Consider the following 71,684-nt stretch of genomic DNA (forward strand, 5'->3'; position numbering starts at 1 on the left):
CTGAGAGAAATCCTCGGTTCCGGCCTTGACACCACACAAGGTTTTTGGCCCCAGTATCGACGGGAGAGGAATCCCGAGAGGGCCCCTAGCAACTCGCATGGGGACTGGCCTCTCCTGAGGAAACCAGGGCGGGTCCCTGAGGTCCCCGTCGTAACTCGAGAACACCTGCCGCAACTCGAGAAAATCCAGGAAGTTCTCCCTTCCAGGCGAGATGAGGCCTATTTCCGATGAGGCGTCTGGAGACTAATGACACCTAAACTCTGGAACTTCGAAAGGGTCTTTCACACCCTTGCTGCAACTCAAGAAGTTCACCACCATACCCGTCTCCACTCTAGAGGAAGCACGATGGTCCCGCCCACATCCAGAGGAGCCCCGTTTCCCCCTCCTAGCTCGAGATGAGCGATCCTTTCCCTGCTTTCAACGGGAAAGAATTCCCGGCGTTCCCGTCGCATCTCAAGAGGAGGCACTCTCAACAGGAAAGGCGAGAGGAACTCCATGGTCGTACCACCATTCCAAGAGTCCCCCAGATGTCTCAGTCCATTCCAGAGGAACCTCTTTGCCTTGCACTGGCTCATCTTTCACGCCGAGGATCGACTCACACCACGGTGGCACGTGGGACAGCCTGTGGGAAAGCCTCGAGGGAAAGCCTCGAGGGAAAACCACAGATCCTTTGATCCACGCGACGGGAAGCGTGACATTGCTGCTACAGCCTGGAAGGAAAGCGCACGTGCATGCCCCCACTCGAGATGAGGCCTGTCTCCCCTGGCGAGACTCCAGAAGTACCCAAAGATCCATATCAGCCCGTGAGAGGAATCCTCGGTTCCGGCCCTGACTCCACACAAGGTTTTTGGCCCGGGTATCGACGGGAGAGGAATCCCGAGAGGCCCCCTAGCAACTCGCATGGGGACTGGCCTCTCCTGAGGCCACCAGGGCGGTTCCCTGAGGTCCCCGTCGTAACTCGAGAACACCTGCCGCAACTCGAGAAAATCCAGGAAGTTCTCCCTTCCAGGCGAGATGAGGCCTATTTCCGATGAGGCGTCTGGAGACTAATGACACCTAACCTCTGGAACTTCGAAAGGGTCTTTCACACCCTTGCTGCAACTCAAGAAGTTCACCGCCATACCCGTCTCCACTCGAGAGGAAGCACGATCGTCCCGCCCACATCCAGAGGATCCCCCTTTCCCCCTCGTAGCTCGAGATGAGGAATCCTTTCCCTGCTTTCAATGGGAAAGAATTCCCGGCGTTCCCGTCGCATCTCAAGAGGAGACACTCTCAACAGGAAAGGCGAGAGGAACTCCATGGTCGTACCACCATTCCAAGAGTCCCCCAGATGTCTCAGTCCATTCCAGAGGAACCTCTTTGCCCTGCACTGGCTCATCTTTCACGCCGAGGATCGACTCACACCACGGTGGCACGTGGGACAGCCCTGTGGGAAAGCCTCGAGGGAAAGCCTCGAGGGAAAACCACAGATCCTTTGATCCACGCCACGGGAAGCGTGACATTGCTGCTACAGCCTGGAAGGAAAGTGCACCTGCAAGCCCCGACATGAGACGAGGCCTGACTCCCCTGGGGAGACTCCAGAAGTACCCGAAGATCCATGTCAGCCCCTGAGAGGAATCCTCGGTTCCGGCCCTGACTCCACACAAGGTTTTTGGCCCCGGTATCGACGGGAGAGGAATCCCGAGAGGCCCCCTAGCAATTCGCATGGGGACTGGCCTCTCCTGAGGCCACCAGGGCGGGTCCCTGAGGTCCCCGTCGTAACTCGAGAACACCTGCCGCAACTCGAGAAAATCCAGGAAGTTCTCCCTTCCAGGCGAGATGAGGCCTATTTCCGATGAGGCGTCTGGAGACTAATGACACCTAAACTCTGGAACTTCGAAAGGGTCTTTCACACCCTTGCTGCAACTCAAGAAGTTCACCGCCATACCCGTCTCCACTCTAGAGGAAGCACGATGGTCCCGCCCACATCCAGAGGAGCCCCGTTTCCCCCTCCTAGCTCGAGATGAGCGATCCTTTCCCTGCTTTCAACGGGAAAGAATTCCCGGCGTTCCCGTCGCATCTCAAGAGGAGGCACTCTCAACAGGAAAGGCGAGAGGAACTCCATGGTCGTACCACCATTCCAAGAGTCCCCCAGATGTCTCAGTCCATTCCAGAGGAACCTCTTTGCCCTGCACTGGCTCATCTTTCACGCCGAGGATCGACTCACACCACGGTGGCACGTGGGACAGCCCTGTGGGAAAGCCTCGAGGGAAAGCCTCGAGGGAAAACCACAGATCCTTTGATCCACGCGACGGGAAGCGTGACATTGCTGCTACAGCCTGGAAGGAAAGCGCACGTGCATGCCCCGACTCGAGAAAAGGCCTGACTCCCCTGGGGAGACTCCAGAAGTACCCAAAGATCCATGTCAGCCCCTGAGAGAAATCCTCGGTTCCGGCCTTGACACCACACAAGGTTTTTGGCCCCAGTATCGACGGGAGAGGAATCCCGAGAGGGCCCCTAGCAACTCGCATGGGGACTGGCCTCTCCTGAGGAAACCAGGGCGGGTCCCTGAGGTCCCCGTCGTAACTCGAGAACACCTGCCGCAACTCGAGAAAATCCAGGAAGTTCTCCCTTCCAGGCGAGATGAGGCCTATTTCCGATGAGGCGTCTGGAGACTAATGACACCTAAACTCTGGAACTTCGAAAGGGTCTTTCACACCCTTGCTGCAACTCAAGAAGTTCACCACCATACCCGTCTCCACTCTAGAGGAAGCACGATGGTCCCGCCCACATCCAGAGGAGCCCCGTTTCCCCCTCCTAGCTCGAGATGAGCGATCCTTTCCCTGCTTTCAACGGGAAAGAATTCCCGGCGTTCCCGTCCCATCTCAAGAGGAGGCACTCTCAACAGGAAAGGCGAGAGGAACTCCATGGTCGTACCACCATTCCAAGAGTCCCCCAGATGTCTCAGTCCATTCCAGAGGAACCTCTTTGCCTTGCACTGGCTCATCTTTCACGCCGAGGATCGACTCACACCACGGTGGCACGTGGGACAGCCTGTGGGAAAGCCTCGAGGGAAAGCCTCGAGGGAAAACCACAGATCCTTTGATCCACGCGACGGGAAGCGTGACATTGCTGCTACAGCCTGGAAGGAAAGCGCACGTGCATGCCCCCACTCGAGATGAGGCCTGTCTCCCCTGGCGAGACTCCAGAAGTACCCAAAGATCCATATCAGCCCGTGAGAGGAATCCTCGGTTCCGGCCCTGACTCCACACAAGGTTTTTGGCCCGGGTATCGACGGGAGAGGAATCCCGAGAGGCCCCCTAGCAACTCGCATGGGGACTGGCCTCTCCTGAGGCCACCAGGGCGGTTCCCTGAGGTCCCCGTCGTAACTCGAGAACACCTGCCGCAACTCGAGAAAATCCAGGAAGTTCTCCCTTCCAGGCGAGATGAGGCCTATTTCCGATGAGGCGTCTGGAGACTAATGACACCTAACCTCTGGAACTTCGAAAGGGTCTTTCACACCCTTGCTGCAACTCAAGAAGTTCACCGCCATACCCGTCTCCACTCGAGAGGAAGCACGATCGTCCCGCCCACATCCAGAGGATCCCCCTTTCCCCCTCGTAGCTCGAGATGAGGAATCCTTTCCCTGCTTTCAATGGGAAAGAATTCCCGGCGTTCCCGTCGCATCTCAAGAGGAGACACTCTCAACAGGAAAGGCGAGAGGAACTCCATGGTCGTACCACCATTCCAAGAGTCCCCCAGATGTCTCAGTCCATTCCAGAGGAACCTCTTTGCCCTGCACTGGCTCATCTTTCACGCCGAGGATCGACTCACACCACGGTGGCACGTGGGACAGCCCTGTGGGAAAGCCTCGAGGGAAAGCCTCGAGGGAAAACCACAGATCCTTTGATCCACGCCACGGGAAGCGTGACATTGCTGCTACAGCCTGGAAGGAAAGTGCACCTGCAAGCCCCGACATGAGACGAGGCCTGACTCCCCTGGGGAGACTCCAGAAGTACCCAAAGATCCATGTCAGCCCCTGAGAGGAATCCTCGGTTCCGGCCCTGACTCCACACAAGGTTTTTGGCCCCGGTATCGACGGGAGAGGAATCCCGAGAGGCCCCCTAGCAACTCGCATGGGGACTGGCCTCTCCTGAGGCCACCAGGGCGGGTCCCTGAGGTCCCCGTCGTAACTCGAGAACACCTGCCGCAACTCGAGAAAATCCAGGAAGTTCTCCCTTCCAGGCGAGATGAGGCCTATTTCCGATGAGGCGTCTGGAGACTAATGACACCTAAACTCTGGAACTTCGAAAGGGTCTTTCACACCCTTGCTGCAACTCAAGAAGTTCACCGCCATACCCGTCTCCACTCTAGAGGAAGCACGATGGTCCCGCCCACATCCAGAGGAGCCCCGTTTCCCCCTCCTAGCTCGAGATGAGCGATCCTTTCCCTGCTTTCAACGGGAAAGAATTCCCGGCGTTCCCGTCGCATCTCAAGAGGAGGCACTCTCAACAGGAAAGGCGAGAGGAACTCCATGGTCGTACCACCATTCCAAGAGTCCCCCAGATGTCTCAGTCCATTCCAGAGGAACCTCTTTGCCCTGCACTGGCTCATCTTTCACGCCGAGGATCGACTCACACCACGGTGGCACGTGGGACAGCCCTGTGGGAAAGCCTCGAGGGAAAGCCTCGAGGGAAAACCACAGATCCTTTGATCCACGAGATGGGAAGCGTGACATTGCTGCTACAGCCTGGAAGGAAAGCGCACGTGCATGGCCCCACTCGAGCCGAGGCCTGACTCCCCTGGGGAGACTCCAGAAGTACCCAAAGATCCATGTCAGCCCCTGAGAGGAATCCTCGTTTCCGGCCCTGACTCCACACAAGGATTTTGGCCCCGGTATCGACGGGAGAGGAATCCCGAGAGGCCCCCTAGCAACTCGCCTGGGGACTGGCCTCTCCTGAGGCCACCAGGGCGGGTCCCTGATGTCCCCGTCGTAACTCGAGAACACCTGCCGCAACTCGAGAAAATCCAGGAAGTTCTCCCTTCCAGGCGAGATGAGTCATATTTCCGATGAGGCGTCTGGAGACTAATGACACCTAAACTCTGGAACTTCAAAAGGGTCTTTCACACCCTTGCTGCAACTCAAGAAGTTCACCGCCATACCCGTCTCCACTCCAGAGGAAGCACGATGGTCCCGCCCACATCCAGAGGAGCCCCGTTTCCCCCTCGTAGCTCGAGATGAGCGATCCTTTCCCTGCTTTCAACGGGAAAGAATTCCCGACGTTCCCGTCGCTTCTCAAGAGGAGGCACTCTCAACAGAAAAGGCGAGAGGAACTCCATGGTCGTACCACCATTCCAAGAGTCCCCCAGATGTCTCAGTCCATTCCAGAGGAACCTCTTTGCCCTGAACTGGCTCATCTTTCACGCCGAGGATCGACTCACACCACGGTGGCACGTGGGACAGCCCTGTGGGAAAGCCTCGAGGGAAAGCCTCGAGGGAAAACCACAGATCCTTTGATCCACGCGACGGGAAGCGTGACATTGCTGCTACAGCCTGGAAGGAAAGCGCACGTGCATGCCCCGACTCGAGAAAAGGCCTGACTCCCCTGGGGAGACTCCAGAAGTACCCAAAGATCCATGTCAGCCCCTGAGAGAAATCCTCGGTTCCGGCCTTGACACCACACAAGGTTTTTGGCCCCAGTATCGACGGGAGAGGAATCCCGAGAGGGCCCCTAGCAACTCGCATGGGGACTGGCCTCTCCTGAGGAAACCAGGGCGGGTCCCTGAGGTCCCCGTCGTAACTCGAGAACACCTGCCGCAACTCGAGAAAATCCAGGAAGTTCTCCCTTCCAGGCGAGATGAGGCCTATTTCCGATGAGGCGTCTGGAGACTAATGACACCTAAACTCTGGAACTTCGAAAGGGTCTTTCACACCCTTGCTGCAACTCAAGAAGTTCACCACCATACCCGTCTCCACTCTAGATGAAGCACGATGGTCCCGCCCACATCCAGAGGAGCCCCGTTTCCCCCTCCTAGCTCGAGATGAGCGATCCTTTCCCTGCTTTCAACGGGAAAGAATTCCCGGCGTTCCCGTCGCATCTCAAGAGGAGGCACTCTCAACAGGAAAGGCGAGAGGAACTCCATGGTCGTACCACCATTCCAAGAGTCCCCCAGATGTCTCAGTCCATTCCAGAGGAACCTCTTTGCCTTGCACTGGCTCATCTTTCACGCCGAGGATCGACTCACACCACGGTGGCACGTGGGACAGCCTGTGGGAAAGCCTCGAGGGAAAGCCTCGAGGGAAAACCACAGATCCTTTGATCAACGCGACGGGAAGCGTGACATTGCTGCTACAGCCTGGAAGGAAAGCGCACGTGCATGCCCCCACTCGAGATGAGGCCTGTCTCCCCTGGCGAGACTCCAGAAGTACCCAAAGATCCATATCAGCCCGTGAGAGGAATCCTCGGTTCCGGCCCTGACTCCACACAAGGTTTTTGGCCCGGGTATCGACGGGAGAGGAATCCCGAGAGGCCCCCTAGCAACTCGCATGGGGACTGGCCTCTCCTGAGGCCACCAGGGCGGTTCCCTGAGGTCCCCGTCGTAACTCGAGAACACCTGCCGCAACTCGAGAAAATCCAGGAAGTTCTCCCTTCCAGGCGAGATGAGGCCTATTTCCGATGAGGCGTCTGGAGACTAATGACACCTAACCTCTGGAACTTCGAAAGGGTCTTTCACACCCTTGCTGCAACTCAAGAAGTTCACCGCCATACCCGTCTCCACTCGAGAGGAAGCACGATCGTCCCGCCCACATCCAGAGGATCCCCCTTTCCCCCTCGTAGCTCGAGATGAGGAATCCTTTCCCTGCTTTCAATGGGAAAGAATTCCCGGCGTTCCCGTCGCATCTCAAGCGGAGGCACTCTCAACAGGAAAGGCGAGAGGAACTCCATGGTCGTACCACCATTCCAAGAGTCCCCCAGATGTCTCAGTCCATTCCAGAGGAACCTCTTTGCCCTGCACTGGCTCATCTTTCACGCCGAGGATCGACTCACACCACGGTGGCACGTGGGACAGCCCTGTGGGAAAGCCTCGAGGGAAAGCCTCGAGGGAAAACCACAGATCCTTTGATCCACGCCACGGGAAGCGTGACATTGCTGCTACAGCCTGGAAGGAAAGTGCACCTGCATGCCCCGACACGAGACGAGGCCTGACTCCCCTGGGGAGACTCCACAAGTACCCAAAGATCCATGTCAGCCCCTGAGAGGAATCCTCGGTTCCGGCCCTGACTCCACACAAGGTTTTTGGCCCCGGTATCGACGGGAGAGGAATCCCGAGAGGCCCCCTAGCAACTCGCATGGGGACTGGCCTCTCCTGAGGCCACCAGGGCGGGTCCCTGAGGTCCCCGTCGTAACTCGAGAACACCTGCCGCAACTCGAGGAAATCCAGGAAGTTCTCCCTTCCAGGCGAGATGAGGCCTATTTCCGATCAGGCGTCTGGAGACTAATGACACCTAAACTCTGGAACTTCGAAAGGGTCTTTCACACCCTTGCTGGAACTCAAGAAGTTCACCGCCATACCCGTCTCCACTCCAGAGGAAGCACGATGGTCCCGTCCACATCCAGAGGAGCCCCGTTTCCCCCTCGTAGCTCGAGATGAGCGATCCTTTCCCTGCTTTCAACGGGAAAGAATTCCCGGCGTTCCCGTCGCTTCTCAAGAGGAGGCACTCTCAACAGAAAAGGCGAGAGGAACTCCATGGTCGTACCACCATTCCAAGAGTCCCCCAGATGTCTCAGTCCATTCCAGAGGAACCTCTTTGCCCTGCACTGGCTCATCTTTCACGCCGAGGATCGACTCACACCACGGTGGCACGTGGGACAGCCCTGTGGGAAAGCCTCGAGGGAAAGCCTCGAGGGAAAACCACAGATCCTTTGATCCACGCGATGGGAAGCGTGACATTGCTGCTACAGCCTGGAAGGAAAGCGCACGTGCATGGCCCCACTCGAGCCGAGGCCTGACTCCCCTGGGGAGACTCCAGAAGTACCCAAAGATCCATGTCAGCCCCTGAGAGGAATCCTCGTTTCCGGCCCTGACTCCACACAAGGATTTTGGCCCCGGTATCGACGGGAGAGGAATCCCGAGAGGCCCCCTAGCAACTCGCCTGGGGATTGGCCTCTCCTGAGACCACCAGGGCGGGTCCCTGATGTCCCCGTCGTAACTCGAGAACACCTGCCGCAACTCGAGAAAATCCAGGAAGTTCTCCCTTCCAGGCGAGATGAGTCATATTTCCGATGAGGCGTCTGGAGACTAATGACACCTAAACTCTGGAACTTCGAAAGGGTCTTTCACACCCTTGCTGCAACTCAAGAAGTTCACCGCCATACCCGTCTCCACTCTAGAGGAAGCACGATGGTCCCGCCCACATCCAGAGGAGCCCCGTTTCCCCCTCCTAGCTCGAGATGAGCGATCCTTTCCCTGCTTTCAACGGGAAAGAATTCCCGGCGTTCCCGTCGCATCTCAAGCGGAGGCACTCTCAACAGGAAAGGCGAGAGGAACTCCATGGTCGTACAACCATTCCAAGAGTCCCCCAGATGTCTCAGTCCATTCCAGAGGAACCTCTTTGCCCTGCACTGGCTCATCTTTCACGCCGAGGATCGACTCACACCACGGTGGCACGTGGGACAGCCCTGTGGGAAAGCCTCGAGGGAAAGCCTCGAGGGAAAACCACAGATACTTTGATCCACGCGACGTGAAGCGTGACATTGCTGCTACAGCCTGGAAGGAAAGTGCACGTGCATGCCCCCACACGAGACGAGGCCTGTCTCCCCTGGCGAGACTCCAGAAGTACCCAAAGATCCATGTCAGCCCCTGAGAGGAATCCTCGGTTCCGGCCCTGACTCCACACAAGGTTTTTGGCCCCGGTATCGACGGGAGAGGAATCCCGAATGGCCCCCTAGCAACTCGCATGGGGACTGGCCTCTCCTGAGGACACCAGGGGGGGTCCCTGTGGTACCCGTCGTAACTCGAGAACACCTGCCGCAACTCGAGAAAATCCAGGAAGTTCTCCCTTCCAGGCGAGATGAGGCCTATTTCCGATCAGGCGTCTGGAGACTAATGACACCTAAACTCTGGAACTTCGAAAGGGTCTCTCACACCCTTGCTGCAACTCAAGAAGTTCACCGCCATACCCGTCTCCACTCCAGAGGAAGCACGATGGTCCCGCCCACATCCAGAGGAGCCCCGTTTCCCCCTCGTAGCTCGAGATGAGCGATCCTTTCCCTGCTTTCAACGGGAAAGAATTCCCGGCGTTCCCGTCGCATCTCAAGAGGAGGCACTCTCAACAGAAAAGGCGAGAGGAACTCCATGGTCGTACCACCATTCCAAGAGTCCCCCAGATGTCTCAGTCCATTCCAGAGGAACCTCTTTGCCCTGCACTGGCTCATCTTTCACGCCGAGGATCGACTCACACCACGGTGGCACGTGGGACAGCCCTGTGGGAAAGCCTCGAGGGAAAGCCTCGAGGGAAAACCACAGATCCTTTGATCCACGCCACGGGAAGCGTGACATTGCTGCTACAGCCTGGAAGGAAAGCGCACGTGCATGCCCCCACTCGAGATGAGGCCTGTCTCCCCTGGCGAGACTCCAGAAGTATCCAAAGATCCATATCAGCCCGTGAGAGGAATCCTCGGTTCCGGCCCTGACTCCACACAAGGTTTTTGGCCCGGGTATCGACGGGAGAGGAATCCCGAGAGGCCCCCTAGCAACTCGCATGGGGACTGGCCTCTCCTGAGGCCACCAGGGCGGTTCCCTGAGGTCCCCGTCGTAACTCGAGAACACCTGCCGCAACTCGAGAAAATCCAGGAAGTTCTCCCTTCCAGGCGAGATGAGGCCTATTTCCGATCAGGCCTCTGGAGACTAATGACACCTAACCTCTGGAACTTCGAAAGGGTCTTTCACACCCTTGCTGCAACTCAAGAAGTTCACCGCCATACCCGTCTCCACTCGAGAGGAAGCACGATGGTCCCGCCCACATCCAGAGGAGCCCCGTTTCCCCCTCCCAGCTCGAGATGAGCGATCCTTTCCCTGCTTTCAACGGGAAAGAATTCCCGGCGTTCCCGTCGCATCTCAAGAGGAGGCACTCTCAACAGGAAAGGCGAGAGGAACTCCATGTTCGTACCACCATTCCAAGAGTCCCCCAGATGTCTCAGTCCATTTCAGAGGAACCTCTTTGCCCTGCACTGGCTCATCTTTCACGCCGAGGATCGACTCACACCACGGTGGCACGTGGGACAGCCCTGTGGGAAAGCCTCGAGGGAAAGCCTCGAGGGAAAACCACAGATCCTTTGATCCAGGCGATGGGAAGCGTGACATTGCTGCTACAGCCTGGAAGGAAAGCGCACGTGCATGCACCCACTCGAGATGAGGCCTGTCTCCCCTGGCGAGACTCCAGAAGTACCCAAAGATCCATATCAGCCCGTGAGAGGAATCCTCGGTTCCGGCCCTGACTCCACACAAGGTTTTTGGACCGGGTATCGACGGGAGAGGAATCCCGAGAGGCCCCCTAGCAACTCGCATGGGGACTGGCCTCTCCTGAGGCCACCAGGGCGGGTCCCTGAGGTCCCCGTCGTAACTCGAGAACACCTGCCGCAACTCGAGAAAATCCAGGAAGTTCTCCCTTCCAGGCGAGATGAGGCCTATTTCCGATGAGGCGTCTGGAGACTAATGACACCTAACCTCTGGAACTTCGAAAGGGTCTTTCACACCCTTGCTGCAACTCAAGAAGTTCACCGCCATACCCGTCTCCACTCGAGAGGAAGCACGATCGTCCCGCCCACATCCAGAGGAGCCCCCTTTCCCCCTCGTAGCTCGAGATGAGGAATCCTTTCCCTGCTTTCAATGGGAAAGAATTCCCGGCGTTCCCGTCGCATCTCAAGCGGAGGCACTCTCAACAGGAAAGGCGAGAGGAACTCCATGGTCGTACCACCATTCCAAGAGTCCCCCAGATGTCTCAGTCCATTCCAGAGGAACCTCTTTGCCCTGCACTGGCTCATCTTTCACGCCGAGGATCGACTCACACCACGGTGGCACGTGGGACAGCCCTGTGGGAAAGCCTCGAGGGAAAACCACAGATCCTTTGATCCACGCGATGGGAAGCGTGACATTGCTGCTACAGCCTGGAAGGAAAGCGCACGTGCATGCTCCCACTCGAGATGAGGCCTGTCTCCCCTGGGGAGACTCCAGAAGTACCCAAAGATCCATGTCAGCCCCTGAGAGGAATCCTCGGTTCCGGCCCTGACTCCACACAAGGTTTTTGGCCCCGGTATCGATGGGAGAGGAATACCGAGAGGCCCCCTAGCAACTCGCATGGGGACTGGCCTCTTCTGAGGCCACCAGGGCGGGTCCCTGAGGTCCCCGTCGTAACTCGAGAACACCTGCCGCAACTCGAGAAAATCCAGGAAGTTCTCCCTTCCAGGCGAGATGAGGCCTATTTCCGATGAGGCGTCTGGAGACTAATGACACCTAACCTCTGGAACTTCGAAAGGGTCTTTCACACCCTTGCTGCAACTCAAGAAGTTCACCGCCATACCCGTCTCCACTCGAGAGGAAGCACGATGGTCCCGCCCACATCCAGAGGAGCCCCGTTTCCCCCTCCTAGCTCGAGATGAGCGATCCTTTCCCTGCTTTCAACGGGAAAGATTTCCCGGCGTTCCCGTCGCATCTCAAGAGGAGGCACTCTCAACAGGAAAGGCGAGAGGAACTCCATGGTCGTACCACCATTCCAAGAGTCCCCCAGATGTCTCAGTCCATTCCAGAGGAACCTCTTTGCCCTGCACTGGCTCATCTTTCACACCGAGGATCGACTCACACCACGGTGGCACGTGGGACAGCCCTGTGGGAAAGCCTCGAGGGAAAGCCTCGAGGGAAAACCACAGATCCTTTGATCCACGCCACGGGAAGCGTGACATTGCTGCTACAGCCTGGAAGGAAAGCGCACGTGCATGCCCCCACTCGAGATGAGGCCTGTCTCCCCTGGCGAGACTCCAGAAGTATCCAAAGATCCATATCAGCCCGTGAGAGGAATCCTCGGTTCCGGCCCTGACTCCACACAAGGTTTTTGGCCCGGGTATCGACGGGAGAGGAATCCCGAGAGGCCCCCTAGCAACTCGCATGGGGACTGGCCTCTCCTGAGGCCACCAGGGCGGTTCCCTGAGGTCCCCGTCGTAACTCGAGAACACCTGCCGCAACTCGAGAAAATCCAGGAAGTTCTCCCTTCCAGGCGAGATGAGGCCTATTTCCGATGAGGCGTCTGGAGACTAATGACACCTAACCTCTGGAACTTCGAAAGGGTCTTTCACACCCTTGCTGCAACTCAAGAAGTTCACCGCCATACCCGTCTCCACTCGAGAGGAAGCACGATGGTCCCGCCCACATCCAGAGGAGCCCCGTTTCCCCCTCCCAGCTCGAGATGAGCGATCCTTTCCCTGCTTTCAACGGGAAAGAATTCCCGGCGTTCCCGTCGCATCTCAAGAGGAGGCACTCTCAACAGGAAAGGCGAGAGGAACTCCATGTTCGTACCACCATTCCAAGAGTCCCCCAGATGTCTCAGTCCATTTCAGAGGAACCTCTTTGCCCTGCACTGGCTCATCTTTCACGCCGAGGATCGACTCACACCACGGTGGCACGTGGGACAGCCCTGTGGGAAAGCCTCGAGGGAAAGCCTCGAGGGAAAACCACACATCCTTTGATCCAGGCGATGGGAAGCGTGACATTGCTGCTACAGCCTGGAAGGAAAGCGCACGTGCATGCACCCACTCGAGATAAGGCCTGTCTCCCCTGGCGAGACTCCAGAAGTACCCAAAGATCCATATCAGCCCGTGAGAGGAATCCTCGGTTCCGGCCCTGACTCCACACAAGGTTTTTGGACCGGGTATCGACGGGAGAGGAATCCCGAGAGGCCCCCTAGCAACTCGCATGGGGACTGGCCTCTCCTGAGGCCACCAGGGCGGGTCCCTGAGGTCCCCGTCGTAACTCGAGAACACCTGCCGCAACTCGAGAAAATCCAGGAAGTTCTCCCTTCCAGGCGAGATGAGGCCTATTTCCGATGAGGCGTCTGGAGACTAATGACACCTAACCTCTGGAACTTCGAAAGGGTCTTTCACACCCTTGCTGCAACTCAAGAAGTTCACCGCCATACCCGTCTCCACTCGAGAGGAAGCACGATCGTCCCGCCCACATCCAGAGGAGCCCCCTTTCCCCCTCGTAGCTCGAGATGAGGAATCCTTTCCCTGCTTTCAATGGGAAAGAATTCCCGGCGTTCCCGTCGCATCTCAAGCGGAGGCACTCTCAACAGGAAAGGCGAGAGGAACTCCATGGTCGTACCACCATTCCAAGAGTCCCCCAGATGTCTCAGTCCATTCCAGAGGAACCTCTTTGCCCTGCACTGGCTCATCTTTCACGCCGAGGATCGACTCACACCACGGTGGCACGTGGGACAGCCCTGTGGGAAAGCCTCGAGGGAAAGCCTCGAGGGAAAACCACAGATCCTTTGATCCACGCCACGGGAAGCGTGACATTGCTGCTACAGCCTGGAAGGAAAGTGCACGTGCATGCCCCGACACGAGACGAGGCCTGACTCCCCTGGGGAGACTCCAGAAGTACCCAAAGATCCATGTCAGCCCCTGAGAGGAATCCTCGGTTCCGGCCCTGAGTCCACACAAGGTTTTTGGCCCCGGTATCGACGGGAGAGTAATCCCGAGAGGCCCCCTAGCAACTCGCATGGGGACTGGCCTCTCCTGAGGCCACCAGGGCGGGTCCCTGAGGTCCCCGTCGTAACTCGAGAACACCTGCCGCAACTCGAGAAATTCCAGGAAGTTCCCCCTTCCAGGCGAGATGAGGCCTATTTCCGATGAGGCGTCTGGAGACTAATGACACCTAACCTCTGGAACTTCGAAAGGGTCTTTCACACCCTTGCTGCAACTCAAGAAGTTCACCGCCACACCCGTCTCCACTCGAGACGAAGCACGATGGTCCCGCCCACATCCAGAGGAGCCCCGTTTCCCCCTCGTAGCTCGAGATGAGGGATCCTTTCCCTGCTTTCAACGGGAAAGAATTCCTGGCGTTCCCGTCGCATCTCAAGAGGAGGCACTCTCAACAGGAAAGGCGAGGGGAACTCCATGGTCGTACCACCATTCCAAGAGTCCCCCAGATGTCTCAGTCCATTCCAGAGGAACCTCTTTGCCCTGCACTGGCTCATCTTTCACGCCGAGGATCGACTCACACCACGGTGGCACGTGGGACAGCCCTGTGGGAAAGCCTCGAGGGAAAGCCTCGAGGGAAAACCACAGATCCTTTGATCCACGCCACGGGAAGCGTGACATTGCTGCTACAGCCTGGAAGGAAAGCGCACGTGCATTCCCCCACTCGAGACGAGGCCATACTCCCATGGGGAGACTCCAGAATTACCCAAAGATCCATGTCAGCCCCTGAGAGGAATCCTCGGTTCCGGCCGTGACTCCACACAAGGTTTTTGGCCCCGGTATCGACGGGAGAGGAATCCCGAGAGGCCCCCTAGCAACTCTCATGGGGACTGGCCTCTCCTGAGGCCACCAGGGCGGGTCCCTGAGGTCCCCGTCGTAACTCGAGAACACCTGCCGCAACTCGAGAAAATCCAGGAAGTTCTCCCTTCCAGGCGAGATGAGGCCTATTTCCGATGAGGCGTCTGGAGACTAATGACACCTAACCTCTGGAACTTCGAAAGGGTCTTTCACACCCTTGCTGCAACTCAAGAAGTTCACCGCCATACCCGTCTCCACTCTAGAGGAAGCACGACGGTCCCGCCCACATCCAGAGGAGCCCCGTTTCCGCCTCCTAGCTCGAGATGAGCGATCCTTTCCCTGCTTTCAACGGGAAAGAATTCCCGGCGTTCCCGTCGCATCTCAAGAGGAGACACTCTCAACAGGAAAGGCGAGAGGAACTCCATGGTCGTACCACCATTCCAAGAGTCCCCCAGATGTCTCAGTCCATTTCAGAGGAACCTCTTTGCCCTGCACTGGCTCATCTTTCACGCCGAGGATCGACTCACACCACGGTGGCACGTGGGACAGCCCTGTGGGAAAGCCTCGAGGGAAAGCCTCGAGGGAAAACCACAGATCCTTTGATCCACGCGATGGGAAGCGTGACATTGCTGCTACAGCCTGGAAGGAAAGCGCACGTGCATGCACCCACTCGAGATAAGGCCTGTCTCCCCTGGCGAGACTCCAGAAGTACCCAAAGATCCATATCAGCCCGTGAGAGGAATCCTCGGTTCCGGCCCTGACTCCACACAAGGTTTTTGGCCCGGGTATCGACGGGAGAGGAATCCCGAGAGGCCCCCTAGCAACTCGCATGGGGACTGGCCTCTCCTGAGTCCACCAGGGCGGTTCCCTGAGGTCCCCGTCGTAACTCGAGAACACATGCCGCAACTCGAGAAAATCCAGGAAGTTCTCCCTTCCAGGCGAGATGAGGCCTATTTCCGATGAGGCGTCTGGAGACTAATGACACCTAACCTCTGGAACTTCGAAAGGGTCTTTCACACCCTTGCTGCAACTCAAGAAGTTCACCGCCATACCCGTCTCCACTCGAGAGGAAGCACGATGGTCCCGCCCACATCCAGAGGAGCCCCGTTTCCCCCTCCCAGCTCGAGATGAGCGATCCTTTCCCTGCTTTCAACGGGAAAGAATTCCCGGCGTTCCCGTCGCATCTCAAGAGGAGGCACTCTCAACAGGAAAGGCGAGAGGAACTCCATGTTCGTACCACCATTCCAAGAGTCCCCCAGATGTCTCAGTCCATTTCAGAGGAACCTCTTTGCCCTGCACTGGCTCATCTTTCACGCCGAGGATCGACTCACACCACGGTGGCACGTGGGACAGCCCTGTGGGAAAGCCTCGAGGGAAAGCCTCGAGGGAAAACCACACATCCTTTGATCCAGGCGATGGGAAGCGTGACATTGCTGCTACAGCCTGGAAGGAAAGCGCACGTGCATGCACCCACTCGAGATAAGGCCTGTCTCCCCTGGCGAGACTCCAGAAGTACCCAAAGATCCATATCAGCCCGTGAGAGGAATCCTCGGTTCCGGCCCTGACTCCACACAAGGTTTTTGGACCGGGTATCGACGGGAGAGGAATCCCGAGAGGCCCCCTAGCAACTCGCATGGGGACTGGCCTCTCCTGAGGCCACCAGGGCGGGTCCCTGAGGTCCCCGTCGTAACTCGAGAACACCTGCCGCAACTCGAGAAAATCCAGGAAGTTCTCCCTTCCAGGCGAGATGAGGCCTATTTCCGATGAGGCGTCTGGAGACTAATGACACCTAACCTCTGGAACTTCGAAAGGGTCTTTCACACCCTTGCTGCAACTCAAGAAGTTCACCGCCATACCCGTCTCCACTCGAGAGGAAGCACGATCGTCCCGCCCACATCCAGAGGAGCCCCCTTTCCCCCTCGTAGCTCGAGATGAGGAATCCTTTCCCTGCTTTCAATGGGAAAGAATTCCCGGCGTTCCCGTCGCATCTCAAGCGGAGGCACTCTCAACAGGAAAGGCGAGAGGAACTCCATGGTCGTACCACCATTCCAAGAGTCCCCCAGATGTCTCAGTCCATTCCAGAGGAACCTCTTTGCCCTGCACTGGCTCATCTTTCACGCCGAGGATCGACTCACACCACGGTGGCACGTGGGACAGCCCTGTGGGAAAGCCTCGAGGGAAAGCCTCGAGGGAAAACCACAGATCCTTTGATCCACGCCACGGGAAGCGTGACATTGCTGCTACAGCCTGGAAGGAAAGTGCACGTGCATGCCCCGACACGAGACGAGGCCTGACTCCCCTGGGGAGACTCCAGAAGTACCCAAAGATCCATGTCAGCCCCTGAGAGGAATCCTCGGTTCCGGCCCTGAGTCCACACAAGGTTTTTGGCCCCGGTATCGACGGGAGAGTAATCCCGAGAGGCCCCCTAGCAACTCGCATGGGGACTGGCCTCTCCTGAGGCCACCAGGGCGGGTCCCTGAGGTCCCCGTCGTAACTCGAGAACACCTGCCGCAACTCGAGAAATTCCAGGAAGTTCCCCCTTCCAGGCGAGATGAGGCCTATTTCCGATGAGGCGTCTGGAGACTAATGACACCTAACCTCTGGAACTTCGAAAGGGTCTTTCACACCCTTGCTGCAACTCAAGAAGTTCACCGCCACACCCGTCTCCACTCGAGACGAAGCACGATGGTCCCGCCCACATCCAGAGGAGCCCCGTTTCCCCCTCGTAGCTCGAGATGAGGGATCCTTTCCCTGCTTTCAACGGGAAAGAATTCCTGGCGTTCCCGTCGCATCTCAAGAGGAGGCACTCTCAACAGGAAAGGCGAGGGGAACTCCATGGTCGTACCACCATTCCAAGAGTCCCCCAGATGTCTCAGTCCATTCCAGAGGAACCTCTTTGCCCTGCACTGGCTCATCTTTCACGCCGAGGATCGACTCACACCACGGTGGCACGTGGGACAGCCCTGTGGGAAAGCCTCGAGGGAAAGCCTCGAGGGAAAACCACAGATCCTTTGATCCACGCCACGGGAAGCGTGACATTGCTGCTACAGCCTGGAAGGAAAGCGCACGTGCATTCCCCCACTCGAGACGAGGCCATACTCCCATGGGGAGACTCCAGAATTACCCAAAGATCCATGTCAGCCCCTGAGAGGAATCCTCGGTTCCGGCCGTGACTCCACACAAGGTTTTTGGCCCCGGTATCGACGGGAGAGGAATCCCGAGAGGCCCCCTAGCAACTCTCATGGGGACTGGCCTCTCCTGAGGCCACCAGGGCGGGTCCCTGAGGTCCCCGTCGTAACTCGAGAACACCTGCCGCAACTCGAGAAAATCCAGGAAGTTCTCCCTTCCAGGCGAGATGAGGCCTATTTCCGATGAGGCGTCTGGAGACTAATGACACCTAACCTCTGGAACTTCGAAAGGGTCTTTCACACCCTTGCTGCAACTCAAGAAGTTCACCGCCATACCCGTCTCCACTCTAGAGGAAGCACGACGGTCCCGCCCACATCCAGAGGAGCCCCGTTTCCGCCTCCTAGCTCGAGATGAGCGATCCTTTCCCTGCTTTCAACGGGAAAGAATTCCCGGCGTTCCCGTCGCATCTCAAGAGGAGACACTCTCAACAGGAAAGGCGAGAGGAACTCCATGGTCGTACCACCATTCCAAGAGTCCCCCAGATGTCTCAGTCCATTTCAGAGGAACCTCTTTGCCCTGCACTGGCTCATCTTTCACGCCGAGGATCGACTCACACCACGGTGGCACGTGGGACAGCCCTGTGGGAAAGCCTCGAGGGAAAGCCTCGAGGGAAAACCACAGATCCTTTGATCCACGCGATGGGAAGCGTGACATTGCTGCTACAGCCTGGAAGGAAAGCGCACGTGCATGCACCCACTCGAGATAAGGCCTGTCTCCCCTGGCGAGACTCCAGAAGTACCCAAAGATCCATATCAGCCCGTGAGAGGAATCCTCGGTTCCGGCCCTGACTCCACACAAGGTTTTTGGCCCGGGTATCGACGGGAGAGGAATCCCGAGAGGCCCCCTAGCAACTCGCATGGGGACTGGCCTCTCCTGAGTCCACCAGGGCGGTTCCCTGAGGTCCCCGTCGTAACTCGAGAACACATGCCGCAACTCGAGAAAATCCAGGAAGTTCTCCCTTCCAGGCGAGATGAGGCCTATTTCCGATGAGGCGTCTGGAGACTAATGACACCTAACCTCTGGAACTTCGAAAGGGTCTTTCACACCCTTGCTGCAACTCAAGAAGTTCACCGCCATACCCGTCTCCACTCGAGAGGAAGCACGATCGTCCCGCCCACATCCAGAGGAGCCCCCTTTCCCCCTCGTAGCTCGAGATGAGCGATCCTTTCCCTGCTTTCAACGGGAAAGAATTCCCGGCGTTCCCGTCGCATCTCAAAAGGAGGCACTCTCAACAGGAAAGGCGAGAGGAACTCCATGGTCTTACCACCATTCCAAGAGTCCCCCAGATGTCTCAGTCCATTCCAGAGGAACCTCTTTGCCCTGCACTGGCTCATCTTTCACGCCGAGGATCGACTCACACCACGGTGGCACGTGGGACAGCCCAGTGGGAAAGCCTCGAGGGAAAGCCTCGAGGGAAAACCACAGATCCTTTGATCCACGCCACGGGAAGCGTGACATTGCTGCTACAGCCTGCAAGGAAAGCGCACGTGCATGCCCCCACTCAAGCCGAGGCCTGACTCCCCTGGGGAGACTCCACAAGTACCCAAACATCCATGTCAGCCCCTGAGAGGAATCCTCGGTTCCGGCCCTGACTCCACACAAGGTTTTTGGCCCCGGTATCGACGGGAGAGGAATCCCGAGAGGCCCCCTAGCAACTCCCGTGGGGACTGGCCTCTCCTGAGGCCATCAGGGCGGGTCCCTGTGGTCCCCGTCGTAACTCGAGAACACCTGCCGCAACTCGAGAAAATCCAGGAATTTCTCCCGTCCAGGCGAGATGAGGCCTATTTCCGATCAGGCGTCTGGAGACTAATGACACCTAACCTCTGGAACTTCGAAAGGGTCTTTCACACCCTTGCTGCAACTCAAGAAGTTCACCGCCATACTCGTCTCCACTCGAGAGGAAGCACGATGGTCCCGCCCACATCCAGAGGAGCCCCGTTTCCCCCTCGTAGCTCGAGATGAGGGATCCTTTCCCTGCTTTCAACGGGAAAGAATTCCCGGCGTTCCCGTCGCATCTCAAGAGGAGGCACTCTCAACAGGAAAGGCGAGAGGAATTCCATGGTCGTACCACCATTCCAAGAGTCCCCCAGATGTCTCAGTCCATTCCAGAGGAACCTCTTTGCCCTGCACTGGCTCATCTTTCACACCGAGGATCGACTCACACCACGGTGGCACGTGGGACAGCCCTGTGGGAAAGCCTCGAGGGAAAGCCTCGAGGGAAAACCACAGATCCTTTGATCCACGCCACGGGAAGCGTGACATTGCTGCTACAGCCTGGAAGGAAAGCGCACGTGCATGCCCCCACTCGAGATGAGGCCTGTCTCCCCTGGCGAGACTCCAGAAGTACCCAAAGATCCATATCAGCCCGTGAGAGGAATCCTCGGTTCCGGCCCTGACTCCACACAAGGTTTTTGGCCCGGGTATCGACGGGAGAGGAATCCCGAGAGGCCCCCTAGCAACTCGCATGGGGACTTGCCTCTCCTGAGGCCACCAGGGCGGTTCCCTGAGGTCCCCGTCGTAACTCGAGAACACCTGCCGCAACTCGAGAAAATCCAGGAAGTTCTCCCTTCCAGGCGAGATGAGGCCTATTTCCGATGAGGCGTCTGGAGACTAATGACACCTAACCTCTGGAACTTCGAAAGGGTCTTTCACACCCTTGCTGCAAATCAAGAAGTTCACGGCCATACCCGTCTCCACTCGAGAGGAAGCACGATCGTCCCGCCCACATCCAGAGGATCCCCCTTTCCCCCTCGTAGCTCGAGATGAGGAATCCTTTCCCTGCTTTCAATGGGAAAGAATTCCCGGCGTTCCCGTCGCATCTCAAGCGGAGGCACTCTCAACAGGAAAGGCGAGAGGAACTCCATGGTCGTACCACCATTCCAAGAGTCCCCCAGATGTCTCAGTCCATTCCAGAGGAACCTCTTTGCCCTGCACTGGCTCATCTTTCACGCCGAGGATCGACTCACACCACGGTGGCACGTGGGACAGCCCTGTGGGAAAGCCTCGAGGGAATGCCTCGAGGGAAAACCACAGATCCTTTGATCCACGCCAAGGGAAGCGTGACATTGCTGCTACAGCCTGGAAGGAAAGTGCACGTGCATGCCCCGACTCGAGACGAGGCCTGACTCCCCTGGGGAGACTCCAGAAGTACCCAAAGATCCATGTCAGCCCCTGAGAGGAATCCTCGGTTCCGGCCCTGACTCCACTCTAGGTTTTTGCCCCGGTATCGACGGGAGAGGATTCCCGAGAGGCCCCCTAGCAACTCGCATGGGGACTGGCCCCTCCTGAGGCCACCAGGGCGGGTCCCTGAGGTCCCCGTCTTAACTCGAGAACACCTGCCACAACTCGAGAAATTCCAGGAAGTTCCCCCTTCCAGGCGAGATGAGGCCTATTTCCGATTAGGCGTCTGGAGACTAATGACACCTAACCTCTGGAACTTCGAAAGGGTCTTTCACACCATTGCTGCAACTCAAGAAGTTCACCGCCACACCCGTCTCCACTCGAGAGGAAGCACGATGGTCCCGCCCACATCCAGAGGAGCCCCGTTTCCCCCTCGTAGCTCGAGATGAGGGATCCTTTCCCTGCTTTCAACGGGAAAGAATTCCCGGCGTTCCCGTCGCATCTCAAGAGGAGGCACTCTCAACAGGAAAGGCGAGGGGAACTCCATGGTCGTACCACCATTCCAAGAGTCCCCCAGATGTCTCAGTCCATTCCAGAGGAACCTCTTTGCCCTGCACTGGCTCATCTTTCACGCCGAGGATCGATTCACACCACGGTGGCACGTGGGACAGCCCTGTGGGAAAGCATCGAGGGAAAGCCTCGAGGGAAAACCACAGATCCTTTGATCCACGCCACGGGAAGCGTGACATTGCTGCTACAGCCTGGAAGGAAAGCGCACGTGCATGCCCCCAATCGAGACGAGGCCATACTCCCATGGGGAGACTCCAGAAGTACCCAAAGATCCATGTCAGCCCCTGAGAGGAATCCTCGGTTCCGGCCGTGACTCCACACAAGGTTTTTGGCCCCGGTATCGACGGGAGAGGAATCCCGAGAGGCCCCCTAGCAACTCGCATGGGGACTGGCCTCTCCTGAGGCCACCAGGGCGGGTCCCTGAGGTCCCCGTCGTAACTCGAGAACACCTGCCGCAACTCGAGAAAATCCAGGAAGTTCTCCCTTCCAGGCGAGATGAGGCCTATTTCCGATGAGGCGTTTGGAGACTAATGACACCTAAACTCTGGAACTTCGAAAGGGTCTTTCACACCCTTGCTGCAACTCAAGAAGTTCACCGCCATACCCGTCTCCACTCGAGAGGAAGCACGATCGTCCCGCCCACATCCAGAGGAGCCCCGTTTCCCCCTCCTAGCTCGAGATGAGCGATCCTTTCCCTGCTTTCAATGGGAAAGAATTCCCGGCGTTCCCGTCGCATCTCAAAAGGAGGCACTCTCAACAGGAAAGGCGAGAGGAACTCCATGGTCGTACCACCATTCCAAGAGTCCCCCAGATGTCTCAGTCCATTCCAGAGGAACCTCTTTGCCCTGCACTGGCTCATCTTTCTCGCGAGGATCGACTCACACCACGGTGGCACGTGGGACAGCCCTGTGGGAAAGCCTCGAGGGAAAGCCTCGAGGGAAAACCACAGATCCTTTGATCCACGCGATGGGAAGAGTGACATTGCTGCTACAGCCTGGAAGGAAAGCGCACGTGCATGCCCCCACTCGAGATGAGGCCTGTCTCCCCTGGCGAGACTCCAGCAGTACCCAAAGATCCATATCAGCCCGTGAGAGGAATCCTCGGTTCCGGCCCTGACTCCACACAAGGTTTTTGGCCCGGGTATCGACGGGAGAGGAATCCCGAGAGGCCCCCTAGCAACTCGCATGGGGACTGGCCTCTCCTGAGGCCACCAGGGCGGGTCCCTGAGGTCCCCGTCATAACTCGAGAACACCTGCCACAACTCGAGAAATTCCAGGAAGTTCCCCCTTCCAGGCGAGATGAGGCCTATTTCCGATCAGGCGTCTGGAGACTAATGACACCTAAACTCTGGAACTTCGAAAGGGTCTTTCACACCCTTGCTGCAACTCAAGAAGTTCACCGCCATACCCGTCTCCACTCTAGAGGAAGCACGATGGTCCCGCCCACATCCAGAGGAGCCCCGTTTCCCCCTCCTAGCTCGAGATGAGCGATCCTTTCCCTGCTTTCAACGGGAAAGAATTCCCGGCGTTCCCGTCGCATCTCAAGAGGAGGCACTCTAAACAGGAAAGGCGAGAGGAACTCCATGGTCGTACCACCATTCCAAGAGTCCCCCAGATGTCTCAGTCCATTCCAGAGGAACCTCTTTGCCCTGCACTGGCTCATCTTTCACGCCGAGGATCGACTCACACCACGGTGGCACGTGGGACAGCCCTGTGGGAAAGCCTCGAGGGAAAGCCTCGAGGGAAAACCACAGATCCTTTGATCCACGCCACGGGAAGCGTGACATTGCTGCTACAGCCTGGAAGGAAAGTGCACGTGCATGCCCCGACTCGAGACGAGGCCTGACTCCCCTGGGGAGACTCCAGAAGTACCCAAAGATCCATGTCAGCCCCTGAGAGGAATCCTCGGTTCCGGCCCTGACTCCACACAAGGTTTTTGCCCCGGTATCGACGGGAGAGGAATCCCGAGAGGCCCCCTAGCAACTCGCATGGGGACTGGCTTCTCCTGAGGCCACCAGGGCGGGTCCCTGAGGTCCCCGTCGTAACTCGAGAACACCTGCCACAACTCGAGAAATTCCAGGAAGTTTCCCCTTCCAGGCGAGATGAGGCCTATTTCCGATGAGGCGTCTGGAGACTAATGACACCTAACCTCTGGAACTTCGAAAGGGTCTTTCACACCCTTGCTGCAACTCAAGAAGTTCACCGCCACACCCGTCTCCACTCGAGAGGAAGCACGATGGTCCCGCCCACATCCAGAGGAGCCCCGTTTCCCCCTCGTAGCTCGAGATGAGGGATCCTTTCCCTGCTTTCAACGGGAAAGAATTCCTGGCGTTCCCGTCGCATCTCAAGTGGAGGCACTCTCAACAGGAAAGGCGAGGGGAACTCCATGGTCGTACCACCATTCCAAGAGTCCCCCAGATGTCTCAGTCCATTCCAGAGGAACCTCTTTGCCCTGCAGTGGCTCATCTTTCACGCCGAGGACCGACTCACACCACGGTGGCACGTGGGACAGCCCTGTGGGAAAGCCTCGAGGGAAAGCCTCGAGGGAAAACCACAGATCCTTTGATCCACGCGACGGGAAGCGTGACATTGCTGCTACAGCCTGGAAGGAAAGCGCACGTGCATGCCCCGACTCGAGACAAGGCCTGACTCCCCTGGGGAGACTCCAGAAGTACCCAAAGAACCATGTCAGCCCCTGAGAGAAATCCTCAGTTCCGGCCTTGACACCACACAAGGTTTTTGGCCCCAGTATCGACGGGAGAGGAATCCCGAGAGGGCCCGTAGCAACTCGCATGGGGACTGGCCTCTCCTGAGGCCACCAGGGCGGGTCCCTGAGGTCCCCGTCGTAACTCGAGAACACCTGCCGCAACTCGAGAAAATCCAGGAAGTTCTCCCTTCCAGGCGAGATGAGGCCTATTTCCGATCAGGCGTCTGGAGACTAATGACACCTAAACTCTGGAACTTCGAAAGGGTCTTTCACACCCTTGCTGCAACTCAAGAAGTTCACCGCCATACCCGTCTCCACTCTAGAGGAAGCACGATGGTCCCGCCCACATCCAGAGGAGCCCCGTTTCCCCCTCCTAGCTCGAGATGAGCGATCCTTTCCCTGCTTTCAACGGGAAAGAATTCCCGGCGTTCCCGTCGCATCTCAAGAGGAGGCACTCTAAACAGGAAAGGCGAGAGGAACTCCATGGTCGTACCACCATTCCAAGAGTCCCCCAGATGTCTCAGTCCATTCCAGAGGAACCTCTTTGCCCTGCACTGGCTCATCTTTCACGCCGAGGATCGACTCACACCACGGTGGCACGTGGGACAGCCCTGTGGGAAAGCCTCGAGGGAAAGCCTCGAGGGAAAACCACAGATCCTTTGATCCACGCCACGGGAAGCGTGACATTGCTGCTACAGCCTGGAAGGAAAGTGCACGTGCATGCCCCGACTCGAGACGAGGCCTGACTCCCCTGGGGAGACTCCAGAAGTACCCAAAGATCCATGTCAGCCCCTGAGAGGAATCCTCGGTTCCGGCCCTGACTCCACACAAGGTTTTTGCCCCGGTATCGACGGGAGAGGAATCCCGAGAGGCCCCCTAGCAACTCGCATGGGGACTGGCTTCTCCTGAGGCCACCAGGGCGGGTCCCTGAGGTCCCCGTCGTAACTCGAGAACACCTGCCACAACTCGAGAAATTCCAGGAAGTTTCCCCTTCCAGGCGAGATGAGGCCTATTTCCGATGAGGCGTCTGGAGACTAATGACACCTAACCTCTGGAACTTCGAAAGGGTCTTTCACACCCTTGCTGCAACTCAAGAAGTTCACCGCCACACCCGTCTCCACTCGAGAGGAAGCACGATGGTCCCGCCCACATCCAGAGGAGCCCCGTTTCCCCCTCGTAGCTCGAGATGAGGGATCCTTTCCCTGCTTTCAACGGGAAAGAATTCCTGGCGTTCCCGTCGCATCTCAAGTGGAGGCACTCTCAACAGGAAAGGCGAGGGGAACTCCATGGTCGTACCACCATTCCAAGAGTCCCCCAGATGTCTCAGTCCATTCCAGAGGAACCTCTTTGCCCTGCAGTGGCTCATCTTTCACGCCGAGGATCGACTCACACCACGGTGGCACGTGGGACAGCCCTGTGGGAAAGCCTCGAGGGAAAGCCTCGAGGGAAAACCACAGATCCTTTGATCCACGCCACGGGAAGCGTGACATTGCTGCTACAGCCTGGAAGGAAAGCGCACGTGCATGCCCCCACTCGAGACGAGGCCATACTCCCATGGGGAGACTCCAGAAGTACCCAAAGATCCATGTCAGCCCCTGAGAGGAATCCTCGGTTCCGGCCGTGACTCCACACAAGGTTTTTGGCCCCGGTATCGACGGGAGAGGAATCCCGAGAGGCCCCCTAGCAACTCGCATGGGGACTGGCCTCTCCTGAGGCCACCAGGGCGGGTCCCTGAGGTCCCCGTCGTAACTCGAGAACACCTGCCGCAACTCGAGAAAATCCAGGAAGTTCTCCCTTCCAGGCGAGATGAGGCCTATTTCCGATGAGGCGTCTGGAGACTAATGACACCTAACCTCTGGAACTTCGAAAGGGTTTTTCACACCCTTGCTGCAACTCAAGAAGTTCACCGCCATACCCGTCTCCACTCGAGAGGAAGCAGGATCGTCCCGCCCACATCCAGAGGATCCCCCTTTCCCCCTCGTAGCTCGAGATGAGGAATCCTTTCCCTGCTTTCAATGGGAAAGAATTCCCGGCGTTCCCGTCGCATCTCAAGCGGAGGCACTCTCAACAGGAAAGGCGAGAGGAACTCCATGGTCGTACCACCATTCCAAGAGTCCCCCAGATGTCTCAGTCCATTCCAGAGGAACCTCTTTGCCCTGCACTGGCTCATCTTTCACGCCGAGGATCGACTCACACCACGGTGGCACGTGGGACAGCCCTGTGGGAAAGCCTCGAGGGAAAGCCTCGAGGGAAAACCACAGATCCTTTGATCCACGCCACGGGAAGTGTGACATTGCTGCTACAGCCTGGAAGGAAAGTGCACGTGCATGCCCCGACACGAGACGAGGCCTGACTCCCCTGGGGAGACTCCAGAAGTACCCAAAGATCCATGTCAGCCCCTGAGAGGAATCCTCGGTTCCGGCCCTGACTCCACACAAGGTTTTTGGCCCCGGTATCGACGGGAGAGTAATCCCGAGAGGCCCGCTAGCAACTCGCATGGGGACTGGTCTCTCCTGAGGCCACCAGGGCGGGTCCCTGAGGTCCCCGTCGTAACTCGAGAACACCTGCCGCAACTCGAGAAAATCCAGGAAGTTCTCCCTTCCAGGCGAGATGAGGCCTATTTCCGATCAGGCGTCTGGAGACTAATGACACCTAAACTCTGGAACTTCGAAAGGGTCTTTCACACCCTTGCTGCAACTCAAGAAGTTCACCGCCATACCCGTCTCCACTCTAGAGGAAGCACGATGGTCCCGCCCACATCCAGAGGAGCCCCGTTTCCCCCTCGTAGCTCGAGATGAGCGATCCTTTAGCTGCTTTCAACGGGAAAGAATTCCAGGCGTTCCCGTCGCTTCTCAAGAGGAGGCACTCTCAACAGAAAAGGCGAGAGGAACTCCATGGTCGTACCACCATTCCAAGAGTCCCCCAGATGTCTCAGTCCATTCCAGAGGAACCTCTTTGCCCTGCACTGGCTCATCTTTCACGCCGAGGATCGACTCACACCACGGTGGCACGTGGGACAGCCCTGTGGGAAAGCCTCGAGGGAAAACCACAGATCCTTTGATCCACGCGATGGGAAGCGTGACATTGCTGCTACAGCCTGGAAGGAAAGCGCACGTGCATGCCCCCACTCGAGATGAGGCCTGTCTCCCCTGGCGAGACTCCAGAAGTACCCAAAGATCCATATCAGCCACTGAAAGGAATCCTCGGTTCCGGCCCTAACTACACACAAGGTTTTTGGCCCCGGTATCGATGGGAGAGGAATACCGAGAGGCCCCCTAGCAACTCGCATGGGGACTGGCCTCTTCTGAGGCCACCAGGGCGGGTCCCTGAGGTCCCCGTCGTAACTCGAGAACACCTGCCGCAACTCGAGAAAATCCAGGAAGTTCTCCCTTCCAGGCGAGATGAGGCCTATTTCCGATGAGGCGTCTGGAGACTAATGACACCTAACCTCTGGAACTTCGAAAGGGTCTTTCACACCCTTGCTGCAACTCAAGAAGTTCACCGCCATACCCGTCTCCACTCGAGAGGAAGCACGATAGTCCCGCCCTCATCCAGAGGAGCCCCGTTTCCCCTCGTAGCTCGAGATGAGGGATCCTTTCCCTGCTTTCAACGGGAAAGAATTCCCGGCGTTCCCGTCCCATCTCAAGATGAGGCACTCTCAACAGGAAAGGCGAGAGGAACTCCATGGTCGTACCACCATTCCAAGAGTCCCCCAGATGTCTCAGTCCATTCCAGAGGAACCTCTTTGCCCTACACTGGCTCATCTTTCACGCCGAGGATCGACTCACACCACGGTGGCACGTGGGACAGCCCTGTGGGAAAGCCTCGAGGGAAAGCCTCGAGGGAAAACCACAGATCCTTTGATCCACGCGACGGGAAGCGTGACATTGCTGCTACAGCCTGGAAGGAAAGCGCACGTGCATGCCCCGACTCGAGACAAGGCCTGACTCCCCTGGGGAGACTCCAGAAGTACCCAAAGAACCATGTCAGCCCCTGAGAGAAATCCTCGGTTCCAGCCTTGACACCACACAAGGTTTTTGGCCCCAGTATCGACGGGAGAGGAATCCCGAGAGGGCCCCTAGCAACTCGCATGGGGACTGGCCTCTCCTGAGGCCACCAGGGCGGGTCCCTGAGGTCCCGGTCGTAACTCGAGAACACCTGCCGCAACTCGAGAAAATCCAGGAAGTTCTCCCTTCCAGGCGAGATGAGGCCTATTTCCGATCAGGCGTCTGGAGACTAATGACACCTAAACTCTGGAACTTCGAAAGGGTCTTTCACACCCTTGCTGCAACTCAAGAAGTTCACCGCCATACCCGTCTCCACTCTAGAGGAAGCACGATGGTCCCGCCCACATCCAGAGGAGCCCCGTTTCCCCCTCCTAGCTCGAGATGAGCGATCCTTTCCCTGCTTTCAACGGGAAAGAATTCCCGGCGTTCCCGTCGCATCTCAAGAGGAGGCACTCTCAACAGGAAAGGCGAGAGGAACTCCATGGTCGTACCACCATTCCAAGAGTCCCCCAGATGTCTCAGTCCATTCCAGAGGAACCTCTTTGCCCTGCACTGGCTCATCTTTCACGCCGAGGATCGACTCACACCACGGTGGCACGTGGAACAGTCCTGTGGGAAAGCCTCGAGGGAAAGCCTCGAGGGAAAACCACAGATCCTTTGATCCACGCCACGGGAAGCGTGACATTGCTGCTACAGCCTGGAAGGAAAGTGCACGTTCATGCCCCGACTCGAGACGAGGCCTGACTCCCCTGGGGAGACTCCAGAAGTACCCAAAGATCCATGTCAGCCCCTGAGAGGAATCCTCGGTTCCGGCCCTGACTCCACACAAGGTTTTTGCCCCGGAATCGACGGGAGAGGAATCCCGAGAGGCCCCCTAGCAACTCGCATGGGGACTGGCCTCTCCTGAGGCCACCAGGGCGGGTCCCTGAGGTCCCCGTCGTAACTCGAGAACACCTGCCGCAACTCGAGAAATTCCAGGAAGTTCCCCCTTCCAGGCGAGATGAGGCCTATTTCCGATGAGGCGTCTGGAGACTAATGACACCTAACCTCTGGAACTTCGAAAGGGTCTTTCACACCCTTGCTGCAACTCAAGAAGTTCACCGCCACACCCGTCTCCACTCGAGAGGAAGCACGATGGTCCCGCCCACATCCAGAGGAGCCCCGTTTCCCCCTCGTAGCTCGAGATGAGGGATCCTTTCCCTGCTTTCAACGGGAAAGAATTCCTTGCGTTCCCGTCTCATCTCAAGAGGAGGCACTCTCAACAGGAAAGGCGAGGGTAACTCCATGGTCGTACCACCATTCCAAGAGTCCCCCAGATGTCTCAGTCCATTCCAGAGGAACCTCTTTGCCCTGCACTGGCTCATCTTTCACGCCGAGGATCGACTCACACCACGGTGGCACGTGGGACAGCCCTGTGGGAAAGCCTCGAGGGAAAGCCTCGAGGGAAAACCACAGATCCTTTGATCCACGCAACGGGAAGCGTGACATTGCTGCTACAGCCTGGAAGGAAAGCGCACGTGCATGCCCCGACACGAGACGAGGCCATACTCCCATGGGGAGACTCCAGAAGTACCCAAAGATCCATGTCAGCCCCTGAGAGGAATCCTCGGTTCCGGCCGTGACTCCATACAAGGTTTTTGGCCCCGGTATCGACGGGAGAGGAATCCCGAGAGGCCCCCTAGCAACTCGCATGGGGACTGGCCTCTCCTGAGGCCACCAGGGCGGGTCCCTGAGGTCCCCGTCGTAACTCGAGAACACCTGCCGCAACTCGAGAAAATCCAGGAAGTTCTCCCTTCCAGGCGAGATGAGGCCTATTTCCGATGAGGCGTCTGGAGACTAATGACACCTAACCTCTGGAACTTCGAAAGGGTTTTTCACACCCTTGCTGCAACTCAAGAAGTTCACCGCCATACCCGTCTCCACTCTAGAGGAAGCACGATGGTCCCGCCCACATCCAGAGGAGCCCCGTTTCCCCCTCCTAGCTCGAGATGAGCGATCCTTTCCCTGCTTTCAACGGGAAAGAATTCCAGGCGTTCCCGTCGCATCTCAAGAGGAGGCACTCTCAACAGGAAAGGCGAGAGGAACTCCATGGTCGTACCACCATTCCAAGAGTCCCCCAGATGTCTCAGTCCATTTCAGAGGAACCTCTTTGCCCTGCACTGGCTCATCTTTCACGCCGAGGATCGACTCACACCACGGTGGCACGTGGGAGAGCCCTGTGGGAAAGCCTCGAGGGAAAGCCTCGAGGGAAAACCACAGATCCTTTGATCCACGCGATGGGAAGCGTGACATTGCTGCTACAGCCTGGAAGGAAACCACACGTGCATGCACCCACTCGAGATAAGGCCTGTCTCCCCTGGCGAGACTCCAGAAGTACCCAAAGATCCATATCAGCCCGTGAGAGGAATCCTCGGTTCCGGCCCTGACTCCACACAAGGTTTTTGGCCCGGGTATTGACGGGAGAGGAATCCCGAGAGGCCCCCTAGCAACTCGCATGGGGACTGGCCTCTCCTGAGGCCACCAGGGCGGGTCCCTGAGGTCCCCGTCGTAACTCGAGAACACCTGCCGCAACTCGAGAAAATCCAGGAAGTTCTCCCTTCCAGGCGAGATGAGGCCTATTTCCGATGAGGCGTCTGGAGACTAATGACACCTAACCTCTGGAACTTCGAAAGGGTCTTTCACACCCTTGCTGCAACTCAAGAAGTTCACCGCCATACCCGTCTCCACTCGAGAGGAAGCACGATCGTCCCGCCCACATCCAGAGGATCCCCCTTTCCCCCTCGTAGCTCGAGATGAGGAATCCTTTCCCTGCTTTCAATGGGAAAGAATTCCCGGCGTTCCCGTCGCATCTCAAGCGGAGGCACTCTCAACAGGAAAGGCGAGAGGAACTCCATGGTCGTACCACCATTCCAAGAGTCCCCCAGATGTCTCAGTCCATTCCAGAGGAACCTCTTTGCCCTGCACTGGCTCATCTTTCACACCGAGTATCGACTCACACCACGGTGGCACGTGGGACAGCCCTGTGGGAAAGCCTCGAGGGAAAGCCTCGAGGGAAAACCACAGATCCTTTGATCCACGCCACGGGAAGCGTGACATTGCTGCTACAGCCTGGAAGGAAAGTGCACGTGCATGCCCCGACACGAGACGAGGCCTGACTCCCCTGGGGAGACTCCAGAAGTACCCAAAGATCCATGTCAGCCCCTGAGAGGAATCCTCGGTTCCGGCCCTGACTCCACACAAGGTTTTTGGCCCCGGTATCGACGGGAGAGTAATCCCGAGAGGCCCCCTAGCAACTCGCATGGGGACTGGCCTCTCCTGAGGCCACCAGGGCGGGTCCCTGAGGTCCCCGTCGTAACTCGAGAACACCTGCCGCAACTCGAGAAAATCCAGAAAGTTCTCCCTTCCAGGCGAGATGAGGCCTATTTCCGATCAGGCGTCTGGAGACTAATGACACCTAAACTCTGGAACTTCGAAAGGGTCTTTCACACCCTTGCTGCAACTCAAGAAGTTCACCGCCGTACCCGTCTCCACTCAAGAGGAAGCATGATGGACCCGCCCACATCCAGAGGAGCCCCGTTTCCCCCTCGTAGCTCGAGATGAGCGATCCTTTCCCTGCTTTCAACGGGAAAGAATTCCAGGCGTTCCCGTCGCTTCTCAAGAGGAGGCACTCTCAACAGAAAAGGCGAGAGGAACTCCATGGTCGTACCACCATTCCAAGAGTCCCCCAGATGTCTCAGTCCATTCCAGAGGAACCTCTTTGCCCTGCACTGGCTCATCTTTCACGCCGAGGATCGACTCACACCACGGTGGCACGTGGGACAGCCCTGTGGGAAAGACTCGAGGGAAAGCCTCGAGGGAAAACCACAGATCCTTTGATCCATGCGATGGGAAGCGTGACATTGCTGCTACAGCCTGGAAGGAAAGCACACGTGCATGGCCCCACTCGAGCCGAGGCCTGACTCCCCTGGGGAGACTCCAGAAGTACCCAAAGATCCATGTCAGCCCCTGAGAGGAATCCTCGGTTCCGGCCCTGACTCCACAGAAGGTTTTTGGCCCCGGTATCGACGGGAGAGGAATCCCGAGAGGCCCCCTAGCAACTCGCATGGGGACTGGCCTCTCCTGAGGCCATCAGGGCGGGTCCCTGTGGTCCCCGTCGTAACTCGAGAACACCTGCCGCAACTCGAGAAAATCCAGGAATTTCTCCCTTCCAGGCGAGATGAGGCCTATTTCCGATGAGGCCTCTGGAGACTAATGACACCTAACCTCTGGAACTTCGAAAGGGTCTTTCACACCCTTGCTGCAACTCAAGAAGTTCACCGCCATACTCGTCTCCACTCGAGAGGAAGCACGATGGTCCCGCCCACATCCAGAGGAGACCCGTTTCCCCCTCGTAGCTCGAGATGAGGGATCCTTTCCCTGCTTTCAACGGGAAAGAATTCCCGGCATTCCCGTCGCATCTCAAGAGGAGGCACTCTCAACAAGAAAGGCGAGAGGAACTGCATGGTCGTACCACCATTTCAAGAGTCCCCCAGATGTCTCAGTCCATTCCAGAGGAACCTCTTTGCCTTGCACTGGCTCATCTTTCACGCCGAGGATCGACTCACACCACGGTGGCACGTGGGACAGCCCTGTGGGAAAGCCTCGAGGGAAAACCACAGATCCTTTGATCCACGCGATGGGAAGCGTGACATTGCTGCTACAGCCTGGAAGGAAAGCGCACGTGCATGCCCCCACTCGAGACGAGGCCTGACTCCCCTGGGGAGACTCCAGAAGTACCCAAAGATCCATGTCAGCCACTGAGAGGAATCCTCGGTTCCGGCCCTGACTCCACACAAGGTTTTTGGCCCCGGTATCGACGGGAGAGGAATCCCGAGAGGCCCCCTAGCAACTCGCATGGGGACTGGCCTCTCCTGAGGCCACCAGGGCGGGTCCCTGAGGTCCCCGTCGTAACTTGAGAACACCTGCCGCAACTCGAGAAAATCCAGGAAGTTCTCCCTTCCAGGCGAGATGAGGCCTATTTCCGATGAGGCGTCTGGAGACTAATGACACCTAACCTCTGGAACTTCGAAAGGGTCTTTCACACCCTTGCTGCAACTCAAGAAGTTCACCGCCATACCCGTCTCCACTGGAAAGGAAGCACGATAGTCCCGCCCACATCCAGAGGAGCCCCGTTTCCCCCTCGTAGCTCGAGATGAGGGATCCTTTCCCTGCTTTCAACGGGAAAGAATTCCCGGCGTTCCCGTCGCATCTCAAGAGGAGGCACTCTCAACAGGAAAGGCGAGAGGAACTCCATGGTCGTACCACCATTCCAAGAGTCCCCCAGATGTCTCAGTCCATTCCAGAGGAAGCTCTTTGCCCTGCACTGGCTCATCTTTCACGCCGAGGATCGACTCACACCACGGTGGCACGTGGAACAGCCCTGTGGGAAAGCCTCGAGGGAAAGCCTCGAGGGAAAACCACAGATCCTTTGATCCACTCGACGGGAAGCGTGACATTGCTGCTACAGCCTGGAAGGAAAGCGCACGTGCATGCCCACACTCGAGATGAGGCCTGTCTCCCCTGGCGAGACTCCAGAAGTACCCAAAGATCCATATCAGCCCCTGAAAGGAATCCTCGGTTCCGGCCCTAAATCCACACAAGGTTTTTGGCCCCGGTATCGATGGAAGAGGAATCCCGAGAGGCTCCCTAGCAAGTCGCATGGGGACTGGCCTCTTCTGAGGCCACCAGGGCGGGTCCCTGAGGTCCCCGTCGTAACTCGAGAACACCTGCCGCAACTCGAGAAAATCCAGGAAGTTCTCCCTTCCAGGCGAGATGAGGCCTATTTCCGATGAGGCGTCTGGAGACTAATGACACCTAACCTCTGGAACTTCGAAAGGGTCTTTCACACCCTTGCTGCAACTCAGGAAGTTCACCGCCATACCCGTCTCCACTCGAGAGGAAGCACGATGGTCCCGCCCACATCCAGAGGAGCCCCGTTTCCCCCTCGTAGCTCGAGATGAGGGATCCTTTCCCTGCTTTCAACGGGAAAGAATTCCCGGCGTTCCCTTCGCATCTCAAGAGGAGGCACTCTCAACAGGAAAGGCGAGAGGAACTCCATGGTCGTACCACCATTCCAAGAGTCCCCCAGATGTCTCAGTCCATTCAAGAGGAACCTCTTTGCCCTGCACTGGCTCATCTTTCACGCCGAGGATCGACTCACACCACGGTGGCACGTGGGACAGCCCTGTGGGAAAGCCTCGAGGGAAAGCCTCCAGGGAAAACCACAGATCGTTTGATTCACGCCACGGGAAGCGTGACATTGCTGCTACAGCCTTGAAGGAAAGCACACGTGCATGCCCCCACTCGAGACGAGGCCTGACTCCCCTGGGGAGACTGCAGAAGTACCCAAAGATACATGTCAGCCACTGAGAGGAATACTCGGTTCCGGCCCTGGCTCCACACAAGGTTTTTGGACCCGGTATCGACGGGAGAGGAATCCCGAGAGGCCCGCTAGCAACTCGCATGGGGACTGGCCTCTCCTAAGGCCACCAGGGCGGGTCCCTGAAGTCCCCGTCGTAACTCGAGAACACCTGCCACAACTCGAGAAAATCCAGGAAGTTCCCCCTTCCAGGCGAGATGAGGCCTATTTCCAATGAGGCGTCTGGAGACTAATGACACCTAACCTCTGGAACTTCGAAAGGGTCTTTCACACCCTTTCTGCAACTCAAGAAGTTCACCGCCACACCCGTCTCCACTCGAGAGGAAGCACGATGGTCCCGCCCACATCCAGAGGAGCCCCGTTTCCCCCTCGTAGCTCGAGATGAGGGATCCTTTCCCTGCTTTCAACGGGAAAGAATTCCCGGCGTTCCCGTCGCATCTCAAGAGGAGGCACTCTCAACAGGAAAGGCGAGAGGAACTCCATGGTCGTACCACCATTCCAAGAGTCCCCCAGATGTCTCAGTCCATTCCAGAGGAACCTCTTTGCCCTGCACTGGCTCATCTTTCACGCCGAGGATCGACTCACACCACGGTGGCACGTGGGACAGCCCTGTGGGAAAGCCTCGAGGGAAAACCACAGATCCTTTGATCCACGCGATGGGAAGCGTGACATTGCTGTTACAGCCTGGAAGGAAAGCGCACGTGCATGCCCCCACTCGAGATGAGGCCTGTCTCCCCTGGGGAGACTCCAGAAGTACCCAAAGATACATATCAGCCCCTGAAAGGAATCCTCGGTTCCGGCCCTAACTCCACACAAGGTTTTTGGCCCCGGTATCGATGGGAGAGGAATCCCGAGAGGCCCCCTAGCAACTCGCATGGGGAATGGCCTCTCCTGAGGCCACCAGGGCGGGTCCCTGAGGTCCCCGTCGTAACTCGAGAACACCTGCCGCAACTCGAGAAATTCCAGGAAGTTCCCCCTTCCAGGCGAGATGAGGCCTATTTCCGATGAGGCGTCTGGAGACTAATGACACCTAACCTCTGGAACTTCGAAAGGGTCTTTCACACCCTTGCTGCAACTCAGGAAGTTCACCGCCATACCCGTCTCCACTCGAGAGGAAGCACGATCGTCCCGCCCACATCCAGAGGAGCCCCCTTTCCCCCTCGTAGCTCGAGATGAGGAATCCTTTCCCTGCTTTCAATGGGAAAGAATTCCCGGCGTTCCCGTCGCATCTCAAGCGGAGGCACTCTCAACAGGAAAGGCGAGAGGAACTCCATGGTCGTACCACCATTCCAAGAGTCCCCCAGATGTCTCAGTCCATTCCAGAGGAAGCTCTTTGCCCTGCACTGGCTCATCTTTCACGCCGAGGATCGACTCACACCACGGTGGCACGTGGGACAGCCCTGTGGGAAAGCCTCGAGGGAAAGCCTCGAGGGAAAACCACAGATCCTTTGATCCACGCCACGGGAAGCGTGACATTGCTGCTACAGCCTGGAAGGAAAGTGCACGTGCATGCCCCGACTCGAGACGAGGCCTGATTCCCCTGGGGAGACTCCAGAAGTACCCAAAGATCCATGTCAGCCCCTGAGAGGAATCCTCGGTTCCGGCCCTGACTCCACACAAGGTTTTTGGCCCCGGTATCGACGGGAGAGGAATCCCGAGAGGCCCCCTAGCAAGTCGCATGGGGACTGGCCTCTCCTGAGGCCACCAGGGCGGGTCCCTGAGGTCCCCGTCGTAACTCGAGAACACCTGCCGCAACTCGAGAAAATCCAGGAAGTTCTCCCTTCCAGGCGAGATGAAGCCTATTTCCGATCCGGCGTCTGGAGGCTAATGACACCTAACCTCTGGAACTTCGAAAGGGTCTTTCACACCCTTGCTGCAACTCAGGAAGTTCACCGCCATACCCGTCTCCACTCGAGAGGAAGCACGATGGTCCCGCCCACATCCAGAGGAGCCCCGTTTCCCCCTCGTAGCTCGAGATGAGGGATCCTTTCCCTGCTTTCAACGGGAAAGAATTCCCGGTGTTCCCGTCCCATCTCAAGAGGAGGCACTCTCAACAGCAAAGGCGAGAGGAACTCCATGGTCGTACCACCATTCCAAGAGTCCCCCAGATGTCTCAGTCCATTCCAGAGGAACCTCTTTGCCCTGCACTGGCTCATCTTTCACGCCGAGGATCGACTCACACCACGGTGGCACGTGGGACAGCCCTGTGGGAAAGCCTCGAGGGAAAGCCTCGAGGGAAAACCACAGATCCTTTGATCCACGCGACGGGAAGCGTGACATTGCTGCTACAGCCTGGAAGGAAAGTGCACGTGCATGCCCCGACTCGAGACGAGACCTGTCTCCCCTGGCGAGACTCCAGAAGTACCCAAAGATCCATATCAGCCCCTGAGAGGAATCCTCGGTTCGGGCCCTGACTCCACACAAGGTTTTTGGCCCCGGTATCGACGGGAGAGGAATCCCGAGAGGCCCCCTAGCAACTCGCATGGGCACTGGCCTCTCCTGAGGCCACCAGGGCGGGTCCCTGAGGTCCCCGTCGTAACTCGAGAACACCTGCCGCAACTCAAGAAAATCCAGGAAGTTCTCCCTTCCAGGCGAGATGAGGCCTATTTCCGATCCGGCGTCTGGAGACTAATGACACCTAACCTCTGGAACTTCGAAAGGGTCTTTCACACCCTTGCTGCAACTCAAGAAGTTCACCGCCATACCCGACTCCACTCGAGAGGAAGCACGATGGTCCCGCCCACATCCAGAGGAGCCCCGTTTCCCCCTCGTAGCTCGAGATGAGGGATCCTTTCCCTGCTTTCAACGGGAAAGAATTCCCGGTGTTCCCGTCCCATCTCAAGAGGAGGCACTCTCAACAGCAAAGGCGAGAGGAACTCCATGGTCGTACCACCATTCCAAGAGTCCCCCAGATGTCTCAGTCCATTCCAGAGGAACCTCTTTGCCCTGCACTGGCTCATCTTTCACGCCGAGGATCGACTCACACCACGGTGGCACGTGGGACAGCCCTGTGGGAAAGCCTCGAGGGAAAGCCTCGAGGGAAAACCACAGATCCTTTGATCCACGCGACGGGAAGCGTGACATTGCTGCTACAGCCTGGAAGGAAAGTGCACGTGCATGCCCCGACTCGAGACGAGACCTGTCTCCCCTGGCGAGACTCCAGAAGTACCCAAAGATCCATATCAGCCCCTGAGAGGAATCCTCGGTTCGGGCCCTGACTCCACACAAGGTTTTTGGCCCCGGTATCGACGGGAGAGGAATCCCGAGAGGCCCCCTAGCAACTCGCATGGGGACTGGCCTCTCCTGAGGCCACCAGGGCGGGTCCCTGAGGTCCCCGTCGTAACTCGAGAACACCTGCCGCAACTCGAGAAAATCCAGGAAGTTCTCCCTTCCAGGCGAGATGAGGCCTATTTCCGATGAGGCGTCTGGAGACTAATGACACCTAACCTCTGGAACTTCGAAAGGGTCTTTCACACCCTTGCTGCAACTCAAGAAGTTCACCGCCATACCCGTCTCCACTCGAGAGGAAGCACGTTGGTCCCGCCCACATCCAGAGGAGCCCCGTTTCCCCCTCGGAGCTCGAGATGAGGGATCCTTTCCCTGCTTTCAACGGGAAAGAATTCCCGGCGTTCCCGTCCCATCTCAAGAGGAGGCACTCTCTACAGGAAAGGAGAGAGGAACTCCATGGTCGTACCACCATTCCAAGAGTCCCCCAGATGTCTCAGTCCATTCCAGAGGAACCTCTTTGCCCTGCACTGGCTCATCTTTCACGCCGAGGATCGACTCACACCACGGTGGCACGTGGGACAGCCCTGTGGGAAAGCCTCGAGGGAAAACCACAGATCTTTTGATCCACGCGATGGGAAGCGTGACATTGCTACTACTGCCTGAAAGGAAAGCGCACGTGCATGCCCCCACTCGAGATGAGGCCTGTCTCCCCTGGCGAGACTCCAGAAGTACCCAAAGATCCATATCAGCCCCTGAGAGGAATCCTCGGTTCCGGCCCTAACTACACACAAGGTTTTTGGCCCCGGTATCGATGGGAGAGGAATCCCGAGAGGCCCCCTAGCAACTCGCATGGGGACTGGCCTCTCCTGAGGCCACCAGGGCGGGTCCCTGAGGTCCCCGTCGTAACTGGAGAACACCTGCCGCAACTCGAGAAATTCCAGGAAGTTCCCCCTTCCAGGCGAGATGAGGCCTATTTCCGATCCGGCGTCTGGAGACTAATGACACCTAACCTCTGGAACTTCGAAAGGGTCTTTCACACCCTTGCTGCAACTCAAGAAGTTCACCGCCACACCCGTCTCCACTCGAGAGGAAGCACGATGGTCCCGCCCACATCCAGAGGAGCCCCGTTTCCCCCTCGTAGCTCGAGATGAGGGATCCTTTCCCTGCTTTCAACGGGAAAGAATTCGGGGCGTTCTCGTCGCATCTCTAGAGGAGGCACTCTCAACAGGAAAGGCGAGAGGCACTCCATGGTCGTACCACCATTCCAAGAGTCCCCCAGATGTCTCAGTCCATTCCAGAGGAACCTCTTTGCCCTGCACTGGCTTATCTTTCACGCCGAGGATCGACTCACACCACGGTGGCACGTGGGACAGCCCTGTGGGAAAGCCTCGAGGGAAAGCCTCGAGGGAAAACCACAGATCCTTTGATCCACGCGATGGGAAGCTTGACATTGCTGCTACAGCCTGGAAGGAAAGCGCACGTGCATGCCCCCACTCGAGATGAGGCCTCTCTCCCCTGGCGAGACTCCAGAAGTACCCAAAGATCCATATCAGCCCGTGAGAGGAATCCTCGGTTCCGGCCCTGACTCCACACAAGGTTTTTGTCCCGGGTATCGACGGGAGAGGAATCCCGAGAGGCCCCCTAGCAACTCGCATGGGGACTGGCCTCTCCTGAGGCCACCAGGGCGGGTCCCTGAGGTCCCCGTCGTAACTCGAGAACACCTGCCGCAACTCGAGAAAATCCAGGAAGTTCTCCCTTCCAGGCGAGATGAGGCCTATTTCCGATGAGGCGCCTGGAGACTAATGACACCTAACCTCTGGAACTTCGAAAGGGTCTTTCACACCCTTGCTGCAACTCAAGAAGTTCACCGCCATACCCGTCTCCACTCGAGAGGAAGCACGATGGTCCCGCCCACATCCAGTGGAGCCCCGTTTCCCCCTCGTAGCTCGAGATGAGGGATCCTTTCCCTGCTTTCAACGGGAAAGTATTCCCGGCGTTCCCTTCGCATCTCAAGTGGAGGCACTCTCAACAGGAAAGGCGAGAGGAACTCCATGGTCGTACCACCATTCCAAGAGTCCCCCAGATGTCTCAGTCCATTCAAGAGGAACCTCTTTGCCCTGCACTGGCTCATCTTTCACGCCAAGGATCGACTCACACCACGGTGGCACGTGGGACAGCCCTGTGGGAAAGCCTCGAGGGAAAGCCTCGAGGGAAAACCACAGATCGTTTGATTCACGCCACGGGAAGCGTGACATTGCTGCTACAGCCTTGAAGGAAAGCACACGTGCATGCCCCCACTCGAGACGAGGCCTGACTCCCCTGGGGAGACTCCAGAAGTACCCAAAGATACATGTCAGCCACTGAGAGGAATCCTCGGTTCCGGCCCTGACTCCACACTAGGTTTTTGGCCCCGGTATCGACGGGAGAGGAATCCCGAGAGGCCCCCTAGCAACTCGCATGGGGACTGGCCTCTCCTAAGGCCACCAGGGCGGGTCCCTGAGGTCCCCGTCGTAACTCGAGAACACCTGGCACAACTCGAGAAATTCCTGGAAGTTCCCCCTTCCAGGCGAGATGAGGCCTATTTCCAATGAGGCGTCTGGAGACTAATGACACCTAACCTCTGGAACTTCGAAAGGGTCTTTCACACCCTTGCTGCAACTCAAGAAGTTCACCGCCACACCCGTCTCCACTCGAGAGGAAGCACGATGGTCCCGCCCACATCCAGAGGAGCCCCGTTTCCCCCTCGTAGCTCGAGATGAGGGATCCTTTCCCTGCTTTCAACGGGAAAGAATTCGGGGCGTTCTCGTCGCATCTCAAGAGGAGGCACTCTCAACAGGAAAGGCGAGAGGCACTCCATGGTCGTACCACCATTCCAAGAGTCCCCCAGATGTCTCAGTCCATTCCAGAGGAACCTCTTTGCCCTGCACTGGCTCATCTTTCACGCCGAGGATCGACTCACACCACGGTGGCACGTGGGACAGCCCTGTGGGAAAGCCTCGAGGGAAAGCCTCGAGGGAAAACCACAGATCCTTTGATCCACGCGATGGGAAGCTTGACATTGCTGCTACAGCCTGGAAGGAAAGCGCACGTGCATGCCCCCACTCGAGATGAGGCCTCTCTCCCCTGGCGAGACTCCAGAAGTACCCAAAGATCCATATCAGCCCGTGAGAGGAATCCTCGGTTCCGGCCCTGACTCCACACAAGGTTTTTGTCCCGGGTATCGACGGGAGAGGAATCCCGAGAGGCCCCCTAGCAACTCGCAGTGGGACTGGCCTCTCCTGAGGCCACCAGGGCGGGTCCCTGAGGTCCCCGTCGTAACTCGAGAACACCTGCCGCAACTCGAGAAAATCCAGGAAGTTCTCCCTTCCAGGCGAGATGAGGCCTATTTCCGATGAGGCGTCTGGAGACTAATGACATCTAACCTCTGGAACTTCGAAAGGGTCTTTCACACCCTTGCTGTAACTCAAGAAGTTCACCGCCATACCCGTCTCCACTCGAGAGGAAGCACGATCGTCCCGCCCACATCCAGAGGAGCCCCCTTTCCCCTTCGTAGCTCGAGATGAGGAATCCTTTCCCTGCTTTCAATGGGAAAGAATTCCCGGGGTTCCCGTCGCATCTCAAGCGGAGGCACTCTCAACAGGAAAGGCGAGAGGAACTCCATGGTCGTACCACCATTCCAAGAGTCTCCCAGATGTCTCAGTCCATTCCAGAGGAACCTCTTTGCCCTGCACTGGCTCATCTTTCACGCCGAGGATCGACTCACACCACGGTGGCACGTGGGACAGCCCTGTGGGAAAGCCTCGAGGGAAAGCCTCGAGGGAAAACCACAGATCCTTTGATCCACGCGACGGGAAGCGTGACATTGCTGCTACAGCCTGGAAGGAAAGTGCACGTGCATGCCCCGACTCGAGACGAGGCCTGACTCCCCTGAGGAGACTCCAGACGTACCCAAAGATCCATGTCAGCCCCTGAGAGGAATCCTCGGTTCAGGCCCTGACTCCACACAAGGTTTTTGGCCCCGGTATTGACGGGAGAGGAATCCCGAGAGGCCCCCTAGCAACTCGCATGGGGACTGGCCTCTCCTGAGGCCACCAGGGCGGGTCCCTGAGGTCCCCGTCGTAACTCGAGAACACCTGCCACAACTCGAGAAATTCCAGGAAGTTCCCCCTTCCAGGCGAGATGAGGCCTATTTCCGATGAGGCGTCTGGAGACTAATGACACCTAACCTCTGGAACTTCGAAAGGGTCTTTCACACCCTTGCTGCAACTCAAGAAGTTCACCGCCACACCCGTCTCCACTCGAGAGGAAGCACGATGGTCCCGCCCACATCCAGAGGAGCCCCGTTTCATCCTCGTAGCTCGAGATGAGGGATCCTTTCCCTGCTTTCAACGGGAAAGAATTCCCGGCGTTCCCGTCGCATCTCAAGAGGAGGCACTCTCAACAGGAAAGGCGAGAGGAACTCCATGGTCGTACCACCATTCCAAGAGTCCCCCAGATGTCTCAGTCCATTCCAGAGGAAGCTCTTTGCCCTGCACTGGCTCATCTTTCACGCCGAGGATCGACTCACACCACGGTGGCACGTGGGACAGCCCTGTGGGAAAGCCTCGAGGGAAAGCCTCGAGGGAAAACCACAGATCCTTTGATCCACGCGACGGGAAGCGTGACATTGCTGCTACAGCCTGGAAGGAAAGCGCACGTGCATGCCCCGACTCGAGACAAGGCCTGACTCCCCTGGGGAGACTCCAGAAGTACCCAAAGAACCATGTCAGCCCCTGAGAGAAATCCTCGGTTCCAGCCTTGACACCACACAAGGTTTTTGGCCCCAGTATCGACGGGAGAGGAATCCCGAGAGGCCCCCTAGCAACTCGCATGGGGACTGGCCTCTCCTGAGGCCACCAGGGCGGGTCCCTGAGGTCCCGGTCGTAACTCGAGAACACCTGCCGCAACTCGAGAAAATCCAGGAAGTTCTCCCTTCCAGGCGAGATGAGGCCTATTTCCGATCAGGCGTCTGGAGACTAATGACACCTAAACTCTGGAACTTCGAAAGGGTCTTTCACACCCTTGCTGCAACTCAAGAAGTTCACCGCCATACCCGTCTCCACTCTAGAGGAAGCACGATGGTCCCGCCCACATCCAGAGGAGCCCCGTTTCCCCCTCCTAGCTCGAGATGAGCGATCCTTTCCCTGCTTTCAACGGGAAAGAATTCCCGGCGTTCCCGTCGCATCTCAAGAGGAGGCACTCTCAACAGGAAAGGCGAGAGGAACTCCATGGTCGTACCACCATTCCAAGAGTCCCCCAGATGTCTCAGTCCATTCCAGAGGAACCTCTTTGCCCTGCACTGGCTCATCTTTCACGCCGAGGATCGACTCACACCACGGTGGCACGTGGAACAGTCCTGTGGGAAAGCCTCGAGGGAAAGCCTCGAGGGAAAACCACAGATCCTTTGATCCACGCCACGGGAAGCGTGACATTGCTGCTACAGCCTGGAAGGAAAGTGCACGTTCATGCCCCGACTCGAGACGAGGCCTGACTCCCCTGGGGAGACTCCAGAAGTACCCAAAGATCCATGTCAGCCCCTGAGAGGAATCCTCGGTTCCGGCCCTGACTCCACACAAGGTTTTTGCCCCGGTATCGACGGGAGAGGAATCCCGAGAGGCCCCCTAGCAACTCGCATGGGGACTGGCCTCTCCTGAGGCCACCAGGGCGGGTCCCTGAGGTCCCCGTCGTAACTCGAGAACACCTGCCACAACTCGAGAAATTCCAGGAAGTTCCCCCTTCCAGGCGAGATGAGGCCTATTTCCGATGAGGCGTCTGGAGACTAATGACACCTAACCTCTGGAACTTCGAAAGGGTCTTTCACACCCTTGCTGCAACTCAAGAAGTTCACCGCCACACCCGTCTCCACTCGAGAGGAAGCACGATGGTCCCGCCCACATCCAGAGGAGCCCCGTTTCCCCCTCGTAGCTCGAGATGAGGGATCCTTTCCCTGCTTTCAACGGGAAAGAATTCCTTGCGTTCCCGTCTCATCTCAAGAGGAGGCACTCTCAACAGGAAAGGCGAGGGTAACTCCATGGTCGTACCACCATTCCAAGAGTCCCCCAGATGTCTCAGTCCATTCCAGAGGAACCTCTTTGCCCTGCACTGGCTCATCTTTCACGCCGAGGATCGACTCACACCACGGTGGCACGTGGGACAGCCCTGTGGGAAAGCCTCGAGGGAAAGCCTCGAGGGAAAACCACAGATCGTTTGATCCACGCGACGGGAAGCGTGACATTGCTGCTACAGCCTGGAAGGAAAGCGCACGTGCATGCCCCCACTCGAGACGAGGCCATACTCCCATGGGGAGACTCCAGAAGTACCCAAAGATCCATGTCAGCCCCTGAGAGGAATCCTCGGTTCCGGCCGTGACTCCATACAAGGTTTTTGGCCCCGGTATCGACGGGAGAGGAATCCCGAGAGGCCCCCTAGCAACTCGCATGGGGACTGGCCTCTCCTGAGGCCACCAGGGCGGGTCCCTGAGGTCCCCGTCGTAACTCGAGAACACCTGCCGCAACTCGAGAAAATCCAGGAAGTTCTCCCTTCCAGGCGAGATGAGGCCTATTTCCGATGAGGCGTCTGGAGACTAATGACACCTAACCTCTGGAACTTCGAAAGGGTTTTTCACACCCTTGCTGCAACTCAAGAAGTTCACCGCCATACCCGTCTCCACTCTAGAGGAAGCACGATGGTCCCGCCCACATCCAGAGGAGCCCCGTTTCGCCCTCCTAGCTCGAGATGAGCGATCCTTTCCCTGCTTTCAACGGGAAAGAATTCCAGGCGTTCCCGTCGCATCTCAAGAGGAGGCACTCTCAACAGGAAAGGCGAGAGGAACTCCATGGTCGTACCACCATTCCAAGAGTCCCCCAGATGTCTCAGTCCATTTCAGAGGAACCTCTTTGCCCTGCACTGGCTCATCTTTCACGCCGAGGATCGACTCACACCACGGTGGCACGTGGGAGAGCCCTGTGGGAAAGCCTCGAGGGAAAGCCTCGAGGGAAAACCACAGATCCTTTGATCCACGCGATGGGAAGCGTGACATTGCTGCTACAGCCTGGAAGGAAACCGCACGTGCATGCACCCACTCGAGATAAGGCCTGTCTCCCCTGGCGAGACTCCAGAAGTACCCAAAGATCCATATCAGCCCGTGAGAGGAATCCTCGGTTCCGGCCCTGACTCCACACAAGGTTTTTGGCCCGGGTATTGACGGGAGAGGAATCCCGAGAGGCCCCCTAGCAACTCGCATGGGGACTGGCCTCTCCTGAGGCCACCAGGGCGGGTCCCTGAGGTCCCCGTCGTAACTCGAGAACACCTGCCGCAACTCGAGAAAATCCAGGAAGTTCTCCCTTCCAGGCGAGATGAGGCCTATTTCCGATGAGGCGTCTGGAGACTAATGACACCTAACCTCTGGAACTTCGAAAGGGTCTTTCACACCCTTGCTGCAACTCAAGAAGTTCACCGCCATACCCGTCTCCACTCGAGAGGAAGCACGATCGTCCCGCCCACATCCAGAGGATCCCCCTTTCCCCCTCGTAGCTCGAGATGAGGAATCCTTTCCCTGCTTTCAATGGGAAAGAATTCCCGGCGTTCCCGTCGCATCTCAAGCGGAGGCACTCTCAACAGGAAAGGCGAGAGGAACTCCATGGTCGTACCACCATTCCAAGAGTCCCCCAGATGTCTCAGTCCATTCCAGAGGAACCTCTTTGCCCTGCACTGGCTCATCTTTCACACCGAGTATCGACTCACACCACGGTGGCACGTGGGACAGCCCTGTGGGAAAGCCTCGAGGGAAAGCCTCGAGGGAAAACCACAGATCCTTTGATCCACGCCACGGGAAGCGTGACATTGCTGCTACAGCCTGGAAGGAAAGTGCACGTGCATGCCCCGACACGAGACGAGGCCTGACTCCCCTGGGGAGACTCCAGAAGTACCCAAAGATCCATGTCAGCCCCTGAGAGGAATCCTCGGTTCCGGCCCTGACTCCACACAAGGTTTTTGGCCCCGGTATCGACGGGAGAGTAATCCCGAGAGGCCCCCTAGCAACTCGCATGGGGACTGGCCTCTCCTGAGGCCACCAGGGCGGGTCCCTGAGGTCCCCGTCGTAACTCGAGAACACCTGCCGCAACTCGAGAAAATCCAGAAAGTTCTCCCTTCCAGGCGAGATGAGGCCTATTTCCGATCAGGCGTCTGGAGACTAATGACACCTAAACTCTGGAACTTCGAAAGGGTCTTTCACACCCTTGCTGCAACTCAAGAAGTTCACCGCCGTACCCGTCTCCACTCAAGAGGAAGCATGATGGACCCGCCCACATCCAGAGGAGCCCCGTTTCCCCCTCGTAGCTCGAGATGAGCGATCCTTTCCCTGCTTTCAACGGGAAAGAATTCCAGGCGTTCCCGTCGCTTCTCAAGAGGAGGCACTCTCAACAGAAAAGGCGAGAGGAACTCCATGGTCGTACCACCATTCCAAGAGTCCCCCAGATGTCTCAGTCCATTCCAGAGGAACCTCTTTGCCCTGCACTGGCTCATCTTTCACGCCGAGGATCGACTCACACCACGGTGGCACGTGGGACAGCCCTGTGGGAAAGACTCGAGGGAAAGCCTCGAGGGAAAACCACAGATCCTTTGATCCATGCGATGGGAAGCGTGACATTGCTGCTACAGCCTGGAAGGAAAGCGCACGTGCATGGCCCCACTCGAGCCGAGGCCTGACTCCCCTGGGGAGACTCCAGAAGTACCCAAAGATCCATGTCAGCCCCTGAGAGGAATCCTCGTTTCCGGCCCTGACTCCACACAAGGATTTTGGCCCCGGTATCGACGGGAGAGGAATCCCGAGAGGCCCCCTAGCAACTCGCCTGGGGACTGACCTCTCCTGAGGCCACCAGGGCGGGTCCCTGATGTCCCCGTCGTAACTCGAGAACACCTGCCACAACTCGAGAAAATCCAGGAAGTTCTCCCTTCCAGGCGAGATGAGTCCTATTTCCGATGAGGCGTCTGGAGACTAATGACACCTAAACTCTGGAACTTCGAAAGGGTCTTTCACACCCTTGCTGCAACTCAAGAAGTTCACCGCCATACCCGTCTCCACTCGAGAGGAAGCACGATCGTCCCGCCCACATCCAGAGGAGCCCCCTTTCCCCCTCCTAGCTCGAGATGAGCGATCCTTTCCCTGCTTTCAACGGGAAAGAATTCCCGGCGTTCCCGTCGCATCTCAAGAGGAGGCACTCTTAACAGGAAAGGCGAGAGGAACTCCATGGTCTTACCACCATTCCAAGAGTCCCCCAGATGTCTCAGTCCATTCCAGAGGAACCTCTTTGCCCTGCACTGGCTCATCTTTCACGCCGAGGATCGACTCACACCACGGTGGCACGTGGGACAGCCCAGTGGGAAAGCCTCGAGGGAAAGCCTCGAGGGAAAACCACAGATCCTTTGATCCACGCCACGGGAAGCGTGACATTGCTGCTACAGCCTGGAAGGAAAGTTCACGTGCATGCCCCGACACGAGACGAGGCCTGACTCCCCTGGGGAGACTCCAGAAGTACCCAAAGATCCATGTCAGCCCCTGAGAGGAATCCTCGGTTCCGGCCCTGACTCCACACAAGGTTTTTGGCCCCGGTATCGACGGGAGAGTAATCCCGAGAGGCCCCCTAGCAACTCGCATGGGGACTGGCCTCTCCTGAGGCCACCAGGGCGGGACCCTGAGGTCCCCGTCGTAACTCGAGAACACCTGCCGCAACTAGAGAAAATCCAGGAAGTTCTCCCTTCCAGGCGAGATGAGGCCTATTTCCGATCAGGCGTCTGGAGACTAATGACACCTAAACTCTGGAACTTCGAAAGGGTCTTTCACACCCTTGCTGCAACTCAAGAAGTTCACCGCCATACCCGTCTCCACTCAAGAGGAAGCATGATGGTCCCGCCCACATCCAGAGGAGACCCGTTTTCCCCTCGTAGCTCGAGATGAGCGATCCTTTCCCTGCTTTCAACGGGAAAGAATTCCAGGCGTTCCCGTCGCTTCTCAAGAGGAGGCACTCTCAACAGAAAAGGCGAGAGGAACTCCATGGTCGTAGCACCATTCCAAGAGTCCCCCAGATGTCTCAGTCCATTCCAGAGGAACCTCTTTGCCCTGCACTGGCTCATCTTTCACGCCGAGGATCGACTCACACCACGGTGGCACGTGGGACAGCCCAGTGGGAAAGCCTCGAGGGAAAGCCTCGAGGGAAAACCACAGATCCTTTGATCCACGCCACGGGAAGCGTGACATTGCTGCTACAGACTGGAAGGAAAGCACACGTGCATGCCCCCACTCAAGCCGAGGCCTGACTCCCCTAGGGAGACTCCAGAAGTACCCAAACATCCATGTCAGCCCCTGAGAGGAATCCTCGGTTCCGGCCCTGACTCCACAGAAGGTTTTTGGCCCCGGTATCGACGGGAGAGGAATCCCGAGAGGCCCCCTAGCAACTCGCATGGGGACTGGCCTCTCCTGAGGCCATCAGGGCGGGTCCCTGTGGTCCCCGTCGTAACTCGAGAACACCTGCCGCAACTCGAGAAAATCCAGGAATTTCTCCCTTCCAGGCGAGATGAGGCCTATTTCCGATGAGGCGTCTGGAGACTAATGACACCTAACCTCTGGAACTTCGAAAGGGTCTTTCACACCCTTGCTGCAACTCAAGAAGTTCACCGCCATACTCGTCTCCACTCGAGAGGAAGCACGATGGTCCCGCCCACATCCAGAGGAGACCCGTTTCCCCCTCGTAGCTCGAGATGAGGGATCCTTTCCCTGCTTTCAACGGGAAAGAATTCCCGGCATTCCCGTCGCATCTCAAGAGGAGGCACTCTCAACAAGAAAGGCGAGAGGAACTGCATGGTCGTACCACCATTTCAAGAGTCCCCCAGATGTCTCAGTCCATTCCAGAGGAACCTCTTTGCCCTGCACTGGCTCATCTTTCACGCCGAGGATCGACTCACACCACGGTGGCACGTGGGACAGCCCTGTGGGAAAGCCTCGAGGGAAAACCACAGATCCTTTGATCCACGCGATGGGAAGCGTGACATTGCTGCTACAGCCTGGAAGGAAAGCGCACGTGCATGCCCCCACTCGAGACGAGGCCTGACTCCCCTGGGGAGACTCCAGAAGTACCCAAAGATCCATGTCAGCCACTGAGAGGAATCCTCGGTTCCGGCCCTGACTCCACACAAGGTTTTTGGCCCCGGTATCGACGGGAGAGGAATCCCGAGAGGCCCCCTAGCAACTCGCATGGGGACTGGCCTCTCCTGAGGCCACCAGGGCGGGTCCCTGAGGTCCCCGTCGTAACTTGAGAACACCTGCCGCAACTCGAGAAAATCCAGGAAGTTCTCCCTTCCAGGCGAGATGAGGCCTATTTCCGATGAGGCGTCTGGAGACTAATGACACCTAACCTCTGGAACTTCGAAAGGGTCTTTCACACCCTTGCTGCAACTCAAGAAGTTCACCGCCATACCCGTCTCCACTGGAAAGGAAGCACGATAGTCCCGCCCACATCCAGAGGAGCCCCGTTTCCCCCTCGTAGCTCGAGATGAGGGATCCTTTCCCTGCTTTCAACGGGAAAGAATTCCCGGCGTTCCCGTCGCATCTCAAGAGGAGGCACTCTCAACAGGAAAGGCGAGAGGAACTCCATGGTCGTACCACCATTCCAAGAGTCCCCCAGATGTCTCAGTCCATTCCAGAGGAAGCTCTTTGCCCTGCACTGGCTCATCTTTCACGCCGAGGATCGACTCACACCACGGTGGCACGTGGAACAGCCCTGTGGGAAAGCCTCGAGGGAAAGCCTCGAGGGAAAACCACAGATCCTTTGATCCACTCGACGGGAAGCGTGACATTGCTGCTACAGCCTGGAAGGAAAGCGCACGTGCATGCCCACACTCGAGATGAGGCCTGTCTCCCCTGGCGAGACTCCAGAAGTACCCAAAGATCCATATCAGCCCCTGAAAGGAATCCTCGGTTCCGGCCCTAAATCCACACAAGGTTTTTGGCCCCGGTATCGATGGAAGAGGAATCCCGAGAGGCTCCCTAGCAAGTCGCATGGGGACTGGCCTCTTCTGAGGCCACCAGGGCGGGTCCCTGAGGTCCCCGTCGTAACTCGAGAACACCTGCCGCAACTCGAGAAAATCCAGGAAGTTCTCCCTTCCAGGCGAGATGAGGCCTATTTCCGATGAGGCGTCTGGAGACTAATGACACCTAACCTCTGGAACTTCGAAAGGGTCTTTCACACCCTTGCTGCAACTCAGGAAGTTCACCGCCATACCCGTCTCCACTCGAGAGGAAGCACGATGGTCCCGCCCACATCCAGAGGAGCCCCGTTTCCCCCTCGTAGCTCGAGATGAGGGATCCTTTCCCTGCTTTCAACGGGAAAGAATTCCCGGCGTTCCCTTCGCATCTCAAGAGGAGGCACTCTCAACAGGAAAGGCGAGAGGAACTCCATGGTCGTACCACCATTCCAAGAGTCCCCCAGATGTCTCAGTCCATTCAAGAGGAACCTCTTTGCCCTGCACTGGCTCATCTTTCACGCCGAGGATCGACTCACACCACGGTGGCACGTGGGACAGCCCTGTGGGAAAGCCTCGAGGGAAAGCCTCCAGGGAAAACCACAGATCGTTTGATTCACGCCACGGGAAGCGTGACATTGCTGCTACAGCCTTGAAGGAAAGCACACGTGCATGCCCCCACTCGAGACGAGGCCTGACTCCCCTGGGGAGACTGCAGAAGTACCCAAAGATACATGTCAGCCACTGAGAGGAATACTCGGTTCCGGCCCTGACTCCACACAAGGTTTTTGGACCCGGTATCGACGGGAGAGGAATCCCGAGAGGCCCCCTAGCAACTCGCATGGGGACTGGCCTCTCCTAAGGCCACCAGGGCGGGTCCCTGAAGTCCCCGTCGTAACTCGAGAACACCTGCCACAACTCGAGAAATTCCTGGAAGTTCCCCCTTCCAGGCGAGATGAGGCCTATTTCCAATGAGGCGTCTGGAGACTAATGACACCTAACCTCTGGAACTTCGAAAGGGTCTTTCACACCCTTGCTGCAACTCAAGAAGTTCACCGCCACACCCGTCTCCACTCGAGAGGAAGCACGATGGTCCCGCCCACATCCAGAGGAGCCCCGTTTCCCCCTCGTAGCTCGAGATGAGGGATCCTTTCCCTGCTTTCAACGGGAAAGAATTCCCGGCGTTCCCGTCGCATCTCAAGAGGAGGCACTCTCAACAGGAAAGGCGAGAGGAACTCCATGGTCGTACCACCATTCCAAGAGTCCCCCAGATGTCTCAGTCCATTCCAGAGGAACCTCTTTGCCCTGCACTGGCTCATCTTTCACGCCGAGGATCGACTCACACCACGGTGGCACGTGGGACAGCCCTGTGGGAAAGCCTCGAGGGAAAACCACAGATCCTTTGATCCACGCGATGGGAAGCGTGACATTGCTGTTACAGCCTGGAAGGAAAGCGCACGTGCATGCCCCCACTCGAGATGAGGCCTGTCTCCCCTGGGGAGACTCCAGAAGTACCCAAAGATACATATCAGCCCCTGAAAGGAATCCTCGGTTCCGGCCCTAACTCCACACAAGGTTTTTGGCCCCGGTATCGATGGGAGAGGAATCCCGAGAGGCCCCCTAGCAACTCGCATGGGGAATGGCCTCTCCTGAGGCCACCAGGGCGGGTCCCTGAGGTCCCCGTCGTAACTCGAGAACACCTGCCGCAACTCGAGAAATTCCAGGAAGTTCCCCCTTCCAGGCGAGATGAAGCCTATTTCCGATCCGGCGTCTGGAGGCTAATGACACCTAACCTCTGGAACTTCGAAAGGGTCTTTCACACCCTTGCTGCAACTCAGGAAGTTCACCGCCATACCCGTCTCCACTCGAGAGGAAGCACGATGGTCCCGCCCACATCCAGAGGAGCCCCGTTTCCCCCTCGTAGCTCGAGATGAGGGATCCTTTCCCTGCTTTCAACGGGAAAGAATTCCCGGTGTTCCCGTCCCATCTCAAGAGGAGGCACTCTCAACAGCAAAGGCGAGAGGAACTCCATGGTCGTACCACCATTCCAAGAGTCCCCCAGATGTCTCAGTCCATTCCAGAGGAACCTCTTTGCCCTGCACTGGCTCATCTTTCACGCCGAGGATCGACTCACACCACGGTGGCACGTGGGACAGCCCTGTGGGAAAGCCTCGAGGGAAAGCCTCGAGGGAAAACCACAGATCCTTTGATCCACGCGACGGGAAGCGTGACATTGCTGCTACAGCCTGGAAGGAAAGTGCACGTGCATGCCCCGACTCGAGACGAGACCTGTCTCCCCTGGCGAGACTCCAGAAGTACCCAAAGATCCATATCAGCCCCTGAGAGGAATCCTCGGTTCGGGCCCTGACTCCACACAAGGTTTTTGGCCCCGGTATCGACGGGAGAGGAATCCCGAGAGGCCCCCTAGCAACTCGCATGGGCACTGGCCTCTCCTGAGGCCACCAGGGCGGGTCCCTGAGGTCCCCGTCGTAACTCGAGAACACCTGCCGCAACTCAAGAAAATCCAGGAAGTTCTCCCTTCCAGGCGAGATGAGGCCTATTTCCGATCCGGCGTCTGGAGACTAATGACACCTAACCTCTGGAACTTCGAAAGGGTCTTTCACACCCTTGCTGCAACTCAAGAAGTTCACCGCCATACCCGACTCCACTCGAGAGGAAGCACGATGGTCCCGCCCACATCCAGAGGAGCCCCGTTTCCCCCTCGTAGCTCGAGATGAGGGATCCTTTCCCTGCTTTCAACGGGAAAGAATTCCCGGTGTTCCCGTCCCATCTCAAGAGGAGGCACTCTCAACAGCAAAGGCGAGAGGAACTCCATGGTCGTACCACCATTCCAAGAGTCCCCCAGATGTCTCAGTCCATTCCAGACGAACCTCTTTGCCCTGCACTGGCTCATCTTTCACGCCGAGGATCGACTCACACCACGGTGGCACGTGGGACAGCCCTGTGGGAAAGCCTCGAGGGAAAGCCTCGAGGGAATACCACAGATCCTTTGATCCACGCGACGGGAAGCGTGACATTGCTGCTACAGCCTGGAAGGAAAGTGCACGTGCATGCCCCGACTCGAGACGAGACCTGTCTCCCCTGGCGAGACTCCAGAAGTACCCAAAGATCCATATCAGCCCCTGAGAGGAATCCTCGGTTCGGGCCCTGACTCCACACAAGGTTTTTGGCCCCGGTATCGACGGGAGAGGAATCCCGAGAGGCCCCCTAGCAACTCGCATGGGGACTGGCCTCTCCTGAGGCCACCAGGGCGGGTCCCTGAGGTCCCCGTCGTAACTCGAGAACACCTGCCGCAACTCGAGAAAATCCAGGAAGTTCTCCCTTCCAGGCGAGATGAGGCCTATTTCCGATGAGGCGTCTGGAGACTAATGACACCTAACCTCTGGAACTTCGAAAGGGTCTTTCACACCCTTGCTGCAACTCAAGAAGTTCACCGCCATACCCGTCTCCACTCGAGAGGAAGCACGTTGGTCCCGCCCACATCCAGAGGAGCCCCGTTTCCCCCTCGGAGCTCGAGATGAGGGATCCTTTCCCTGCTTTCAACGGGAAAGAATTCCCGGCGTTCCCGTCCCATCTTAAGCGGAGGCACTCTCTACAGGAAAGGAGAGAGGAACTCCATGGTCGTACCACCATTCCAAGAGTCCCCCAGATGTCTCAGTCCATTCCAGAGGAACCTCTTTGCCCTGCACTGGCTCATCTTTCACGCCGAGGATCGACTCACACCACGGTGGCACGTGGGACAGCCCTGTGGGAAAGCCTCGAGGGAAAACCACAGATCTTTTGATCCACGCGATGGGAAGCGTGACATTGCTACTACTGCCTGAAAGTAAAGCGCACGTGCATGCCCCCACTCGAGATGAGGCCTGTCTCCCCTGGCGAGACTCCAGAAGTACCCAAAGATCCATATCAGCCCCTGAAAGGAATCCTCGGTTCCGGCCCTAACTCCACACAAGGTTTTTGGCCCCGGTATCGATGGGAGAGGAATCCCGAGAGGCCCCCTAGCAACTCGCATGGGGACTGGCCTCTCCTGAGGCCACCAGGGCGGGTCCCTGAGGTCCCCGTCGTAACTGGAGAACACCTGCCGCAACTCGAGAAATTCCAGGAAGTTCCCCCTTCCAGGCGAGATGAGGCCTATTTCCGATGAGGCGTCTGGAGACTAATGACACCTAACCTCTGGAACTTCGAAAGGGTCTTTCACACCCTTGCTGCAACTCAAGAAGTTCACCGCCATACCCGTCTCCACTCGAGAGGAAGCACGATCGTCCCGCCCACATCCAGAGGAGCCCCCTTTCCCCCTCGTAGCTCGAGATGAGGAATCCTTTCCCTGCTTTCAATGGGAAAGAATTCCCGGCGTTCCCGTCACATCTCAAGCGGAGGCACTCTCAACAGGAAAGGCGAGAGGAACTCCATGGTCGTACCACCATTCCAAGAGTCCCCCAGATGTCTCAGTCCATTCCAGAGGAAGCTCTTTGCCCTGCACTGGCTCATCTTTCACGCCGAGGATCGACTCACACCACGGTGGCACGAGGGACAGCCCTGTGGGAAAGCCTCGAGGGAAAGCCTCGAGGGAAAACCACAGATCCTTTGATCCACGCCACGGGAAGCGTGACATTGCTGCTACAGCCTGGAAGGAAAGTGCACGTGCATGCCCCGACTCGAGACGAGGCCTGACTCCCCTGGGGAGACTCCAGAAGTACCCAAAGATCCATGTCAGCCCCTGAGAGGAATCCTTGGTTCCGGCCCTGACTCCACACAAGGTTTTTGGCCCCGGTATCGACGGGAGAGGAATCCCGAGAGGCCCCCTAGCAACTCGCATGGGGACTGGCCTCTCCTGAGGCCACCAGGGCGGGTCCCTGAGGTCCCCGTCGTAACTCGAGAACACCTGCCGCAACTCGAGAAAATCCAGGAAGTTCTCCCTTCCAGGCGAGATGAGGCTTATTTCCGATCCGGCGTCTGGAGACTAATGACACCTAACCTCTGGAACTTCGAAAGGGTCTTTCACACCCTTGCTGCAACTCAAGAAGTTCACCGCCATACCCGTCTCCACTCGAGAGGAAGCACGATGGTCCCGCCCACATCCAGAGGAGCCCCGTTTCCCCCTCGTAGCTCGAGATGTGGGATCCTTTCCCTGTTTTCAACGGGAAAGAATTCCCGGTGTTCCCGTCCCATCTCAAGAGGAGGCACTCTCAACAGCAAAGGCGAGAGGAACTCCATGGTCGTACCACCATTCCAAGAGTCCCCCAGATGTCTCAGTCCATTCCAGAGGAACCTCTTTGCCCTGCACTGGCTCATCTTTCACGCCGAGGATCGACTCACACCACGGTGGCACGTGGGACAGCCCTGTGGGAAAGCCTCGAGGGAAAACCACAGATCTTTTGATCCACGCGATGGGAAGCGTGACATTGCTGCTACTGCCTGGAAGGAAAGCGCACGTGCATGCCCCCACTCGAGATGAGGCCTGTCTCCCCTGGCAAGACTCCAGAAGTACCCAAAGATCCATATCAGCCCCTGAAAGGAATCCTCGGTTCCGGCCCTAACTCCACACAAGGTTTTTGGCCCCGGTATCGATGGGAGAGGAATCCCGAGAGGCCCCCTAGCAACTCGCATGGGGACTGGCCTCTCCTGAGGCCACCAGGGCGGGTCCCTGAGGTCCCCGTCGTAACTCGAGAACACCTGCCGCAACTCGAGAAAATCCAGGAAGTTCTCCCTTCCAGGCGAGATGAGGCCTATTTCCGATGAGGCGCCTGGAGACTAATGACACCTAACCTCTGGAACTTCGAAAGGGTCTTTCACACCCTTGCTGCAACTCAAGAAGTTCACCGCCATACCCGTCTCCACTCGAGAGGAAGCACGATGGTCCCGCCCACATCCAGAGGAGCCCCGTTTCCCCCTCGTAGCTCGAGATGAGGGATCCTTTCCCTGCTTTCAACGGGAAAGTATTCCCGGCGTTCCCTTCGCATCTCAAGTGGAGGCACTCTCAACAGGAAAGGCGAGAGGAACTCCATGGTCGTACCACCATTCCAAGAGTCCCCCAGATGTCTCAGTCCATTCAAGAGGAACCTCTTTGCCCTGCACTGGCTCATCTTTCACGCCAAGGATCGACTCACACCACGGTGGCACGTGGGACAGCCCTGTGGGAAAGCCTCGAGGGAAAGCCTCGAGGGAAAACCACAGATCGTTTGATTCACGCCACGGGAAGCGTGACATTGCTGCTACAGCCTTGAAGGAAAGCACACGTGCATGCCCCCACTCGAGACGAGGCCTGACTCCCCTGGGGAGACTCCAGAAGTACCCAAAGATACATGTCAGCCACTGAGAGGAATCCTCGGTTCCGGCCCTGACTCCACACTAGGTTTTTGGCCCCGGTATCGACGGGAGAGGAATCCCGAGAGGCCCCCTAGCAACTCGCATGGGGACTGGCCTCTCCTAAGGCCACCAGGGCGGGTCCCTGAGGTCCCCGTCGTAACTCGAGAACACCTGGCACAACTCGAGAAATTCCTGGAAGTTCCCCCTTCCAGGCGAGATGAGGCCTATTTCCAATGAGGCGTCTGGAGACTAATGACACCTAACCTCTGGAACTTCGAAAGGGTCTTTCACACCCTTGCTGCAACTCAAGAAATTCACCGCCACACCCGTCTCCACTCGAGAGGAAGCACGATGGTCCCGCCCACATCCAGAGGAGCCCCGTTTCCCCCTCGTAGCTCGAGATGAGGGATCCTTTCCCTGCTTTCAACGGGAAAGAATTCGGGGCGTTCTCGTCGCATCTCAAGAGGAGGCACTCTCAACAGGAAAGGCGAGAGGCACTCCATGGTCGTACCACCATTCCAAGAGTCCCCCAGATGTCTCAGTCCATTCCAGAGGAACCTCTTTGCCCTGCACTGGCTCATCTTTCACGCCGAGGATCGACTCACACCACGGTGGCACGTGGGACAGCCCTGTGGGAAAGCCTCGAGGGAAAGCCTCGAGGGAAAACCACAGATCCTTTGATCCACGCGATGGGAAGCTTGACATTGCTGCTACAGCCTGGAAGGAAAGCGCACGTGCATGCCCCCACTCGAGATGAGGCCTCTCTCCCCTGGCGAGACTCCAGAAGTACCCAAAGATCCATATCAGCCCGTGAGAGGAATCCTCGGTTCCGGCCCTGACTCCACACAAGGTTTTTGTCCCGGGTATCGACGGGAGAGGAATCCCGAGAGGCCCCCTAGCAACTCGCATTGGGACTGGCCTCTCCTGAGGCCACCAGGGCGGGTCCCTGAGGTCCCCGTCGTAACTCGAGAACACCTGCCGCAACTCGAGAAAATCCAGGAAGTTCTCCCTTCCAGGCGAGATGAGGCCTATTTCCGATGAGGCGTCTGGAGACTAATGACATCTAACCTCTGGAACTTCGAAAGGGTCTTTCACACCCTTGCTGTAACTCAAGAAGTTCACCGCCATACCCGTCTCCACTCGAGAGGAAGCACGATCGTCCCGCCCACATCCAGAGGAGCCCCCTTTCCCCTTCGTAGCTCGAAATGAGGAATCCTTTCCCTGCTTTCAATGGGAAAGAATTCCCGGGGTTCCCGTCGCATCTCAAGCGGAGGCACTCTCAACAGGAAAGGCGAGAGGAACTCCATGGTCGTACCACCATTCCAAGAGTCTCCCAGATGTCTCAGTCCATTCCAGAGGAACCTCTTTGCCCTGCACTGGCTCATCTTTCACGCCGAGGATCGACTCACACCACGGTGGCACGTGGGACAGCCCTGTGGGAAAGCCTCGAGGGAAAGCCTCGAGGGAAAACCACAGATCCTTTGATCCACGCGACGGGAAGCGTGACATTGCTGCTACAGCCTGGAAGGAAAGTGCACGTGCATGCCCCGACTCGAGACGAGGCCTGACTCCCCTGAGGAGACTCCAGACGTACCCAAAGATCCATGTCAGCCCCTGAGAGGAATCCTCGGTTCAGGCCCTGACTCCACACAAGGTTTTTGGCCCCGGTATTGACGGGAGAGGAATCCCGAGAGGCCCCCTAGCAACTCGCATGGGGACTGGCCTCTCCTGAGGCCACCAGGGCGGGTCCCTGAGGTCCCCGTCGTAACTCGAGAACACCTGCCACAACTCGAGAAATTCCAGGAAGTTCCCCCTTCCAGGCGAGATGAGGCCTATTTCCGATGAGGCGTCTGGAGACTAATGACACCTAACCTCTGGAACTTCGAAAGGGTCTTTCACACCCTTGCTGCAACTCAAGAAGTTCACCGCCACACCCGTCTCCACTCGAGAGGAAGCACGATGGTCCCGCCCACATCCAGAGGAGCCCCGTTTCATCCTCGTAGCTCGAGATGAGGGATCCTTTCCCTGCTTTCAACGGGAAAGAATTCCCGGCGTTCCCGTCGCATCTCAAGAGGAGGCACTCTCAACAGGAAAGGCGAGAGGAACTCCATGGTCGTACCACCATTCCAAGAGTCCCCCAGATGTCTCAGTCCATTCCAGAGGAACCTCTTTGCCCTGCACTGGCTCATCTTTCACGCCGAGGATCGACTCACACCACGGTGGCACGTGGGACAGCCCTGTGGGAAAGCCTCGAGGGAAAGCCTCGAGGGAAAACCACAGATCCTTTGATCCACGCCACGGGAAGCGTGACATTGCTGCTACAGCCTGGAAGGAAAGCGCACGTGCATGCCCCCACTCGAGCCGAGGCCTGACTCCCCTGGGGAGACTCCAGAAGTACCCAAAGATCCATGTCAGCCCCTGAGAGGAATCCTCGGTTCAGGCCCTGACTCCACACAAGGTTTTTGGCCCCGGTATCGGCGGGAGAGGAATCCCGAGAGGCCCCCTAGCAACTCGCATGGGAACTGGCCTCTCCTGAGGCCACCAGGGCGGGTCCCTGAGGTCCCCGTAGTAACTCGAGAACACCTGCCACAACTCGAGAAATTCCAGGAAGTTCCCCCTTCCAGGCGAGATGAGGCCTATTTCCGATGAGGCGTCTGGAGACTAATGACACCTAACCTCTGGAACTTCGAAAGGGTCTTTCACACCCTTGCTGCAACTCAAGAAGTTCACCGCCACACCCGTCTCCACTCGAGAGGAAGCACGATGGTCCCGCCCACATCCAGAGGAGCCCCGTTTCCCCCTCGTAGCTCGAGATGAGGGATCCTTTCCCTGCTTTCAACGGAAAAGAATTACCGGCGTTCCCGTCGCATCTCAAGAGGAGGCAGTCTCAAAGGAAAGGCGAGAGGAACTCCATGGTCGTACCACCATTCCAAGAGTCCCCCAGATGTCTCAGTCCATTCCAGAGGAAGCTCTTTGCCCTGCACTGGCTCATCTTTCACGCCGAGGATCGACTCACACCACGGTGGCACGTGGGACAGCCCTGTGGGAAAGCCTCGAGGGAAAGCCTCGAGGGAAAACCACAGATCCTTTGATCCACGCCACGGGAAGCGTGACATTGCTGCTACAGCCTGGAAGGAAAGCGCACGTGCATGCCCCCACTCGAGACGAGGCCTGACTCCCATGGGGAGACTCCAGAAGTACCCACAGATCCATGTCAGCCCCTGAGAGGAATCCTCGGTTCCGGCCCTGACTCCACACAAGGTTTTTGGCTCCGTTATCGACGGGAGAGGAATCCCGAGAGGCCCCCTAGCAAGTCGCATGGGGACTGGCCTCTCCTGAGGCCACCAGGGCGGGTCCCTGAGGTCCCCGTCGTAACTCGAGAACACCTGCCGCAACTCGAGAAAATCCAGGAAGTTCTCCCTTCCAGGCGAGATGAGGCCTATTTCCGATGAGGCGTCTGGAGACTAATGACACCTAACCTCTGGAACTTCGAAAGGGTCTTTCACACCCTTGTTGCAACTCAAGAAGTTCACCGTCATACCCGTCTCCACTCGAGAGGAAGCACGATCGTCCCGCCCACATCCAGAGGAGCCCCCTTTCCCCCTTGTAGCTCGAGATGAGGAAACCTTTCCCTGCTTTCAATGGGAAAGAATTCCCGGCGTTCCCGTCGCATTTCAAGCGGAGGCACTCTCAACAGGAAAGGCGAGAGGAACTCCATGGTCGTACCACCATTCCAAGAGTCCCCCAGATGTCTCACTCCATTCCAGAGGAACATCTTTGCCCTGCACTGGCTCATCTTTCACGCCGAGGATCGACTCACACCACGGTGGCACGTGGGACAGCCCTGTGGGAAAGCCTCGAGGGAAAGCTTCGAGGGAAAACCACAGATCCTTTGATCCACGCCACGGGAAGCGTGACATTGCTGCTACAGCCTGGAAGGAAAGTGCACGTGCATGCCCCGACTCGAGACGAGGCCTGACTCCCCTGAGGAGACTCCAGACGTACCCAAAGATCCATGTCAGCCCCTGAGAGGAATCCTCGGTTCAGGCCCTGACTCCACACAAGGTTTTTGGCCCCGGTATTGACGGGAGAGGAATCCCGAGAGGCCCCCTAGCAACTCGCATGGGGACTGGCCTCTCCTGAGGCCACCAGGGCGGGTCCCTGAGGTCCCTGTCGTAACTCGAGAACACCTGCCACAACTCGAGAAATTCCAGGAAGTTCCCCCTTCCAGGCGAGATGAGGCCTATTTCCGATGAGGCGTCTGGAGACTAATGACACCTAACCTCTGGAACTTCGAAAGGGTCTTTCACACCCTTGCTGCAACTCAAGAAGTTCACCGCCACACCCGTCTCCACTCGAGAGGAAGCACGATGGTCCCGCCCACATCCAGAGGAGCCCCGTTTCATCCTCGTAGCTCGAGATGAGGGATCCTTTCCCTGCTTTCAACGGGAAAGAATTCCCGGCGTTCCCGTCGCATCTCAAGAGGAGGCACTCTCAACAGGAAAGGCGAGAGGAACTCCATGGTCGTACCACCATTCCAAGAGTCCCCCAGATGTCTCAGTCCATTCCAGAGGAACCTCTTTGCCCTGCACTGGCTCATCTTTCACGCCGAGGATCGACTCACACCACGGTGGCACGTGGGACAGCCCTGTGGGAAAGCCTCGAGGGAAAGCCTCGAGGGAAAACCACAGATCCTTTGATCCACGCCACGGGAAGCGTGACATTGCTGCTACAGCCTGGAAGGAAAGCGCACGTGCATGCCCCCACTCGAGACGAGGCCTGACTCCCCTGGGGAGACTCCAGAAGTACCCAAAGATCCATGTCAGCCCCTGAGAGGAATCCTCGGTTCAGGCCCTGACTCCACACAAGGTTTTTGGCCCCGGTATCGGCGGGAGAGGAATCCCGAGAGGCCCCCTAGCAACTCGCATGGGAACTGGCCTCTCCTGAGGCCACCAGGGCGGGTCCCTGAGGTCCCCGTAGTAACTCGAGAACACCTGCCACAACTCGAGAAATTCCAGGAAGTTCCCCCTTCCAGGCGAGATGAGGCCTATTTCCGATGAGGCGTCTGGAGACTAATGACACCTAACCTCTGGAACTTCGAAAGGGTCTTTCACACCCTTGCTGCAACTCAAGAAGTTCACCGCCACACCCGTCTCCACTCGAGAGGAAGCACGATGGTCCCGCCCACATCCAGAGGAGCCCCGTTTCCCCCTCGTAGCTCGAGATGAGGGATCCTTTCCCTGCTTTCAACGGAAAAGAATTACCGGCGTTCCCGTCGCATCTCAAGAGGAGGCAGTCTCAAAGGAAAGGCGAGAGGAACTCCATGGTCGTACCACCATTCCAAGAGTCCCCCAGATGTCTCAGTCCATTCCAGAGGAAGCTCTTTGCCCTGCACTGGCTCATCTTTCACGCCGAGGATCGACTCACACCACGGTGGCACGTGGGACAGCCCTGTGGGAAAGCCTCGAGGGAAAGCCTCGAGGGAAAACCACAGATCCTTTGATCCACGCGACGGGAAGCGTGACATTGCTGCTACAGCCTGGAAGGAAAGTGCACGTGCATGCCCCGACTCGAGACGAGGCCTGACTCCCCTGAGGAGACTCCAGAAGTACCCAAAGATCCATGTCAGCCCCTGAGAGGAATCCTCGGTTCAGGCCCTGACTCCACACAAGGTTTTTGGCCCCGGTATTGACGGGAGAGGAATCCCGAGAGGCCCCCTAGCAACTCGCATGGGGACTGGCCTCTCCTGAGGCCACCAGGGCGGGTCGCTGAGGTCCCCGTCGTAACTCGAGAACACCTGCCACAACTCGAGAAATTCCAGGAAGTTCCCCCTTCCAGGCGAGATGAGGCCTATTTCCGATGAGGCGTCTGGAGACTAATGACACCTAACCTCTGGAACTTGGAAAGGGTCTTTCACACCCTTGCTGCAACTCAAGAAGTTCACCGCCACACCCGTCTCCACTCGAGAGGAAGCACGATGGTCCCGCCCACATCCAGAGGAGCCCCGTTTCATCCTCGTAGCTCGAGATGAGGGATCCTTTCCCTGCTTTCAACGGGAAAGAATTCCCGGCGTTCCCGTCGCATCTCAAGAGGAGGCACTCTCAACAGGAAAGGCGAGAGGAACTCCATGGTCGTACCACCATTCCAAGAGTCCCCCAGATGTCTCAGTCCATTCCAGAGGAAGCTCTTTGCCCTGCACTGGCTCATCTTTCACGCCGAGGATCGACTCACACCACGGTGGCACGTGGGACAGCCCTGTGGGAAAGCCTCGAGGGAAAGCCTCGAGGGAAAACCACAGATCCTTTGATCCACGCCACGGGAAGCGTGACATTGCTGCTACAGCCTGGAAGGAAAGCGCACGTGCATGCCCCCACTCGAGACGAGGCCTGACTCCCATGGGGAGACTCCAGAAGTACCCACAGATCCATGTCAGCCCCTGAGAGGAATCCTCGGTTCCGGCCCTGACTCCACACAAGGTTTTTGGCTCCGTTATCGACGGGAGAGGAATCCCGAGAGGCCCCCTAGCAAGTCGCATGGGGACTGGCCTCTCCTGAGGCCACCAGGGCGGGTCCCTGAGGTCCCCGTCGTAACTCGAGAACACCTGCCGCAACTCGAGAAAATCCAGGAAGTTCTCCCTTCCAGGCGAGATGAGGCCTATTTCCGATGAGGCGTCTGGAGACTAATGACACCTAACCTCTGGAACTTCGAAAGGGTCTTTCACACCCTTGTTGCAACTCAAGAAGTTCACCGCCATACCCGTCTCCACTCGAGAGGAAGCACGATCGTCCCGCCCACATCCAGAGGAGCCCCCTTTCCCCCTCGTAGCTCGAGATGAGGAAACCTTTCCCTGCTTTCAATGGGAAAGAATTCCCGGCGTTCCCGTCGCATTTCAAGCGGAGGCACTCTCAACAGGAAAGGCGAGAGGAACTCCATGGTCGTACCACCATTCCAAGAGTCCCCCAGATGTCTCACTCCATTCCAGAGGAACATCTTTGCCCTGCACTGGCTCATCTTTCACGCCGAGGATCGACTCACACCACGGTGGCACGTGGGACAGCCCTGTGGGAAAGCCTCGAGGGAAAGCTTCGAGGGAAAACCACAGATCCTTTGATCCACGCCACGGGAAGCGTGACATTGCTGCTACAGCCTGGAAGGAAAGTGCACGTGCATGCCCCGACTCGAGACGAGGCCTGACTCCCCTGGGGAGACTCCAGAAGTACCCAAAGATCCATGTCAGCCCCTGAGAGGAATCCTCGGTTACGGCCCTGACTCCACACAAGGTTTTTGGCCCCGGTATCGACGGGAGAGGAATCCCGAGAGGCCCCCTAGCAGATCGCATGGGGACTGGCCTCTCCTGAGGCCACCAGGGCGGGTCCCTGAGGTCCCCGTCTTAACTCGAGAACACCTGCCGCAACTCGAGATATTCCAGGAAGTTCCCCCTTCCAGGCGAGATGAGGCCTATTTCCGATGAGGCGTCTGGAGACTAATGACACCTAACCTCTGGAACTTCGAAAGGGTCTTTCACACCCTTGCTGCAACTCAAGAAGTTCACCGCCATACCCGGCTCCACTCGAGAGGAAGCACGATGGTCCCGCCCACATCCAGAGGAGCCCCCTTTCCCCCTCGTAGCTCGAGATGAGGAATCCTTTCCCTGCTTTCAATGGGAAAGAATTCCCGGCGTTCCCGTCGCATCTCAAGCGGAGGCACTCTCAACAGGAAAGGCGAGAGGAACTCCATGGTCGTACCACCATTCCAAGAGTCCCCCAGATGTCTCAGTCCATTCCAGAGGAACCTCTTTGCCCTGCACTGGCTCATCTTTCACGCCGAGGATCGACTCACACCACGGTGGCACGTGGGACAGCCCTGTGGGAAAGCCTCGAGGGAAAGCCTCGAGGGAAAACCACAGATCCTTTGATCCACGCGACGGGAAGCGTGACATTGCTGCTACAGCCTGGAAGGAAAGCGCACGTGCATGCCCCCACTCGAGACGAGGCCTGACTCCCCTGGGGAGACTCCAGAAGTACCCAAAGATCCATGTCAGCCCCTGAGAGGAATCCTCGGTTCAGGCCCTGACTCCACACAAGGTTTTTGGCCCCGGTATCGGCGGGAGAGGAATCCCGAGAGGCCCCCTAGCAACTCGCATGGGAACTGGCCTCTCCTGAGGCCACCAGGGCGGGTCCCTGAGGTCCCCGTAGTAACTCGAGAACACCTGCCACAACTCGAGAAATTCCAGGAAGTTCCCCCTTCCAGGCGAGATGAGGCCTATTTCCGATGAGGCGTCTGGAGACTAATGACACCTAACCTCTGGAACTTCGAAAGGGTCTTTCACACCCTTGCTGCAACTCAAGAAGTTCACCGCCACACCCGTCTCCACTCGAGAGGAAGCACGATGGTCCCGCCCACATCCAGAGGAGCCCCGTTTCCCCCTCGTAGCTCGAGATGAGGGATCCTTTCCCTGCTTTCAACGGAAAAGAATTACCGGCGTTCCCGTCGCATCTCAAGAGGAGGCAGTCTCAAAGGAAAGGCGAGAGGAACTCCATGGTCGTACCACCATTCCAAGAGTCCCCCAGATGTCTCAGTCCATTCCAGAGGAAGCTCTTTGCCCTGCACTGGCTCATCTTTCACGCCGAGGATCGACTCACACCACGGTGGCACGTGGGACAGCCCTGTGGGAAAGCCTCGAGGGAAAGCCTCGAGGGAAAACCACAGATCCTTTGATCCACGCGACGGGAAGCGTGACATTGCTGCTACAGCCTGGAAGGAAAGTGCACGTGCATGCCCCGACTCGAGACGAGGCCTGACTCCCCTGAGGAGACTCCAGAAGTACCCAAAGATCCATGTCAGCCCCTGAGAGGAATCCTCGGTTCAGGCCCTGACTCCACACAAGGTTTTTGGCCCCGGTATTGACGGGAGAGGAATCCCGAGAGGCCCCCTAGCAACTCGCATGGGGACTGGCCTCTCCTAAGGCCACCAGGGCGGGTCGCTGAGGTCCCCGTCGTAACTCGAGAACACCTGCCACAACTCGAGAAATTCCAGGAAGTTCCCCCTTCCAGGCGAGATGAGGCCTATTTCCGATGAGGCGTCTGGAGACTAATGACACCTAACCTCTGGAACTTCGAAAGGGTCTTTCACACCCTTGCTGCAACTCAAGAAGTTCACCGCCACACCCGTCTCCACTCGAGAGGAAGCACGATGGTCCCGCCCACATCCAGAGGAGCCCCGTTTCATCCTCGTAGCTCGAGATGAGGGATCCTTTCCCTGCTTTCAACGGGAAAGAATTCCCGGCGTTCCCGTCGCATCTCAAGAGGAGGCACTCTCAACAGGAAAGGCGAGAGGAACTCCATGGTCGTACCACCATTCCAAGAGTCCCCCAGATGTCTCAGTCCATTCCAGAGGAAGCTCTTTGCCCTGCACTGGCTCATCTTTCACGCCGAGGATCGACTCACACCACGGTGGCACGTGGGACAGCCCTGTGGGAAAGCCTCGAGGGAAAGCCTCGAGGGAAAACCACAGATCCTTTGATCCACGCCACGGGAAGCGTGACATTGCTGCTACAGCCTGGAAGGAAAGCGCACGTGCATGCCCCCACTCGAGACGAGGCCTGACTCCCATGGGGAGACTCCAGAAGTACCCACAGATCCATGTCAGCCCCTGAGAGGAATCCTCGGTTCCGGCCCTGACTCCACACAAGGTTTTTGGCTCCGTTATCGACGGGAGAGGAATCCCGAGAGGCCCCCTAGCAAGTCGCATGGGGACTGGCCTCTCCTGAGGCCACCAGGGCGGGTCCCTGAGGTCCCCGTCGTAACTCGAGAACACCTGCCGCAACTCGAGAAAATCCAGGAAGTTCTCCCTTCCAGGCGAGATGAGGCCTATTTCCGATGAGGCGTCTGGAGACTAATGACACCTAACCTCTGGAACTTCGAAAGGGTCTTTCACACCCTTGTTGCAACTCAAGAAGTTCACCGCCATACCCGTCTCCACTCGAGAGGAAGCACGATCGTCCCGCCCACATCCAGAGGAGCCCCCTTTCCCCCTCGTAGCTCGAGATGAGGAAACCTTTCCCTGCTTTCAATGGGAAAGAATTCCCGGCGTTCCCGTCGCATTTCAAGCGGAGGCACTCTCAACAGGAAAGGCGAGAGGAACTCCATGGTCGTACCACCATTCCAAGAGTCCCCCAGATGTCTCACTCCATTCCAGAGGAACATCTTTGCCCTGCACTGGCTCATCTTTCACGCCGAGGATCGACTCACACCACGGTGGCACGTGGGACAGCCCTGTGGGAAAGCCTCGAGGGAAAGCTTCGAGGGAAAACCACAGATCCTTTGATCCACGCCACGGGAAGCGTGACATTGCTGCTACAGCCTGGAAGGAAAGTGCACGTGCATGCCCCGACTCGAGACGAGGCCTGACTCCCCTGGGGAGACTCCAGAAGTACCCAAAGATCCATGTCAGCCCCTGAGAGGAATCCTCGGTTACGGCCCTGACTCCACACAAGGTTTTTGGCCCCGGTATCGACGGGAGAGGAATCCCGAGAGGCCCCCTAGCAGATCGCATGGGGACTGGCCTCTCCTGAGGCCACCAGGGCGGGTCCCTGAGGTCCCCGTCTTAACTCGAGAACACCTGCCGCAACTCGAGATATTCCAGGAAGTTCCCCCTTCCAGGCGAGATGAGGCCTATTTCCGATGAGGCGTCTGGAGACTAATGACACCTAACCTCTGGAACTTCGAAAGGGTCTTTCACACCCTTGCTGCAACTCAAGAAGTTCACCGCCATACCCGGCTCCACTCGAGAGGAAGCACGATGGTCCCGCCCACATCCAGAGGAGCCCCCTTTCCCCCTCGTAGCTCGAGATGAGGAATCCTTTCCCTGCTTTCAATGGGAAAGAATTCCCGGCGTTCCCGTCGCATCTCAAGCGGAGGCACTCTCAACAGGAAAGGCGAGAGGAACTCCATGGTCGTACCACCATTCCAAGAGTCCCCCAGATGTCTCAGTCCATTCCAGAGGAACCTCTTTGCCCTGCACTGGCTCATCTTTCACGCCGAGGATCGACTCACACCACGGTGGCACGTGGGACAGCCCTGTGGGAAAGCCTCGAGGGAAAGCCTCGAGGGAAAACCACAGATCCTTTGATCCACGCGACGGGAAGCGTGACATTGCTGCTACAGCCTGGAAGGAAAGTGCACGTGCATGCCCCGACTCGAGACGAGGCCTGACTCCCCTGGGGAGACTCCAGAAGTACCCAAAGATCCATGTCAGCCCCTGAGAGGAATCCTCGGTTCCGGCCCTGACTCCACACAAGGTTTTTGGCCCCGGTATCGGCGGAAGAGGAATCCCGAGAGGCCCCCTAGCAACTCGCATGGGAACTGGCCTCTCCTGAGGCCACCAGGGCGGGTCCCTGAGGTCCCCGTAGTAACTCGAGAACACCTGCCACAACTCGAGAAATTCCAGGAAGTTCCCCCTTCCAGGCGAGATGAGGCCTATTTCCGATGAGGCGTCTGGAGACTAATGACACCTAACCTCTGGAACTTCGAAAGGGTCTTTCACACCCTTGCTGCAACTCAAGAAGTTCACCGCCATACCCGGCTCCACTCGAGAGGAAGCACGATCGTCCCGCCCACATCCAGAGGAGCCCCCTTTCCCCCTCGTAGCTCGAGATGAGGAATCCTTTCCCTGCTTTCAATGGGAAAGAATTCCCGGCGTTCCCGTCGCATCTCAAGCGGAGGCACTCTCAACAGGAAATGCGAGAGGAACTCCATGGTCGTACCACCATTCCAAGAGTCCCCCAGATGTCTCAGTCCATTCCAGAGGAAGCTCTTTGCCCTGCACTGGCTCATCTTTCACGCCGAGGATCGACTCACACCACGGTGGCACGTGGGACAGCCCTGTGGGAAAGCCTCGAGGGAAAGCCTCGAGGGAAAACCACAGATCCTTTGATCCACGCCACGGGAAGCGTGACATTGCTGCTACAGCCTGGAAGGAAAGTGCACGTGCATGCCCCGACTCGAGACGAGGCCTGACTCCCCTGGGGAGACTCCAGAAGTACCCAAAGATCCATGTCAGCCCCTGAGAGGAATCCTCGGTTCAGGCCCTGACTCCACACAAGGTTTTTGGCCCCGGTATCGGCGGGAGAGGAATCCCGAGAGGCCCCCTAGCAACTCGCATGGGAACTGGCCTCTCCTGAGGCCACCAGGGCGGGTCCCTGAGGTCCCCGTAGTAACTCGAGAACACCTGCCACAACTCGAGAAATTCCAGGAAGTTCCCCCTTCCAGGCGAGATGAGGCCTATTTCCGATGAGGCGTCTGGAGACTAATGACACCTAACCTCTGGAACTTCGAAAGGGTCTTTCACACCCTTGCTGCAACTCAAGAAGTTCACCGCCACACCCGTCTCCACTCGAGAGGAAGCACGATGGTCCCGCCCACATCCAGAGGAGCCCCGTTTCCCCCTCGTAGCTCGAGATGAGGGATCCTTTCCCTGCTTTCAACGGAAAAGAATTACCGGCGTTCCCGTCGCATCTCAAGAGGAGGCAGTCTCAAAGGAAAGGCGAGAGGAACTCCATGGTCGTACCACCATTCCAAGAGTCCCCCAGATGTCTCAGTCCATTCCAGAGGAAGCTCTTTGCCCTGCACTGGCTCATCTTTCACGCCGAGGATCGACTCACACCACGGTGGCACGTGGGACAGCCCTGTGGGAAAGCCTCGAGGGAAAGCCTCGAGGGAAAACCACAGATCCTTTGATCCACGCGACGGGAAGCGTGACATTGCTGCTACAGCCTGGAAGGAAAGTGCACGTGCATGCCCCGACTCGAGACGAGGCCTGACTCCCCTGAGGAGACTCCAGAAGTACCCAAAGATCCATGTCAGCCCCTGAGAGGAATCCTCGGTTCAGGCCCTGACTCCACACAAGGTTTTTGGCCCCGGTATTGACGGGAGAGGAATCCCGAGAGGCCCCCTAGCAACTCGCATGGGGACTGGCCTCTCCTAAGGCCACCAGGGCGGGTCGCTGAGGTCCCCGTCGTAACTCGAGAACACCTGCCACAACTCGAGAAATTCCAGGAAGTTCCCCCTTCCAGGCGAGATGAGGCCTATTTCCGATGAGGCGTCTGGAGACTAATGACACCTAACCTCTGGAACTTCGAAAGGGTCTTTCACACCCTTGCTGCAACTCAAGAAGTTCACCGCCACACCCGTCTCCACTCGAGAGGAAGCACGATGGTCCCGCCCACATCCAGAGGAGCCCCGTTTCATCCTCGTAGCTCGAGATGAGGGATCCTTTCCCTGCTTTCAACGGGAAAGAATTCCCGGCGTTCCCGTCGCATCTCAAGAGGAGGCACTCTCAACAGGAAAGGCGAGAGGAACTCCATGGTCGTACCACCATTCCAAGAGTCCCCCAGATGTCTCAGTCCATTCCAGAGGAAGCTCTTTGCCCTGCACTGGCTCATCTTTCACGCCGAGGATCGACTCACACCACGGTGGCACGTGGGACAGCCCTGTGGGAAAGCCTCGAGGGAAAGCCTCGAGGGAAAACCACAGATCCTTTGATCCACGCCACGGGAAGCGTGACATTGCTGCTACAGCCTGGAAGGAAAGCGCACGTGCATGCCCCCACTCGAGACGAGGCCTGACTCCCATGGGGAGACTCCAGAAGTACCCACAGATCCATGTCAGCCCCTGAGAGGAATCCTCGGTTCCGGCCCTGACTCCACACAAGGTTTTTGGCTCCGTTATCGACGGGAGAGGAATCCCGAGAGGCCCCCTAGCAAGTCGCATGGGGACTGGCCTCTCCTGAGGCCACCAGGGCGGGTCCCTGAGGTCCCCGTCGTAACTCGAGAACACCTGCCGCAACTCGAGAAAATCCAGGAAGTTCTCCCTTCCAGGCGAGATGAGGCCTATTTCCGATGAGGCGTCTGGAGACTAATGACACCTAACCTCTGGAACTTCGAAAGGGTCTTTCACACCCTTGTTGCAACTCAAGAAGTTCACCGCCATACCCGTCTCCACTCGAGAGGAAGCACGATCGTCCCGCCCACATCCAGAGGAGCCCCCTTTCCCCCTCGTAGCTCGAGATGAGGAAACCTTTCCCTGCTTTCAATGGGAAAGAATTCCCGGCGTTCCCGTCGCATTTCAAGCGGAGGCACTCTCAACAGGAAAGGCGAGAGGAACTCCATGGTCGTACCACCATTCCAAGAGTCCCCCAGATGTCTCACTCCATTCCAGAGGAACATCTTTGCCCTGCACTGGCTCATCTTTCACGCCGAGGATCGACTCACACCACGGTGGCACGTGGGACAGCCCTGTGGGAAAGCCTCGAGGGAAAGCTTCGAGGGAAAACCACAGATCCTTTGATCCACGCCACGGGAAGCGTGACATTGCTGCTACAGCCTGGAAGGAAAGTGCACGTGCATGCCCCGACTCGAGACGAGGCCTGACTCCCCTGGGGAGACTCCAGAAGTACCCAAAGATCCATGTCAGCCCCTGAGAGGAATCCTCGGTTACGGCCCTGACTCCACACAAGGTTTTTGGCCCCGGTATCGACGGGAGAGGAATCCCGAGAGGCCCCCTAGCAGATCGCATGGGGACTGGCCTCTCCTGAGGCCACCAGGGCGGGTCCCTGAGGTCCCCGTCTTAACTCGAGAACACCTGCCGCAACTCGAGATATTCCAGGAAGTTCCCCCTTCCAGGCGAGATGAGGCCTATTTCCGATGAGGCGTCTGGAGACTAATGACACCTAACCTCTGGAACTTCGAAAGGGTCTTTCACACCCTTGCTGCAACTCAAGAAGTTCACCGCCATACCCGGCTCCACTCGAGAGGAAGCACGATGGTCCCGCCCACATCCAGAGGAGCCCCCTTTCCCCCTCGTAGCTCGAGATGAGGAATCCTTTCCCTGCTTTCAATGGGAAAGAATTCCCGGCGTTCCCGTCGCATCTCAAGCGGAGGCACTCTCAACAGGAAAGGCGAGAGGAACTCCATGGTCGTACCACCATTCCAAGAGTCCCCCAGATGTCTCAGTCCATTCCAGAGGAACCTCTTTGCCCTGCACTGGCTCATCTTTCACGCCGAGGATCGACTCACACCACGGTGGCACGTGGGACAGCCCTGTGGGAAAGCCTCGAGGGAAAGCCTCGAGGGAAAACCACAGATCCTTTGATCCACGCGACGGGAAGCGTGACATTGCTGCTACAGCCTGGAAGGAAAGTGCACGTGCATGCCCCGACTCGAGACGAGGCCTGACTCCCCTGGGGAGACTCCAGAAGTACCCAAAGATCCATGTCAGCCCCTGAGAGGAATCCTCGGTTCCGGCCCTGACTCCACACAAGGTTTTTGGCCCCGGTATCGGCGGGAGAGGAATCCCGAGAGGCCCCCTAGCAACTCGCATGGGAACTGGCCTCTCCTGAGGCCACCAGGGCGGGTCCCTGAGGTCCCCGTAGTAACTCGAGAACACCTGCCACAACTCGAGAAATTCCAGGAAGTTCCCCCTTCCAGGCGAGATGAGGCCTATTTCCGATGAGGCGTCTGGAGACTAATGACACCTAACC

This window comes from Capricornis sumatraensis, chromosome 11 (assembly GCF_032405125.1).
Source record: "Capricornis sumatraensis isolate serow.1 chromosome 11, serow.2, whole genome shotgun sequence".
Classification (NCBI taxonomy): Eukaryota; Metazoa; Chordata; class Mammalia; order Artiodactyla; family Bovidae; genus Capricornis; species Capricornis sumatraensis.